Source organism: Dendrobates tinctorius, unplaced genomic scaffold, assembly GCF_039654945.1.
Source record: "Dendrobates tinctorius isolate UK_male_01 unplaced genomic scaffold, ASM3965494v1 ptg000521l, whole genome shotgun sequence".
Taxonomy (NCBI): domain Eukaryota; kingdom Metazoa; phylum Chordata; class Amphibia; order Anura; family Dendrobatidae; genus Dendrobates; species Dendrobates tinctorius.
The window spans coordinates 72761-144849 of NW_027362180.1; positions in this window are offsets into that span (position 1 = coordinate 72761).

A 72089-nucleotide genomic window follows, 5' to 3' on the forward strand; every position below is an offset into this window, starting at 1 on the left:
AGGAGAGAGGCAGGAAGAGACTGGGACATCCTTTATAGGAGGAGGCACAAAGGGAGGAGGAAAAAGGGGGGTGCCATTATGACAAACAGGAAGGGGGGAGATAAGGAAAAAACAGGGAACATGGGACACAAGCTTTTAACCCTTTCAACATTGGGCACACCAGTCAGGGGCTATACAATAAAGGACTGAAGTGCCCCTCTTATTATAGTATTTAGAAAAACAAAATTTTTATGTTATGTTTTAATATATAAAGACATTTGTAAACTATTTTAGAACTCTTTTAGTTTTCCAAAAGGACTTGAACCTGTGATCACTTAATTGCAAGTGCCATGCTCTATAATACTTTTGACTGCTGTATATTGTTATATCAGCAATCCTCTATTACAGTGTTTTGCGAAAGTATTCGGCCCCCAGGAACTTTTCAATGTTTTCCCACACATCATGCTTCAAACATAAAGATACTAAAATGTAAATTTTTGGTGAAGAAACAGCAACAAGTGGAACACAATTGTGAAGTTGAACAAAATTTATTGGTTATTTTACATTTTTGTGGAAATTCAAAAACTGAAAAGTGGGGCGTGCAATATTATTTGGCCCCTTTACATTCCATGGAGCAACATCACTCCAGAAGTTCATTGTGGATCTCTGTATGATCCAATGTTGTCCTAAATGACTAATGATGATAAATATAATCCACCTGTGTGTAGTCAAGTCTCCGTATAAATGCACCTGCTCTGTGATAGTTTCAGGGTTCTGTTTGAAGCACAGAGAGCATCATAAAGACCAAGGAACACAACAGGCAGGTCCGTGATACTGTTGTGGAGAAGTTTAAAACTGGATTTGGATACTGTGCAAGCGATCATATTGAAATGGAAGGAGTATCATACCACTGCAAATCTACCAAGACCCGGCCGTCCCTCTAAACTTTCATCTCAAACAAGGAGAAGACTGATCAGAGATGCAGCCAAGAGACCCATGATCACTCTGGATGAACTGCAGAGATCTACAGCTGAGGTGGGACAGTCTGTCCATAGGACAACAATCAGTCGTGCACTCCACAAATCTGGCCTTTATGGAAGAGTGGCAGGAAGAAAGCCATTTCTCCAAGATATCCTGGAAAAGTGTTGTTTAAAGTTTGCAACAAGCCACCTGGGAGACACACCAAACATGTGGAAGAAGGTGCTCTTGTCACATGAAACTAAAATCAAACTTTTTGGCAACAATGCCAAACAATATGTTTGATGTAAAGGCAACACAGCTCATCACCCTGAACACAAGATCCCCACTGTCAAACATGGTGGTGGCAGCATCATGGTTTGGGGCTGCTTTTCTTCAGCAGGGACAGGGAAGATGGTTAAAATTGATGGGAAGATGGATGGATCCAAATACAGGACCATTCTTGAAGAAAACCTGTTGGAGTCTGCAAAAGACCTGAGACTGGGACGGAGATTTGTCTACCAACAAGACAATGATCCCAAACATAAAGCCAAATCTACAATGGAATGGCTCACAAATAAACGTATCCAGGTGTTAGAATGGCCAAGTCACAGTCCAGACCTGAATCCAATCGAGAATCTGTGGAAAGAGCTGAAAACTGCTGTTCACAAACGATCTCCATCAAACCTCACTGAGCTCGAGCTGTTTGCCAAGGAAGAATGGGCAAGAATTTCAGTCTCTCGATGTACAAAATTGATAGAGACATACCCCAAGCGACTGCAGCTGTAATCGCAGCAAAAGGTGGCGCAACAAAGTATTAAGTTACAGGGGCCGAATAATATTGCACGCCCCACTTTTTAGTTTTTGAATTTCCACTAAAATTTAAAATAACCAATAAATTTCGTTCAACTTCACAATTGTGTTCCACTTGTTGTTGATTCTTCACCAAAAATTTACATTTGGTATCTTTATGTTTGAAGCATGATATGTGGGAAAAGGTTGAAAAGTTCCAGGGAGCCGAATACTTTTGCAAGGCACTCTATGTCCTGCCTATGGCTTAATAGAAATAGAAAGATGGCAATAAAACAGTAAAAAATGCCAGTGTCTGAGCTTCTGTAGTTTGCTACTATAATATTTAGTCCATATCTTTTGCTCTCTCTCTTCAGGTGTAATGTTGATATGGAGCATTCCAGCAATCACTCCATATTAGCAGCATTGTTTTGTGATCATCATTAGATGCGTGCACGGGAGAACACTAGGAAGGGCACCTGCGCAAAAGGTACTTGATGCCTACGCCCATTGAAGGGCAGAAGACTGTAGATGAAATAAGAGAACATTAAGGTGCATGCACAAGAATTCCTCTCAAGCAGCCGACATCACAGGCACAGAGTAAGGTCTATTGAGAGGTGAGACGTATGGAGATAAAGTGCGGAGGCAGACTTATCTTCCAGGCAACATCCTACTGTAATAATTATATGGATAACTCATAAGTCTCTTTTCGTGGAAAAAGACAACTACAGAACACAGTTTATAGGTGGTAAAGTCTATATTATATCACACGGTGATTCAAACAGGTGCACGGAAAAAACTCAAGTACATAAACACAACGTTCTGTTGTTTGAACAGCATTCAATAAATCACCAGAGTACTCAGCTGGATCGCTTCTTCTTTTATTATTGCTGTGTGGCCAGGGCAGGGCCGGATCCGAGTCTGAGGTGCGGTGAGGTCAGATGTGGGTGAGCTGGACTTTTATACACATAAACACTCGATGTCAATATTAAGTGCAACTTAGCAGAGTCTGTAGGAAACCTCAGAGGAAAATGCAATCAATGCAATGCATCAAATGGCGCTGTCTGTGACACAAGTAAGTCCTTGTTTAGTACATACATGGTTAAGTATATATATGAGTCAGTTCAAATAATGTTTTAACTCGTCCAGGGAGGCATGGGTAGGCAGTCTCAGGTATTGCAGAGCAGCAACAGCTTAGGCCTCTTTCACACTTCAGTTTTTTGCATCAGTCAAAATCCGCCAAAAGGACGGATGGCGGATCCATTTTAGTACTGATGAGTCCGGTTTTTTGACGGATCCGACAAATGAAGAATTTTAAAGGAATCGCAGGAGAGAGAGAGAGAGAGAGAGAGAGATTTTTTTTTTGTCCGGCACCCAGACAGAATTTCGGGTTAAATGAGAATCTGGAGGATCCGCCAGAGAAAAAAATGTTGCAAGCTCCGTTTTGAAATCTTTGAGGATGGTGACGGACAGCAACTTTTGGCAGATCCGCAAAAAAAACGGATGCAACGGACAGCAATCCGTCACAATCCGCCAATAATGCAAGTCAATGGGGAAAAAAAACAGATCCACAAAAGAAAATTGCGAATCCGTTTTTTTCAAAACCTGGCGGATTGTGACTGATTGTAAAAAACTGAAGTGTGAAAGAGGCCTTACGTGTCCAACAAATGCAGATGGGAGCAACACGCGCAGCTAGAAGCAGGAGGAATTCTGGAGAACGGTGTATGCGGCAGAAACTCAGAAAGCAGAGTAACAGGATATCCACACAGGTTCCCAGGAGCAGGTAGTAAATCAAGAAGCCTCCAGGACAATGAGCAGGACACGGGCAGAATACTCTAGCACAGACTAAAGGCTGGGGTGGAGTTATAAAGCGGGAAGACACGGGGCACATGAGACAAAAGACGCTATCTTGAAAAAAGGCAGGAATGCCCAAAAGGTAATCAAAAAATGTTCAGAGTCCTGACACCTGCTCATAGTTTGGAATAGGTAATTTACATAAATAGATAAAAGAGGATTATTCAGCAACAAAGCGTTTGATATGAGGCCTACAGCTATCACTTTCCACAGAAGTCTATAACCCGTATGACCATATTAATAGTTTAGATATGTTACATGTGAGGACAGACTCCCTTTAAGAATTGTATAGTAGTTCATCCCATATATTATATACAATCATTTATTAGGATTGCATTACATTTTCAAGTAGATAAAGTGCAATTTGCAGATGCCTGCAACATGGTACCTATCACATATCCATGAACGTCACCTGCGGGTCACAAGGTTATTGTATGATCAATAAATTACCCTTAATGCATTAGATATGTCCACGCTGCCTGCAATGAGATGAACCTGTCCTCAAATTATTGATTATACAGTATCATTCATAATAAAGAGCATATTCAGCATTTTACTCATTTTCTGATCTTTTCTGCCTCTGAGTGTAATGACAGAAATATGTCCAAGGTTAATGTTAAGGGGGTATTGTTGCTGGGATCCTTGTCCATATATCATGCCTTGGATTTAGCTTAGGCTGGTTTCACATTTGCATCTGTGAACACAGCGTTTCATCCGCATAGATCTGCATGCATCCAGCGTACATACAGTATCTTTAACATGGTGTACGCAGGAACATGTGTGGCGCCCCCCGGGAGTATGGTCGCCACAGTGGCATTGTCTTCCTCCAGGGAGGGTGATGTCAGGCTTGGAAGCAATGAAGGGTCTCTTTAGCAGTTAACCATAACATGCAACACAGTTCCCACTCCGGGCCAGCAGAGGGAGCTCTGAACCAGAATTGGGGGAGGAGTGCTCTCTGAGGGCCAGGAAGGAAAAGAGGAGGTAGTTAGTGTGAGGAGGGCAACGTGTGTAGACGTGGAGAGAGAAGCTGGGAGACTGAGCGGAGTTGAGAGCTCGTTCCCAGCTGGAGCTCATGAACTGGAGCCTGGTCTCCATGGTTGTATGGATACTGAAGGTCCTGCAACAGAAACCAGAGGAATAGGAAGCTGTAAATGCTCTATTCCCACCTAAGACTCGGAGGCACAACAGCAACGGGTGAGTTAAGAGAAGAGATAGAAGGTTACAGCTGTCTGCCATACGAGTTAGATCTGAGAGGGAGCAAGAAGGGGGAACTTCAGTGTAACACAGTACTGGATGTACCTCAAGTAAGCGCTAGGAAGGAGACTACACAACCTATCTGCATAGAGATATTCCTGAGTTGCTTCCAGGCTAATCAGCTCCTGTGCCATCTGTAATCTGGACCCTGGACTGCACTTACAAAGTAAAGGTAAAGAAACTACATTCCGATGTGTCTTTGCCTTCTTTCTGCAACTTCTCCAGCACTGCTACATCTCTGTGCCAGACACTGCACCCTCTTCCCCAACATCGATCTACACTGCCCTGGGACTACAGCCCTGCCTGTGGAGGGCTACACCATCATTGCTGCACTACACCATCTGTCCCAGAGGATCTGTCTGCAGTGTCGGCTTAACATCTTCATTGCCGAATACCAGAGGTGGCGTCACGAATCACTCATAAACTTTATTCCAGCATTCACCCTTTTACTTGTGCGCCCAGGGCCACGGACCGGGTCACAGCTGCTGTGACACCAAGTACCCCACAGCCCTGGGAGGGCGACCCATTTTGACGTCACGAACAGGATTTACGGAGCCCGGTGTCCCCGGGTCATGTGTGCCAGAGACTGTGTAGTGTGCTATAGACTGTTTGTGAAAGTGCCGCCATTATCCCGCTGCTTGGCGTGCACGGGAACCCAAAGAGGCGGGACGTCGTGGGCGGAGCCAGCTGAAGAGCGCAAAGAAGTGGAGTGCCAAGCGGGAAGAGGACAGCGCGCGAGAGGTGGGAGGAGCAGAGGCCTGGAGCCCCGATCATCCAGCCTGCAACGCTGAAGCTGGTAAGCCTGCTCAACCCCGGGGCCTGGCTAACGTTAACTAGGGGGGAGAGAATCTCGGAGGCATGCGGCTGCGGTTCCAATAGCACCCACCGCAGCGGTCCCCGTAATGCCGCTGTCTATGCCTTACATACCGGGAGCAGCATGGCTAACGCAGTATTCAGGGGAGTCACATACCCTGAGTGAATTCAAAAAGAGACTGTGCAGTTTGTTTGAAGTGTATCCTCTCTCTGAAAGCCAGAAGGTGACCATCCTTATTGGGCAACTAACAGGTGGAGCGCAGAGAGAAGTAAAAGCCTGGCAGGACACTGATAAGGAGACTGATAAAAAGATCCTGGCTAAGCTAAGAAGTACCTTTGACATCCGTACTGCTACTGAAATCAAGATAAGATTCTTTGGGTGTAAGCAGAAAGCACAGGACAGTATACGGGACTATGTTCTAAACCTGCAGGAGGCGCTGCGAGTCGTCAAGCACATTGACCCAGACAGTGTGAAAGATGGAGACGGACTGTTAAAGGAGCAATTCATTGAGGGACTCCTATCCAGTACCCACAGAGCACAGCTGCGCATCGTAGCCCTACAAAACCCTGACCTAGACTTTGCTGATTTCAAAAACAGGGCTATCCGGGTGGTGCATGAACCAAATGTCAGCCGTCCAGCGCCCCCTAGGCGCCCAGCGATTACATAACACCAGGAAGCAACATCTTTCCCTTCCATCCCTGTGGAGGCTGATGCACAGACTCTGGACAAAGATCCAGCTGCAGAACTGCGTCTTCAGGTCCAGTAGTTGACCAAGGGTATGGCTGCACTTGCTAAAACCGTGCAGTCCCTGCAGGTATCCTCCAAGGAGAAGATCCAGCTCGCCTCCAGTCCAGAGGATGTCCCGTGGCTAAAGAAGAAGAGGATCCCGCCACTCCGAGGAAGGAACAACGATCGCTATGACCAGGACGGACGTCCCATCTGTCGTCACTGCCACAAGGCAGGCCATATCGCAAGATGCTGTTATTTAAACGAGCAACCCCTGGGGCAGAGGGCCAACCGAGGGCCAACCCCCAGGAGTAGGACCACAAAGCCCAAAGAACTGGCGAGCTAAGTATGTTGGAGGGAGACCGGTCCTCCCAGTGGTGATTGACGGTATCCCCATGAACGCTTTGCTGGACACTGGCTCCCAGGTGACAACTATGCCCTATATCCTTTACAAGCGGTATTGGGCTGATTCTGAACTTACTCGCGGCCCAAGTGATGAACTCACAGTAGTTGCCAGTAATGGTCAGTTTTTACCGCAAGTGGGATGTAAAGAAATTACTGTTAAAGTGGGTCGGGTAGAGTTAAAATCTCAAGGTCTGATAGTTGTGGATATTGATTGACGAGAATGTAACCCAATGATGACTCTTGGTCCCAATGTGATTGAAAATTGTCTTTCTGAGGTTATTGTCTTGTTGCAACAGGTGGCTGAGACTGCTGGTTCCAATGAACAGCAAGTCCTGCAGAAGGAGATCAGAGCCCTGATGCAAAGACAGCAGGTAGAACTTTCTGACGGAGAAATTGGCAGCGTCAGAGTGAGTGATTCTTTCCCAATTGCAATACCCCCCAGATGTGAAATGTTGATTTGGTGTCATGCAGCCATAGGCATCAGAGGAAAAGATTACCAGGCAATGGTAGAACCAGTGTACTCTGATAGCAGGCCCACTGTACTGACAGCCAGAGGGGTAGTTGATGTCCGTAAAGGGAGAGTACCTGTACGCCTCTTGAATTGTGGGGAGGAAGAGGCCACAATACCTTGGTATGCCACAGTTGCTAAGCTGCTTACTGTCAGTAAGAACGCAATGCAGGCAGTAGAGCCCTTGGTCTCATCCGACCAGGTGGAGGACAATGGCTCTGTAAAGCAGCTGGAGGAGTGCCAGCAGCTGCAGGTGGGAACTAACGCCACCCCGTCATACCAAAAGAATGTGGTTTACCGAGTGACTCAGGAATATGAGCGGGTATTCAGTAAACACCCCCTAGACTTTGGGAAGGCAAAAGGGATTCAACATCATATCCCCACTGGAGATCATCCACCCATTAAAGAAAGGTACCGGCCTATACCCCCAACACAATATCAATGTGCCAAAGGTATGTTGCTGGAAATGAAGGAGGCTGGGGTGATCAGAGACAGTTGTAGCCCGTGGGCAGCCCCAATAGTCTTTGTGAAAAAGAAGGATGGTACCATGAGAATGTGTGTTGATTACAGAAAAATTAACAGCATTACACATAAGGATGCCTACCCATTACCCAGAATTGAGGAGTCATTAGCTGCACTTAAAACTGCTAACTATTTTTCCACCTTAGATCTCACTAGCGGGTATTGGCAGGTTCCCGTGGCAGAGGCAGACAAGGAGAAAACAATGTTTACCACCCCAATGGCTCTCTGTGAGTTCAACTACATTCCATTTGGGCTCTGCACCTCTCCAGGGACATTCCAACGGCTAATGGAATGCTGTCTTGGGCACAAGAACTTCGAGACATACCTTTGGCACCTTGATGATGTGATTGTTTTCTCCAAGACTTATGAAGACCATCTGAAGCACCTGGCTGAGGTGTTTGATGCATTGTCCAACTTTGGTCTGAAGGTGAAGCCTTCCAAATGTCACCTCCTGAAGCCCAAGGTTCAGTACCTCGGTCATGTAGTGAGTGCAGAAGATGTGGCACCGGATCCTGACAATGTCACAGTCATCCGGGACTGGCAGAAGCCCAGCAACCTCCATGAAGTACGTCAATTCCTAGGGCTGGTAGGCTACTACCGAAGGTTCATCAAAGGCTTCACTGAGATAGCCACTCCTATGCAAAATCTTCTGGTGGGTCAGCCCAAGAAGGCCAGAAAGCAGAGTCCTACATTCGAATGGAATGAGGAGCTGGAGAGGTCCTTCACTCGACTGAAGATGGCTCTCACAGGAGATGAAGTTCTGGCCTACCCAGATTATGACCAACCCTTTGTGTTGTATACTGATGCCAGCAATGGGGGACTTGGAGCAGTACTGTCACAGATACAGAATGGCAAAGAAAGAGTGATCTCCTACGCCAGCAGGAAGCTTCGTCCCACTGAAAGGAACCCTGACAACTACAGTTCCTTCAAGCTGGAGTTTCTCGCCATAGTCTGGGCTGTGACTGAACGATTCAAGCATTACCTAGCTTCAGCCAAGTTTACCATCTTCATGGACAACAACCCGTTGACTCACTTGGAAACTGCCAAGCTAGGTGCACTGGAGCAGCGATGGATGGCCCGGCTGTCTAACTATGAATTTACCATCAAGTACCGAGCGGGGCCCAAGAATGCCAGTGCTGATGTGCTGTCCAGAATGCCCAATCTGCCAGATGCAGGAGAAGACCCTGAGGCACTTAAAGAAATAGAGTTACCTGCCTTCCACCGGCCAATTGCGGCCCAACGTGCCCAAGGAGTGAGAAACAGACGGTCTGTCTTGAAAGAGGCCACCCTAAACCCATTGCCTCATCATGACTGGACCGAAACCCAGGATAGTGACCCCGCAGTCCACCTGGTGAAGGAGCTACTGTCCCAAGCTGACTCACGCCCAGAGTCGGATACTCCGGAAGAAACCCAACAGTTGTGGAAGGAAAGAGACCGGTTGTTCATCTATGAAGGAAAGCTGTGTCGGAGGAGTATCAATGCCCGCACTCATGAGCTGGTCTGGCAGGTGGTAGCCCAAAGAGGGAGGCATCAATGGTCTTGGAAGCATACCACAATGGAGCTGGACTGTTGTGAGTTCATTTTCCCCTTCATTACTGAGGCCCGAGGAACTCCCTCTTCTGGTAAAGAAAGGTAGTGAGCCTGATCATCAAACACCTGAGGCTGATGATGATGACTGGCTGAGTCGAGTTACTAACTGGATATAAGGCTGCCGATGCCCTTCTTCCCTGCGGGTGATTTCTCTGTGGGATCCTTGGAGACCAGTCTGAATTCCTGCTCCTCTAAAGCTAAGTTTGCTGCTCGGCCTTTTGCTTTGGTGCTTTGTCTTTGTTTTGCTTTGTTTTTCTGGATTTCTGCCATTCCCTGCTGGGGTGTGCTGAATTCATTTAGCTCTGTCTTCTGAAAATACCTGAGTGCTGATTTAGTTTTTGAAGCCTAGCTGCTTCAGGGCCTTTTTCATATCAGCTTGTTGGCTTATGTCTTTGATAGGGTTTTGGCAGATTGCAGACAGCAGCCTTCCTGTCCTTTCCTATCTAGGTAGTTTTGGGCCCCGTCTTTGCTCAGTCTATCTTTCTGTCTGTGTTAGTATTTTCATCTTGCTTCACCGTCATTATATGTTGGGGGCTGCCTATTGCTTTGGGGTCTGCTCTGGGGCAGTTTAGATTTCCCCTTTCTTTCTTTAGGCCTATGTAATTTTCCGGCTGTGATCGAGGGGTCTAGGGCATCGTAGGAACCCCCCACGGCTACTGCTAGTTGTGTTGATAGGTTCAGGGGTCTGCAATCTGATAGTTGCCAACTTCTCTGGTTTTCTGGACTTAGCTTGTATTTCTGCTTTTGCCTCCTACGGTGACTCATTCATAACAGAATCACCCGCCATACCGCAGATCCTAGGGTACTCAATAGCAGGAAAGAATTGTAAAAAAAAAAAAAAAAAAAAGTGTGTATATTTTTTCCTCTATATCTCTGAGGCCGTAGGGGGAATTTTTTTTTTCTCTCAATGGAGATAAAGCAATTGTCTGATCGTTTGGAGCAGCTCGCTGCGGAAGTGCGGGGAATTTCCGCCTACCTTGCTCATTCACATGCTGTTGAACCAAAGATTCCTACACCTGATGTATTTTTTGGGGATCGGCATAATTTTTTGAATTTCAAAAATAATTGTAAATTATTTTTTGCCTTGAAGCCTAACTCGTCAGGGAGCTCCGCGCAGCAGGTTAAAATTGTCATCTCTTTGCTGCGTGGCGATCCCCAGGATTGGGCGTTTTCTTTGAAACCAGATGATCCTATTCTGACTAATGTGAACGCATTCTTTCAAGCTTTGGGGTTGTTGTATGACGAACCTAATGCCATTGATCAGGCTGAAAAGACCCTGCTGGCATTGAGCCAGGGTCGTGATTCTGCAGAATTGTACTGTCAAAAATTCCGAAAGTGGGCAGTACTTACTACCTGGAATGATAATGCCTTGGCTGCTCTCTTTCGGAAGGGGTTGTCAGAAGCCGAAAAAGATACTATGGTGGGATTTCCTGTTCCCTCTGGTCTTGACGATTCTATGTCATTAGCCATTCAGGTTGATCGGCGTTTGTGTGAACGCAAAGCTGCACGAGAGGTGTTGCCACCTGTTGAACAAATGTCTGAACCTATGCAATGTGATAGAGTTTTTTCCAGAGAGCAGCGTCAGGAGTTCAGAAGTCGTAATAAGTTGTGTTTTTTCTGTGGAGATGCCTCGCATATTATTTCTGTCTGTCCTAAACGAGAGAAACGCTTTGCACACACGTTTTCTGTTGGGGGTGTTCAACCTAAGTTTCTTCTGGCTATTACTCTGATCTGCTCCCTGTCCACATTTTCCGCCAAGGCTTTTGTGGATTCGGGAGCAGCCCTAAACCTAATGGACTTGGATTTTGCTAAACGTTGTGGATTTCCGATGACGCCTCTGCAGACGCCTATCCCTTTGAGGGGGATTGATGCTACTCCTTTGGCTAAAAATAAACCCCAGTTTTGGACCCAGGTGGTAATGCGGGTCGCCCCAGACCATCAAGAAAATTGCAGATTTTTGGTGTTGCATAATCTGCATGATACTATTGTTCTGGGGTTTCCCTGGTTACAGATTCATAATCCAGTTTTGGATTGGAAATCTGTGTCTGTGGTGAGTTGGGGTTGTCGGTGTGCCTTTAGTGAGGCTCCGGGTTTTCCACCTCTCCTCAGTCGCATGATGTTCCTGATTATTTGGCGGACTTTTATGATGTATTTAGTGAGAATGAGTCTGCGTCTCTGCCTCCTCATAGGAGTTATGACTGTGCAATTGAACTGAGCCGGGGTGTAAATTTCCCAAGGGTCGGCTCTTCAATTTATCTGTACCCGAGCACGAGGCTATGCGATCCTATATTGAGGAGACTTTGGAGAAGGGTCATATTAGACCATCCTCGTCACCCTTAGGTGCCGTTTTTTTTTTTGTAGCCAAAAAGGATGGATCATTAAGACCTTGTATTGATTATCGTGCCCTCAACAAAATTACTGTTAAATATCAGTATCCGTTACCCCTGATTTCTGATCTATTCTCCAGAGTTAAAGGTGCTTGCTGGTTTACCAAGCTTTACCTCAGGGGGGTGTATAATCTTATTCGCATTAAGCATGGGGATGAATGGAAGACGGCGTTTAATACTCCGAAGGGACATTTTGAGTACCTGGTGATGCCTTTTGGGCTCACTAATGCCCCTTCTGTCTTCCAGTGCTTCATGATCGATATTTTCCGAGATTTTGTCGATAAATTTTTGATTATCTATCTGGATGATATTTTGATCTTCTCCAAGGATTGGGATTCTCATGTGGAACATATTCGGACTGTGTTCCGGATCTTGAGGGAGAATTCCCTGTATGTCAAAGGATCTAAATGCCTTTTTGGAGTACAGAGGATTTCTTTTTTGGGATTTATTTTGTCCACGTCAACTATTGAAATGGACCCGGCCAAGGTACAGGCCATTCACGATTGGGTTCAGCCCACTTCTTTGAAGGCCCTCCAGAAGTTTTTGGGTTATGCTAATTTTTATCGGAAATTTATAGCAAAATTTTCTAGTATTGCCAAGCCATTGACTGATTTGACTAAGAAGGGTGCTGATTAGAGTTGAGCGAAACGGGTCGAAAAATTTCAAAAGTCGCCGACTTTTGGCAAAGTCGGGTTTCATGAAACGAAACCCGACCCTAGGATGAGGTCGGCCACGAGGTCGGCGACTTACGCGCCAAAGTCGCGTTTCAAAAGTTTGTTTTGCGCTCTTTTTCAGCCAATCAGGATCCACGGACACTGTGGGCAACGTGATGACATAGGCACGGGTCACCACCATCTTTCAGAAGGGCATGCAAGTGATTGGCTTGCTTTGGTGGGCGTCACAGGGGCTATAAAAGGGCGTGCACGCCGACCGCCATCTTACTTCTGCCGATCTTAGCATAGGGAGAGGTTGCTGCTGATTCTGTAGGGAGAGTGTTAGGCAGGGAAGAAGAAAAAAAAGCTTCTGTTGCTAGCGATTGTGCCTGTACAACACACCAGTCACTGTGTGTGCAGTGCAAGGGGAGGCTATATTGTGGTGTATCAGTGGTGTTGGTTGTTGGGCTGCCTTCTAAGGCTTCCTGACAGCTGCATTGCTCCACTGCTCTGCAAACTGCTTTTTTAAACGCAATCCCAATTTTTTTTTTGTCCTGCTGAGGTACTGAGCTGCAAACTGCTTTTTTAAAAGCAATCCCAATTTTTTTTTTTTGTCCTGCTGAGGTACTGAGCGTGCATTTTTTCACACCATACAGCGGTGTACGCTCCTCACACAGTACCGTGTAACGGCTGTTATCACAGCCACAGTGAAGCTATCTGTGTCACTCTGTGAGAATAAGTCGAGGACATGTTCCGTTCTTACAGACCTGCACTCTAGGGAGATTCCTACTCTGCCCAATTCTACATACACCTTGTAGTTTGTGATACACTAGCCAATTTCTGCCTGTGACATAGCGCTGTGATATTCAGTGGGCCTCACACAATCCAAAAGTGTCCAGTGTCCACAAGTGTCTGCAGAAATTCAAAATCTCCCTTATCCTCTAGTCACTTTGGTCACAGCTGTGCCATCGAGCCTGTGACATAGCGCTCAGATATTCAGTGGGCCTCACACAATCCAAAAGTGTCCAGTGTCCACAAGTGTCTGCAGAAATTCAAAATCTCACTTATCCTCTAGTCACTTTGGTCACAGCTGTGCCATCGAGCCTGTGACATAGCGCTCAGATATTCAGTGGGCCTCACACAATCCAAAAGTGTCCAGTGTCCACTAGTGTGAGCAGAAATTCAAAATCTCACTTATCCTCTAGTCACTTTGGTCACAGCTGTGCCATCGAGCCTGTGACATAGCGCTCAGATATTCAGTGGGCCTCACACAATCCAAAAGTGTCCAGTGTCCACTAGTGTGAGCAGAAATTCAAAATCTCACTTATCCTCTAGTCACTTTGGTCACAGCTGTGCCATCGAGCCTGTGACATAGCGCTCAGATATTCAGTGGGCCTCACACAATGCAAAAGTGTCCAGTGTCCACAAGTGTCTGCAGAAATTCAAAATCTCACTTATCCTCTAGTCACTTCAGTCACAGCTGTGCCATCGAGCCTGTGACATAGCGCTCAGATATTTAGTGGGCCTCACACAATCCAAAAGTGTCCAGTGTCCTCAAGTGTCTGCAGAAATTCAAAATCTCACTTATCCTCTAGTCACTTCAGTCACAGCTGTGCCATCGAGCCTGTGACATAGCGCTCAGATATTCAGTGGGCCTCACACAATCCAAAAGTGTCCAGTGTCCACTAGTGTGAGCAGAAATTCAAAATCTCACTTATCCTCTAGTCACTTTGGTCAAAGCTGTGCCATCGAGCCTGTGACATAGCGCTCAGATATTCAGTGGGCCTCACACAATCCAAAAGTGTCCAGTGTCCACAAGTATCGGCAGAAATTCAAAATCTCACTTATCCTCTAGTCACTTTGGTCACAGCTGTGCCATCGAGCCTGTGACATAGCGCTCAGATATTCAGTGGGCCTCACACAATCCAAAAGTGTCCAGTGTCCACAAGTGTCTGCAGAAATTCAAAATCTCACTTATCCTCTAGTCACTTTGGTCACAGCTGTGCCATCGAGCCTGTGACATAGCGCTCAGATATTCAGTGGGCCTCACACAATCCAAAAGTGTCCAGTGTCCACTAGTGTGAGTAGAAATTCAAAATCTCACTTATCCTCTAGTCACTTTGGACACAGCTGTGCCATCGAGCCTGTGACATAGCGCTCAGATATTCAGTGGGCCTCACACAATCCAAAAGTGTCCAGTGTCCACAAGTGTCTGCAGAAATTCAAAATCTCACTTATCCTCTAGTCACTTTGGTCACAGCTGTGCCATCAAGCCTGTGACATAGCGCTCAGATATTCAGTGGGCCTCACACAATCCAAAAGTGTCCAGTGTCCACTAGTGTGAGCAGAAATTCAAAATCTCACTTATCCTCTAGTCACTTTGGTCACAGCTGTGCCATCGAGCCTGTGACATAGCGCTCAGATATTCAGTGGGCCTCACACAATCGAAAAGTGTCCAGTGTCCACTACTATGAGCAGAAATTCAAAATCTCTCTTATCCTCTAGTCACTTTGGTCACAGCTGTGCCATCGAGCCTGTGACATAGCGCTCAGATATTCAGTGGGCCTCACACAATCCAAAAGTGTCCAGTGTCCACAAGTGTCTGCAGAAATTCAAAATCTCACTTATCCTCTAGTCACTTTGGTCACAGCTGTGCCATCGAGCCTGTGACATAGCGCTCAGATATTCAGTGGGCCTCACACAATCCAAAAGTGTCCAGTGTCCACAAGTGTCTGCAGAAATTCAAAATCTCACTTATCATCTAGTCACTTTGGTCACAGCTGTGCCATCGAGCCTGTGACATAGCGCTCAGATATTCAGTGGGCCTCACACAATCCAAAAGTGTCCAGTGTCCACAAGTGTCTGCAGAAATTCAAAATCTCACTTATCCTCTAGTCACTTTGGTCACAGCTGTGCCATCGAGCCTGTGACATAGCGCTCAGATATTCAGTGGGCCTCACACAATCCAAAAGTGTCCAGTGTCCACAAGTGTCTGCAGAAATTCAAAATCTCACTTATCCTCTAGTCACTTTGGTCACAGCTGTGCCATCGAGCCTGTGACATAGCGCTCAGATATTCAGTGGGCCTCACACAATCCAAAAGTGTCCAGTGTCCACTAGTGTGAGCAGAAATTCAAAATCTCACTTATCCTCTAGTCACTTTGGTCACAGCTGTGCCATCGAGCCTGTGACATAGCGCTCAGATATTCAGTGGGCCTCACACAATCCAAAAGTGTCCAGTGTCCACTAGTGTGAGCAGAAATTCAAAATCTCCCCTGTCCTATAGACACCTTGTACCTTGTTTTACATTACTATATAGTTTGTTGGATTTTGTCTACATTTCTACCAAAAATGAGGAAGGCTGGTGGAAGAGGCCGTGGAATTGGGCGGGGGTTGGCAGCTGGTAATGATGGTGTTGGTGGTGGATCTGATGGTAGTGGCAAGAGCAAAATAGGACCGAATGCAGGAGGTGTTGAGCCTGCGTCATCGTCTGGCTACATAAGGCTTCGAAGGCTTAGTTTTCTAGGAGTTGGCAAACCGCTTTTAAAGCCAGAGCATCAGGAAAAAGTTTTGTCTTACATTGCTGACTCAGCCTCCAGCTCTATCGCCTCTTCTTCTTCAGTTGTAAAAAGTAAAAGCACTGTGTCGTCATTGGAGGCTCATGTTCATGAACCACACCTTTCCTTGTGTCCTTCACCCCAACCAAGATTGAAGGATGATGCAGGCCATACTACTGATTACTCCATGGAGCTGTTTTCACATACCATGCCTGGATTATCAAGTCAAATGGTGAATTACCCAGGCCAAGATGAATCTGACATGGAGTGCACTGATGCACAGCCGCTGAAGGATGATTCTGCTGGTACATTCACTCCGAGCACTACATTGTCCTCGCAGTGTACAGAGCCAGATTCTGACCCTGATGAGACTCAGGTGCCCCTTCCCGCACACTATACCACCATACACGGTGACACAGAGGAAGGTGCACATGACATTGAAGAGGAGGTGTTGGATGACCCAGTTGTTGACCCAGATTGGCATCCATTGGGGGAAGAGGGTGCTGCTTCCAATAGCTCAGATGAGGAGCATCCACAGCAGACATCGACATCCCAACAGCTGTTATCTGGCAGGCCCGGAGCACTCCAAAGACAGGTTCCAAAAATCAAAAGAGTTGCTGGACAGCTTGTCCAGAGGGTCAAAAGATCACAGCGTGCTAGGCCGCAAAATGTCTGCCAAAGTAGGAAGAGTGCAGTGTGGCACTTTTTTGAACAAAATCCTCATGATCAGGCCAAGGTTATCTGTAAGAAGTGCGCAAAGTCCTTTAGCCGAGGGAAAAATCTGAAAAATTTGAATACCAGTTGCATGCTTAGACATTTAAACACCATGCACTTGCAAGCGTGGACACAACACCAAACCTCAAGTGCCACATGTGCAACTGATCACAACGAAGGTAGTCAGCAACGCTACATTGTTTCCCCCACTGTAAGCCCACCGGTTAGCACAGCAGCAAATGTTGAGGTGTCGTTGCAAGGCCACAGCAGTCAGGGAATCCCACTGTTATATCAACGAAAGACTGATTCTAGGCCATCAGAAAGAACACCAACTCCATCACCATCATCAACCATCTCTCAGTCCGCCCTGTCCACCGCTACTTCCACCATATGCAGCTCTCAAGTCCAGCTCACCCTCCCAGACACTATGAGTAGGTCAAGAAAGTACTCAGTCTCTCAACCGCGTACACTGGGTTTGAACGCCCACATTGCCAAACTAATCTCGTTTGAGATTATGCCCTTTCGGTTGGTGGAAAGCGCAGCTTTCCGCGAACTCATGGCCTATGCAGTACCACGCTATGACCTACCCAGTCGCCACTTCTTCTCTCGCAAAGCCATCCCAGCCCTCCACCATCATGTGAAAGACCGCATTGTCCATGCACTCAAGCAGTCAGTGAGTGGAAAGGTGCACCTCACAACTGATGCATGGTCCAGTAGGCATGGCCAGGGCCGTTACGTGTCCATCACTGCGCACTGGGTTAATGTGGTGGATGCAGGGTCCACAGGGGACAGCGGTGGTGGGACAGTGCTGCCTAGCCCACGGTATAGGAAACAGTTGGCTGTAGGCGTTCGACCCTCCTCCTCCTCCTCCTCCTCCAGAAGCGAAAGCTCGTCCACAGAGCGCAGTCGTACGAGCACTCCATCTGCAGCTGCCACTGTTGCACATGAGGTGTCCCCCTATCGAGCAGCTAGTGGAAAGCGTCAGCAGGCTGTGTTGCAGATGATGTGTTTGGGCGACAGACACACCGCCGAGGTGCTGGCCGAGTACTTGAAGCGACAAACTGAGTCATGGCTGGGCAGTGTACATCTTGAGGCAGGCAAGGTAGTTAGTGATAACGGCCGTAATTTTGTGGCAGCCATAGCCCTTTCAAAACTCAGCCACATACCTTGCTTGGCTCACACCTTGAACCTGGTGGAGCAGTGCTTCCTCAAAAATTATCCGGAGTTAACAGCCCTGCTCCAGAAGGTGCGAAGACTGTGCGCGCACATCCGCCGGTCGCCTGTACACTCCGTTCGTATGCCGAAGCTGCAGCGATTGCTCCACCTTCCCAACCACCGCCTCATTATCGACATTGCAACAAGGTGGAACTCCACCCTGCACATGGTGGAGCGGCTGTGCGAGCAGAGGCAGGCCATAATGCATTTGTGGGAGGATACACGGCCAGGCACTTTGAGAGCAGACATGGAGTTGACAGGTGTGCAGTGGTCGAAGCTGAAAGACATCTGTAAAGTCCTTCAGTGTTTTGAGGAATGCACACGGCTGGTAAGCACAGACGACGCCATCCTAAGCATGAGCATCCCACTTATGCGTCTGCTCATGCAAACTTTGACGCACCATAAGGAGCAGGCTTCTGCAGCCAATGTTGATGAGGAGGAAGAGGAGGAGGGAATCCTTGATGACATTCAGCCATTGTCTGCTCAGGGACCTCTCCTGGACGAGGTGGAGGAAGAAGAGGAGGAGGAGGAGGAGGATGATGGGGATGATTACTTAGGGGAGGAGGATGCATCTCGAGGGGCAAGTGAAAATGTTGGCGTGGCAAGGTCTGGTACAGGGTTTGTGCGTGACTGGAGGGATGTGGATTTGCCAGAAAGTGCTCCTCCAACCAGCACTCGCAGTGCATCATTGACACCGGGAACATTGGCCCACATGTCAGATTATGCCTTGCAGATCCTAAAAAGGGACCCCCGCATTGCCAAAATGATGAACGATGACGACTACTGGTTGGCCAGCATCCTGGATCCACGCTATAAAGGCAAATTTCAAAACATCATGCCACAGGAGAACCTTGACCTAATATTGGCTAATAAACAAGCAACTCTGGTAAATCGGTTGCTTGAGGCATTCCCAGCACACAGCAGCGGTGATGGTTCTCACACGAGCCGTACGGGCCGGGGTCAGCTTGGCAGAAGTGTTCGTGGTGCACACAGCAGAAGTGGCGTTGGAGACAGGGGTTTCATGACAATGTTGTGGACTGATTTTTCAAGTACCGCTCACACAACTGGTAATACTGCATCGATGGAAAGTGACAGGAGACAGCAGTTGTCAACTATGGTTACAAACTACTTTTCCTCCCATATCGATGTTCTCCCACACAGGTCATTCCCCTTTGACTATTGGGCCGCTAAACTGGACACCTGGCCTGAATTGGCACAATATGCCTTACAGGAGCTCGCTTGCCCAGCTGCAAGTGTGCTATCGGAAAGAGTCTTCAGTGCAGCTGGATCAATCCTGACAGAAAAAAGGACCCGTCTGTCAACCCAAAATGTGGATGATCTAACCTTCATTAAAATGAACCATGCATGGGTTTCCAAGGATTTTGTCCCACCTTCCCCTGATGACACATAGGGTGACAGAAAAATGGCTTGCTTTGGTCCACCTCTTCCTGGGACTTGACCTATTTCGCCTTTTGCATCAGCTGAATGTCCAACATCAACATATGCCACTTTCTAAAACTCCCTAACTGTGCTGCCTCCCCCCCCCATGGCCGGGGTCACCACCTAGCGCACGACACTGTGCGAGTGCCGTTGCCCTGGACAGGTGGGTAGGCCGACTCTTGGGCGCGGGCACTGGTGCAGGGTCCCTCATAGTGCAATCAAGTGTCTCTGACGGTGGTGGTGCACACCCGCCGTCAGACACACCGCCGTACTATGAGGGGCCCAGTGCCAGTACCGACGCCCATGAGTGGGCCCCCCTTACTTGGGCAGGGCCCCAGCATTTGCAATCTTTACCTCTCCCTGCTCCTCCGCTGTGTAGTCTGGGCCGTCAAATCCATACTGTGCCTGACACCGTCTGAGCCTGCCTCCTGATGTATAGACATATATTTTGAATGTGTGAGCTATCCATACATGTTATCCGGGGATACGGTACCCTTTCTCACCTTTGTGCAATCACGTGCAATCCATACTGGGCCTAACACCGTCTGAGCCTGCCTCCTGATGTATAGACATATATTTTGAATGTGTACGCTATCCATACATGTTATCCGGGGATACGGTACCCTTTCTCACCTTTGTGCAATCACGTGCAATCCATACTGGGCCTAACACCGTCTGAGCCTGCCTCCTGATGTATAGACATATATTTTGAATGTGTACGCTATCCATACATGTTATCGGGGGATACGGTACCCTTTCTCACCTTTGTGCAATCACGTGCAATCCATACTGGGCCTAACACCGTCTGAGCCTGCCTCCTGATGTATAGACATATATTTTGAATGTGTACGCTATCCATACATGTTATCGGGGGATACGGTACCCTTTCTCACCTTTGGCAATCACGTGCAATCCATACTGGGCCTAACACCGTCTGAGCCTGCCTCCTGATGTATAGACATATATTTTGAATGTGTACGCTATCCATACATGTTATCGGGGGATACGGTACCCTTTCTCACCTTTGTGCAATCACGTGCAAGCCATACTGGGCCTAACACCGTCTGAGCCTGCCTCCTGATGTATTGACATATATTTTGAATGTGTACGCTATCCATACATGTTATCCGGGGATACAGTACCCTTTCTCACCTTTGTGCAATCACGTGTAATCCATACTGGGCGTGAGAACGGCTGGCGAGCTGTTAAACAAGCTACAGCACCTGTGGTTTGCACACGTAAGTTTTTCATTTTTTCAGGAATGACGGTTAGGCCTAATTCCGGAACTGCGGTTGACCTGCACTTACTGGGAAATCATCGTTCGCGGGTAATAATTGTAATCAGTGATCCCCATCACTAACGTTGTTCAGCGGGTTATCTGCACCTGTAAGCGACAAACGCTGGCCTTTTCAGTGTAGCGCACATGCAGCCACGGACATGTAAGGGCATGACACACAAGTTATTGGCCAATCTCATGTGCCAGAGCCTCACGTGTCCCTCTAGTAAGCCGGACTCGGACCGCGGGGCATGACGGAGTCTCGTTCGTTAACGGAATTAAGCTTGCAATGTGTGCATCTTTTCTGTAGCTGGCATGGTTGAGGTTTCCCAGGTGGAGTCGAATTTAACCGTAGGCTCCACTCCTGGTGGTGCCCTTCTGGACATTCCTTTAAGGTTCAGCTTTGCAACCATACTGCCCACGTAAAACAAACACTTTGCCTTCATGAACGCTGTTTGGGGGGTCATGACTCGTGGGAATAACGCCGCCCAATCAGTTAACCTGCTAGAGAGATCTTTCGTTGCTCCCAAGCATGACATCACACTCCCTAGGAGGAAGGTAATGCCACTGTGGCGACCGTACTCCTGGGGGCGACACAAGTGCACTGATGCCCAGCCACTGCTCGATGAATCTGCTGGTACATTGACCCAGACCACTACATTCCCCTCGCACGCTACACGGCCTGAATCTGACCCTGATGAAACTCAGGTTACCCTTCCCATATACAGTTCCATCTTACACGGTGACAAAGAGGAAGCTGCAGATGAAAGTGCAGGTTCGGCCCACCCGCCATCAGACACACCACCGTACTATCAGGGGCCCTGTGCCAGTGCCGTCGCCAACGAGTGGGCCCCCCTGCTTGCTCAGGATCACAGCACTTGCAAGGTTGAAATACTGTGCAGTGAGATGGAAGATGGGGACGACGACGAGTCCAGACTAGTACAGGGATTCCCTAGCGAGGAGACTTATTTGATTGTTTTCAATGTTGGGACAGCAATTTTTGGGGAGCACTATACTCTGGAGAATGATAGATGGGGCCCACCATACACTGGAACATTCCAAAGGTGGACATCAGACACTGGAGCAGCATTTACAGGGCCCATTATACACTAGAGCATTAGAAATGGGGCCCATTATGTTTGGAGCATTATTTGGGCCCATAAGACAGTGGAGCTTCATCCATGGGGACCAACATATACTGTAGCATTATGTGGAGCTCATCATATACTGTTTCAAACATTATATGGGACCAATGATTCTGTATGGAGAAATAGATGGGCCTCGTCATGAGATGTAAAAAGTGAAGTATTTTTCATTGTACTATACCGCTATTTCTCTGCCGTATCGGAGCATGATGAGTTGTGGTATGTGTTAAAGGGGCGCTCTTTCGCCCAGGGCACATGAAAACCTGGAGCCAGCCCTACCCCCCCACAACTGTAGCCAAATAACCCCCATTTTTCAGTACGTAACTAGTATTATGAAGTAAATTAAGGTTGACAAGCTTAAGTAATAAGAATTGATGCTTTTGGCATTCAATTGGGCACTGTAGGTGTGTTTCCTGTCCTCCTCTCACTGCCGACTTTAATTCCCCATTGACTTACATTGGGTTTCGTGTTTCGGTCGGACCCCCGACTTTTCCCTATAGTCGGCCGATTTTGCTCGACCCGACTTTTGGAAAAGTCGGGTTTCATGAAACGAAACTCGACCCTAAAAAACCAAAAGTTGCTCAACTCTATTGCCTAACCATTGACTGATTTGACTAAGAAGGGCGCTGATTTGCTGAATTGGTCTCCAGAGGCTGTTTCTTCTTTTCAGGAGCTGAAGCGGAGGTTCACTTCTTCTCCAGTTCTGCGACAACCCGATGTCTCACTTCCATTTCAGGTGGAGGTGGATGCTTCAGAGACTGCTGCAGGAGCTGTTTTGTCCCAAAAAGATCCTGTAACATCTAAAATGAACCCCTGTGCCTTCTTTTCCCGAAAGTTCTCTCCTTCGGAACGCAACTATGATGTGGGGAATCGAGAACTGAAGTGGGCATTTGAGGAGTGGAGACATTGGTTGGAGGGAGCTAGACATCAAGTTGTGGTCCTCACTGACCACAAGAATTTGATCTACCTTGAGTCGGCTAAACGCTTGAATCTGAGACAGGCCAGGTGGGCCTTGTTTTTCACATGTTTTGATTTTGTGGTCTCCTTTCTCCCGGGCACTAAGAACGTTAAGGCTGATGCCCTCTCTAGGAGTTTTTTGGCCTATTCTCCTATTGTGACCAAGCCTGCTACCATCTTAGGTGAGGGGGTGGTTCTTTCTGCCATCTCGCCTGATTTGAGATGTGCTCTGGAGAAGTTTCAGGAGGATAAGCCTGAGCGTTGTCCCAGTGGTAGGTTCTATGTTCCTGACCAGTGGAGGAGGAAAGTGATGTCTGAGGTTCATTGCTCCACGTTGGCTGGTCATCCAGGTATTTTTGGTACTAGAGATTTGGTGAGTCAGTCTTTTTGGTGGCCTGCCTTGTCTCGTGATGTCAGAAATTTTGTGCAGTCCTGTGGGACTTGCTCCCGATCTAAGCCTTGTTCTCGTTCTAGTGGGTTGTTGATGCCTTTGCCGGTGCCCAGGAGGCCATGGACCCATATTTTAATGGATTTTTTTTCTGATCTGCCTGTCTCTCAGAGGATGACTGTTATCTGGGTGATTTGTGATAGATTCTCTAAGATGGTCCATCTTGTACCACTCCCTAAGTTGCCATCTTCCTCAGAGTTGGTGCCCTTGTTTTTGCAACAGGTGGTTCGCTTGCACGGGATTCCTGAGAACATTGTATCGGACAGAGGAGTTCAGTTTGTCTCTAGATTCTGGAGGACATTTTGTTCCAAGTTGGGAATTCAGTTGTCCTTCTCCTCTGCATTTCACCCTCAGACCAATGGGCAGACGGAGAGAACAAACCAGACTTTGGAGGCTTATTTGAGATGTTTTCTATCTGCTGATCAGGATGATTGGGACTCATTTTTACCCTTGGCCGAATTTGCTTTAAATATTAGAGCTAGTTCTGCCACTTTGATGTCACCCTTTTTCTGTAACTTTGGGTTTCATCCTCGATTTTCTTCAGGGCAGGTGTAGTCCTTTGCCCGTCCAGGGGTTGACACTGTGGTGGAAAGAATGCAGCAGATTTGGGACCAAGTGGTGGATAAGTTGTCTCTTTCCCAGGAAAAGGCCCAGCGGTTTTCTAACCGGCATAGGACCATTGGTCCCCGGTTTAAGGTGAGTGATATGGTCTGGTTGTCATCAAAGAATATCTCTATGAAAGTGGCTTCTCCAAAGTTTAAACCTAGATTTATTGGACCTTACAAGATTTTGGAGATTATTAATCCGGTCTCTTTTTGGTTGGCTCTTCCTGTCACATTTAAGATTCATAATGTGTTTCATAAGTCCTTGTTGAAGAGGTTTGTTGAACCAGTGGTTCCTATGGCGGCACATCCTGACCCTGTGTGGGTTGAAGGCAACATGGAATATGAGGTAGAGAAGATACTGGATTCCCGTCTGGCTAGACGGAGACTCCAGTATTTGGTTAAGTGGAAGGGTTATGGTCAGGAGGATAATTCCTTGGTCTCTGCCTCGGATATTCATGCCGAAAGATTGGTGCGTGCTTTTCATCGAGCTCATCCTGATTGGCCTGGTGGCTTGGATGAGGGTTCGGTGACCCCTCCTCAAGGGGGAGGTACTGTTGTGAGCTTATCTGTTCATTCATCTTTTGTGTCCGAGGATCTCCCTCTTCTGGTGAAGGAAGGTAGTGAGGCTGATTTAGATGAAAGAAACCAAACACCTGATCAGGTAGATGGTGACTGGGTAACGGGATCTTCAGACTGGATATAAGGCAGCCGACGCCCTTCTGAGTCGCTGGTGATTTCTCTGCTGGATTCTTGGAGACCAGTCTGATTCCTGCTTCCCAAAGATAAGTTTTTGCTCTGCTATTGAACTTATTAGTTTTGGTTTTGTTTGCTTTGTTTTTTGGAGTTCAGCAATCCCCGGCCGAGGGTGTGCTGGATTCTTTTTCCTTGATCAGTGTTCTCTTTTGCTCTGCTTCCAGAAATGACCCCTGGGCCTTGTGCGGGATGGCTGCTTCTGTCCTGCAGGTATCACTGTGTTACAAGGCTGTGGGCAGTGATGTCTCAGGGGGCCCCTGTACCGGGCCAGTCTAATGGGCTCTGCGGTCCTTTAGCTTATAGCAGTGGCCCCCTGACCCCTGTGCGGGCTGGGTGATTCTGTCCTACAGGTATCTGTGGCGCCCCCAGGAGTATGGCCACCACAGTGGCTTTGCCTTCCTCCAGTGGAGGGTAATGCCAGGCATGGAGGCAATGATGGGTCTCTCTCGCAGTCAATCCATACATGCAACACAGGTCCACTCCAGGCCAGCAGGGGGAATTCTGAACCAGGATTGAGGGGAGGAGTGCCCTCTGAGGGCCAGGAGGAAGGGGAAGTTATTTAGTCTGCAGAGGGTGAAGTGTGCAGACATGTAGAGAGAAGCTGGAGGTTGAGCTAGGAAAGAGAGCTCCCTCAGCTTGAGAGCGCACGAACTGGAGCCTGGTCTCCACGGCTGTACGGATACTAAGGGTCCTACAGCAGATACCAGAGGAGTAGGAGGCTGTAAATGCCCTGCTCCCATCTAAGACTTGAGGCACAACAGCAGCTTGGATAGAGAGCCAGGACTCAGAGAAGGGAGTCCCCGAGAGAGGCTACAGCTGTCTTCCGTGCAAGCATGGTTCTTGGGAACATCTGACAGGAGGAACTTCAGAGTAACTTAGTACTGGAGTGCTTCATTCAAACAAGCGCTAGGAAGGAGACTGCACAGCCTGTCTGCTGAGAGAGAATCCCTGAGTTGCTTCCAGGCTAGCCTGCTCCGTTACCATCTGTAATCAGGACCCTGGAATGCAGTTATCTAGTAAAGATACAGAAATTGCACCCCGCTGTGTCTTGTCTGCTTCCTACCTTTCCGGCACTGCTACATCCCCATGCCAACCACATCTACACTGCCCTGGGACTATAGCTTCACCTGTGGGGAGCTATTACATCTTTGCTGCACCATACCATCAGTCCCAGCTAGAGTTGAGCGAAACGGGTCGAAAAATTTCAAAAGTCGCCGACTTTTGGCAAAGTCGGTTTTCATGAAACGAAACCCGACCCTAGGATGAGGTCGGCCACGAGGTCGGCGACTTACGCGCCAAAGTCGCTTTTCAAAAGTTTGTTTTGCGCTCTTTTTCAGCCAATCAGGATCCACGGACACTGTGGGCAACGTGATGACATAGGCAGGGGTCACCACCATCTTACAGAAGGGCATGCAAGTGATTGGCTTGCTTTGGTGGGCGTCACAGGGGGTATAAAAGGGCGTGCACGCCGACCGCCATCTTACTTCTGCCGATCTCAGTATAGGGAGAGGTTGCTGCTGATTCTGTAGGGAGAGCGTTAGGCAGGGAAGAAGACAAAAAAACTGCTTCTGCTGCTAGCGATTTGGCCTGCACAACACACCAGTCACTGTGTGTGCAGTGCAAGGGGAGGCTATATAGTGGTGTATCAGTGGTGTTGGTTGTTGGGCTGCCTTCTACGGCTTCCTGACATTCCTGCATTGCTGTTTACCCACTGCTCTGCAAACTGCTTTTTTAAAAGCAATCCCAATTTTTTTTTTTTGTCCTGCTGAGAAGAAAAAAAAACTGCTTCTGCTGCTAGCAATTTGGCCTGCACAACACACCAGTCACTGTGTGTGCAGTGCAAGGGGAGGCTATATTGTGGTGTATCAGTGGTGTTGGTTGTTGGGCTGCCTTTTAAGGCTTCCTGACAGGCTGGCATTTCTGTTTACCCACTGCTCTGCAAACTGCTTTTTTAAAAGCAATCCAATCTCCCTTATCCTCTAGTCACTTTTGTCACAGCTGTGCCATCGAGCCTGTGACATAGCGCTCAGATATCAGTGGGCCTCACACAATCCAAAAGTGTCCAGTGTCCACAAGTGTCTGCAGAAATTCAAAATCTCCCTTATCCTCTAGTCACTTTGGTCACAGCTGTGCCATCGAGCCTGTCACATAGCGCTCAGATATTCATTGGGCCTCACACAATCCAAAAGTGTCCAGTGTCCACAAGTGTCTGCAGAGATTCAAAATCTCCCTTATCCTCTAGTCACTTTTGTCACAGCTGTGCCATCGAGCCTGTGACATAGCGCTCAGATATCAGTGGGCCTCACACAATCCAAAAGTGTCCAGTGTCCATAAGTGTCTGCAGAAATTCAAAATCTCCCTTATCCTCTAGTCACTTTGGTCACAGCTGTGCCATCGAGCCTGTCACATAGCGCTCAGATATTCATTGGGCCTCACACAATCCAAAAGTGTCCAGTGTCCAAAAGTGTGTGCGGAGATTCAAAATCTCCCTTATCCTCTAGTCACTTTGGTCACAGCTGTGCCATCGAGCCTGTCACATAGCGCTCAGATATTCATTGGGCCTCACACAATCCAAAAGTGTCCAGTGTCCAAAAGTGTGTGCAGAGATTCAAAATCTCCCTTATCCTCTAGTCACTTTGGTCACAGCTGTGCCATCGAGCCTGTCACATAGCGCTCAGATATTCATTGGGCCTCACACAATCCAAAAGTGTCCAGTGTCCAAAAGTGTGTGCAGAGATTCAAAATCTCCCTTATCCTCTAGTCACTTTGGTCACAGCTGTGCCATCGAGCCTGTCACATAGCGCTCAGATATTCATTGGGCCTCACACAATCCAAAAGTGTCCAGTGTCCAAAAGTGTGTGCAGAGATTCAAAATCTCCCTTATCCTCTAGTCACTTTGGTCACAGCTGTGCCATCGAGCCTGTCACATAGCGCTCAGATATTCATTGGGCCTCACACAATCCAAAAGTGTCCAGTGTCCAAAAGTGTGTGCAGAGATTCAAAATCTCCCTTATCCTCTAGTCACTTTGGTCACAGCTGTGCCATCGAGCCTGTCACATAGTGCTCAGATATTCATTGGGCTTCACACAATCCAAAAGTGTCCAGTGTCCAAAAGTGTGTGCAGAGATTCAAAATCTCCCTTATCCTCTAGTCACTTTGGTCACAGCTGTGCCATCGAGCCTGTCACATAGCGCTCAGATATTCATTAGGCCTCACACAATCCAAAAGTGTCCAGTGTCCAAAAGTGTGTGCAGAAATTCAAAATCTCCCCTGTCCTATAGACACCTTGTACCTTGTTTTACATTACTATATAGTTTGTTGGATTTTGTCTACATTTCTACCAAAAATGAGGAAGGCTGGTGGAAGAGGCCGTGGAATTGGGCGGGGGTTGGCAGCTGGTAATGATGGTGTTGGTGGTGGATCTGATGGTAGTGGCAAGAGCAAAATAGGACCGAATGCAGGAGGTGTTGAGCCTGCGTCATCGTCTGGCTACATAAGGCCTCGAACGCTTAGTTTTCTAGGAGTTGGGAAACCGCTTTTAAAGCCAGAGCATCAGGAAAAAGTTTTGTCTTACATTGCTGACTCAGCCTCCAGCTCTATCGCCTCCTCTTCTTCAGTTGTAAAAAGTAAAAGCACTGAGTCGTCATTGGAGGCTCATGTTCATGAACCACACCTTTCCTTGTGTCCTTCACCCCAACCAAGATTGAAGGATGACGCAGGCCATACTACTGATTACTCCATGGAGCTGTTTTCACATACCATGCCTGGATTATCAAGCGAAATGGTGAATTACCCAGGCCAAGATAAATCTGACATGGAGTGCACTGATGCACAGCCGCTGATGGATGATTCTGCTGGTACATTCACTCAGAGCACTACATTGTCCTCGCAGTGTACAGAGCCAGATTCTGACCCTGATGAGACTCAGGTGCCCCTTCCCGCACACTATACCAACATACACGGTGACACAGAGGAAGGTGCACATGACATAGAAGAGGAGGTGATGGATGACCCAGTTGTTGACCCAGATTGGCATCCATTGGGGAAAGAGGGTGCTGCTTCCAATAGCTCAGATGAGGAGCATCCACAGCAGACATCGACATCGCAACAGCTGTTATCTGGCAGGCCCGGAGCACTCCAAAGACAGGTTCCAAACATCAAAAGAGTTGCTGGACAGCTTGTCCAGAGTGTCAAAAGATCACAGCGTGCTAGGCCGCAAAATGTCTGCCAAAGTAGGAAGAGTGCAGTGTGGCACTTTTTTGAACAAAATCCTCATGATCAGGCCAAGGTTATCTGTAAGAAGTGCGCAAAGACCTTTAGCCGAGGGAAAAATCTGAAAAATTTGAATACCAGTTGCATGCTTAGACATTTAACCAGCATGCACTTGCAAGCGTGGACACAACACCAAACCTCAAGTGCCACATGTGCAACTGATCACAACGAAGGTAGTCAGCAACGCTACATTGTTTCCCCCACTGTAAGCCCACCGGTTAGCACAGTAGCAAATGTTGAGGTTTCGTTGCAAGGCCACAGCAGTCAGGGAATCCCACTGTTATATCAACGAAAGACTGATTCTAGGCCATCAGAAAGAACACCAACTCCATCACCATCATCAACCCTCTCTCAGTCCGCCCTGTCCACCGCTACTTCCACCATATGCAGCTCTCATTCCAGCTCACCCTCCCAGACACTATGAGTAGGTCAAGAAAGTACTCAGTCTCTCATCCGCGTACACTGGGTTTGAACGCCCACATTGCCAAACTAATCTCGTTTGAGATGATGCCCTTTCGGTTGGTGGAAAGCACAGCTTTCCGCGAACTCATGGCCTATGCAGTACCACGCTATGACCTACCCAGTCGCCACTTCTTCTCTCGCAAAGCCATCCCAGCCCTCCACCATCATGTGAAAGACCGCATTGTCCATGCACTCAAGCAGTCAGTGAGCGGAAAGGTGCACCTCACAACTGATGCATGGTCCAGTCGGCATGGCCAGGGCCGTTACATGTCCATCACTGCGCACTGGGTTAATGTGGTGGATGCAGGGTCCACAGGGGACAGCGGTGGTGGGACAGTGCTGCCTAGCCCACGGTATAGGAAACAGTTGGCTGTAGGCGTTCGACCCTCCTCCTCCTCCTCCAGAAGCGAAAGCTCGTCCACAGAGCGCAGTCGTACGAGCACTCCATCTGCAGCTGCCACTGTTGCACATGATGTGTCCCCCTATCGAGCAGCTAGTGGAAAGCGTCAGCAGGCTGTGTTGCAGATGATGTGTTTGGGCAACAGACACACCGCCGAGGTGCTGGCCGAGTACTTGAAGCGACAAACTGAGTCATGGCTGGGCAGTGTACATCTTGAGGCAGGCAAGGTAGTTAGTGATAACGGCCGTAATTTTGTGGCAGCCATAGCCCTTTCAAAACTCAGCCATATACCTTGCTTGGCTCACACCTTGAACCTGGTGGTGCAGTGCTTCCTCAAAAATTATCCGGAGTTAACAGCCCTGCTCCAGAAGGTGCGAAGACTGTGCGCGCACATCCGCCGGTCGCCTGTACACTCCGTTCGTATGCCGAAGCTGCAGCGATTGCTCCACCTTCCCAACCACCGCCTCATTATCGACATTGCAACAAGGTGGAACTCCACCCTGCACATGGTGGTGCGGCTGTGCGAGCAGTGGCAGGCCATAATGCATTTGTGGGAGGATACACGGCCAGGCACTTTGAGAGCAGACATGGAGTTGACAGGTGTGCAGTGGTCGAAGCTGAAAGACCTCTGTAAAGTCCTTCAGTGTTTTGAGGAATGCACACGGCTGGTAAGCGCAGACGACGCCATCCTAAGCATGAGCATCCCACTTATGCGTCTGCTCATGCAAACTTTGACGCACCTTAAGGAGCAGGCGTCTGCAGCCAATGTTGATGAGGAGGAAGAGGAGGAGGGAATTCTTGATGACATTCAGCCATTGTCTGCTCAGGGACCACTCCTGGACGAGGTGGAGGAAGAAGAGGAGGAGGAGGAGGATGATGGGGATGATTACTTAGGGGAGGAGGATGCATCTCGTGGGGCAAGTGAAAATGTTGGCGTGGCAAGGTCTGGTACAGGGTTTGTGCGTGACTGGAGGGATGTGGATTTGCCAGAAAGTGCTCCTCCAACCAGCACTCGCAGTGCATCATTGACACCGGGAACATTGGCCCACATGTCAGATTATGCCTTGCAGATCCTAAAAAGGGACCCACGCATTGCCAAAATGATGAACGATGACGACTACTGGTTGGCCAGTATCCTGGATCCACGCTATAAAGGCAAATTACAAAACATCATGCCACAGGAGAACCTTGACCTAATATTGGCTAATAAACAAGCAACTCTGGTAAATCGGTTGCTTGAGGCATTCCCAGCACACAGCAGCGGTGATGGTTCTCACACGAGCCGTACGGGCCGGGGTCAGCTTGGCAGAGGTGTTCGTGGTGCACACAGCAGAAGTGGCGTTGGAGACAGGGGTTTCATTACAATGCTGTGGACTGATTTTTCAAGTACCGCTCACACAACTGGTAATACTGCATCGATGGAAAGTGACAGGAGACAGCAGTTGTCAACTATGGTTACAAACTACTTTTCCTCCCATATCGATGTTCTCCCACACAGGTCATTCCCCTTTGACTATTGGGCCGCTAAACTGGACACCTGGCCTGAATTGGCACAATATGCCTTACAGGAGCTCGCTTGCCCAGCTGCAAGTGTGCTATCGGAAAGAGTCTTCAGTGCAGCTGGATCAATCCTGACAGAAAAAAGGACCCGTCTGTCAACCCAAAATGTGGATGATCTAACCTTCATTAAAATGAACCACGCATGGGTTTCCAAGGATTTTGTCCCACCTTCCTCTGATGACACATAGGGTGACAGAAAAATGGCTTGCTTTGGTCCACCTCTTCCTGGGACTTGACCTATTTCACCTTTTGCATCAGCTGAATGTCCAACATCAACATATGCCACTTTCTAAAACTCCCTAACTGTGCTGCCTCCCCCCCCATGGCCGGGGTCACCACCTAGCGCACGACACCGTGCGAGTGCCGTTGCCCTGGACAGGTGGGTAGGCCGACTCTTGGGCGCGGGCACTGGTACAGGGTCCTTCATAGTGCAATCAAGTGTCTCTGACGGTGGTGGTGCACACCCGCCGTCAGACACACCGCCGTACTATGAGGGGCCCAGTGCCAGTACCGACGCCCACGAGTGGGCCCCCCTTGCTTGGGCAGGGCCCCAGCATTTGCAATCTTTACCTCTCCCTGCTCCTCCACTGTGTAGTCTGGGCCATCAAATCCATACTGTGCCTGACACCGTCTGAGCCTGCCTCCTGATGTATAGACATATATTTTGAATGTGTACGCTATCCATACATGTTATCCGGGGAAACGGTACCCTTTCTCACCTTTGTGCAATCACGTGCAATCCATACTGGGCCTAACACCGTCTGAGCCTGCCTCCTGATGTATAGACATATATTTTGAATGTGTACGCTATCCATACATGTTATCTGGGGATACGGTACCCTTTCTAACCTTTGTGCAATCACGTGCAATCCATACTGGGCCTAACACCGTCTGAGCCTGCCTCCTGAGACATATATTTTGAATGTGTACGCTATCCATACATGTTATCCGGGGAAACGGTACCTTTTCTAACCTTTGTGCAATCACGTGCAATCCATACTGGGCCTAACACCGTCTGAGCCTGCCTCCTGAGACATATATTTTGAATGTGTACGCTATCCATACATGTTATCCGGGGATACGGTACCCTTTCTAACCTTTGTGCAATCACGTGCAATCCATTCTGGGCCTAACACCGTCTGAGCCTGCCTCCTGAGACATATATTTTGAATGTGTACGCTATCCATACATGTTATCCGGGGATACGGTACCCTTTCTAACCTTTGTGCAATCACGTGCAATCCATACTGGGCCTAACACCGTCTGAGCCTGCCTCCTGAGACATATATTTTGAATGTGTACGCTATCCATACATGTTATCCGGGGATACGGTACCCTTTCTAACCTTTGTGCAATCACGTGCAATCCATACTGGGCCTAACACCGTCTGAGCCTGCCTCCTGATGTATAGACATATATTTTGAATGTACATATATGATAATGCCCAGTATCAGAGAACGAGACAAGGCGGTGACCATGGTCCAAAAACGCCTTGTGCATGGATTACCACTCCATATGCTAATCTTAAAAAGGAGAAAACGGAGTAACGGATACAAAATATATGCAAAAGTATAAATTTTATTAATACTCACATCAAGTGCTGACAAGTATACAAGTTGACTAAAATAGGGGGGATAAGCCCCAATGATACAACAATCAGGACAGACAAGGACAGGGTAAATAAAATGATACCAGTGCTCGAAATCTACATGGCACAACGTTCAGTCAGCCCATGGGCATTGCACATAACAGACATGTGTCTAATGGTAAAAGATAGTCAAATATGGCATACTCAATTAAATGTGTATTGTACATAGTTGTACATGTCTAGAGCGCCAAAACAAAAAACAAAAAAAAAAAAACCAAACCATCCAGAGGGGTCAATGTGCAAGTCCAATGGACACTGAACATAAATGAATCAATGACATGTGGAAGGATTCTTACATAGTAAATAACATATGTATCAGCATATCAAAACTGCGCAATTGTGCCAGAGAGAACCCGGGAGACGACCCGCCCAGCGGTCCAAATGACCGAAGTGTGGAAACAAGTAAAGGCAGGCTGCTTACCGGGGAGCAGAGGAGGTGAAGGCCCATGCAACGACACCCGACGTACGTTTCGCGCCCGCCACAGGCGCTTTATCAAGGGAGTGTTGACTGAGGTGAACCACCATGTTTTTATGCAGAAAGACCTCCCACTTGAAAGCGGTCACATGGGGCAGGTCTACCAACCAAAGGCAGCGGACAGAGCATGCGCAGTGCAGCTCACTCAAACCAGGAAGTGATCAATAGTATGGTCACAAAAAAAAAAAAATATGGCGGGACAAAACCGCACTCATATAAAAACTAGATAGCATCGTTACCCTAGACGCCTGCGCAGTGTATTGCGTTGACAAAAAGTGTCAGAGCTCAATGAATGATAAAGATGTTGGCCCAGAGAGAGGCTAAGTGGATCGTCGCCCTGGATACTATGACCCCCAAAGGACTTAACGAATCTCTGAGTTTCTCCTCATTTTTATAGCTTCTGCTGTCTCCGCTGCACTCACCATTGTTTCATTTTTTTAGGCCCTATCAACATTCGGTTTGTATGATTTTAACTTTTTGTCTTTTTATATATTTTTTTAGTTTCCCTGTGTTTTCTGTGTTGGCTACATGTGGACTCACTGGTACCATTGTGTGGTGTGGACCCCTCTATTCTGGATGTCCGTACCCACGCCTGCGTTTATTATCTGTTGGATCTGGAAAGAATATCTACCTTCATCATCGTTTCACGGCATATTGATATTATGGAGAATGCGGACACTCCATCTTGTTCGGGTCACTCGTCTATTACTATATAAGAAGAAGAGAAAGGAAGAAGGGGGAAGGGAAAGAAAAAAAAAAAAAAAAAAAAGTTTTTCTGGACTGTTGCATCAATCTTATTGTGTGCCTTTACAATCCTTACTGGTGCTCTGGATTTTTGGTAGCATACACTATCATATAATGTGTTTATATTGTTTGCCCCAATTATGATTGATGTCACTATCTTTACTGTATTTCCTCCATGGTCTGTCTTGGTTTATTATTTATTTTTTATTTTTTACTTGTTTTTTTTTTTTTTTTTTTTTAATTTTCTTCTCCTGATTCTTTATGCTGTGACCTTAGTGCGCATACCTGCGCTCACCCGTTGCTCCGATATGGGTTTGGGCGTCTGCCCGCCTCAGGTTATACACGGGGTTAAATTCCCTCTGTTTTCCCTGACGCGTGACGCCTGCCCCATCTCCTGGAGGACTGAGGTGTTGCACTGAGTATGCGCCGCTATTATGGTCTGATTACATCTTTATCATTCATTGAGCTCTGACACTTTTTGTCAACGCAATACACTGCGCAGGCGTCTAGGGTAACGATGCTATCTAGTTTTTATATGAGTGCGGTTTTGTCCCGCCAAATTTTTTTTTTTTTTTTTTTTGTGACCATACTATTGATCACTTCCTGGTTTGAGTGAGCTGCACTGCGCATGCTCTGTCCGCTGCCTTTGGTTGGTAGACCTGCCCCATGTGACCGCTTTCAAGTGGGAGGTCTTTCTGCATAAAAACATGGTGGTTCACCTCAGTCAACACTCCCTTGATAAAGCGCCTGTGGCGGGCGCGAAACGTACGTCGGGTGTCGTTGCATGGGCCTTCACCTCCTCTGCTCCCCGGTAAGCAGCCTGCCTTTACTTGTTTCCACACTTCGGTCATTTGGACCGCAGGGCGGGTCGTCTCCCGGGTTCTCTCTGGCACAATTGCGCAGTTTTGATATGCTGATACATATGTTATTTACTATGTAAGAATCCTTCCACATGTCATTGATTCATTTATGTTCAGTGTCCATTGGACTTGCACATTGACCCCTCTGGATGGTTTTTTTTTTTTTTTTTTTTTGGCGCTCTAGACATGTACAACTATGTACAATACACATTTAATTGAGTATGCCATATTTGACTATCTTTTACCATTAGACACATGTCTGTTATGTGCAATGCCCATGGGCTGACTGAACGTTGTGCCATGTAGATTTCGAGCACTGGTATCATTTTATTTACCCTGTCCTTGTCTGTCCTGATTGTTGTATCATTGGGGCTTATCCCCCCTATTTTAGTCAACTTGTATACTTGTCAGCACTTGATGTGAGTATTAATAAAATTTATACTTTTGCATATATTTTGTATCCGTTACTCCGTTTTCTCCTTTTTAAGATATATTTTGAATGTGTACGCTATCCATACATGTTATCTGGGGATACGGTACCCTTTCTCACCTTTGTGCAATCACGTGCAATCCATACTGGGCCTAACACCGTCTGAGCCTGCCTCCTGATGTATAGACATATCTTTTGAATGTGTACGCTATCCATACATGTTATCTGGGGATACGGTACCCTTTCTCACCTTTGTGCAATCACGTGTAATCCATACTGGGCGTGAGAACGGCTGGCGAGCTGTTAAGCAAGCTACAGCACCTGTGGTTTGCACACGTAAGTTTTTCATTTTTTCAGGAATGACGGTTAGGCCTAATTCCGGAACTGCGGTTGACCTGCACTTACTGGGAAATCATTGCTCGCGGGTAATAATTGTAATCAGTGATCCCCATCACTAACGTTGTTCAGCGGGTTATCTGCACCTGTAAGCGACAAACGCTGGCCTTTTCAGTGTAGCGCACATGCAGCCACGGACATGTAAGGGCATGACACACCAGTTATTGGCCAATCTCATGTGCCAGAGCCTCACGTGTCCCTCTAGTAAGCCGGACTCGGACCGCGGGGCATGACGGAGTCTCGTTCGTTAACGGAATTAAGCTTGCAATGTGTGCATCTGTTCTGTAGCTGGCATGGTTGAGGTTTCCTAGGTGGAGTCGAATTTAACCGTAGGCTCCACTCCTGGTGGTGCCCTTCTGGACATTCCTTTAAGGTTCAGCTTTGCAACCATACTGCCCACATAAAACAAACACTTTGCCTTCATGAACGCTGTTTGGAGGGTCATGACTCGTGGGAATAACGCCGCCCAATCAGTTAACCTGCTAGAGAGATCCTTCGTTGCTCCCAAGCATGACATCACACTCCCTAGGAAGAAGGTAATGCCACTGTGGCGACCGTACTCCTGGGGGCGACACAAGTGCACTGATGCCCAGCCACTGCTCGATGAATCTGCTGGTACATTGACCCAGACCACTACATTCCCCTCGCACGCTACACGACCTGAATCTGACCCTGATGAAACTCAGGTTACCCTTCCCATATACAGTTCCATCTTACACGGTGACAAAGAGGAAGCTGCAGATGAAAGTGCATGTTCGGCCCACCCACCATCAGACACACCACCGTACTATCAGGGGCCCTGTGCCAGTGCCGTCGCCAACGAGTGGGCCCCCCTGCTTGCCCAGGATCACAGCACTTGCAAAGTTGAAATACTGTGCAGTGAGATGGAAGATGGGGACGACGAGGAATCCAGACAAGTACAGGGATTCCCTAGCGAGGAGACTTATTTGATTTTTTTCAATGTTGGGACAGCAATTTTTGGGGAGCACTATACTCTGGAGAATGATAGATGGGGCCCACCATACACTGGAACATTCCAAAGGTGGACTTCAGACACTGGAGCAGCATTTACAGGGCCCATTATACACTAGAGCATTAGAAATGGGGCCCATTATGTTTGGAGCATTATTTGGGCCCATAAGACAGTGGAGCTTCATCCATGGGGACCAACATATACTGTAGCATTATGTGGAGCTCATCATATACTGTTTCAAACATTATATGGGACCAATGATTCTGTATGGAGAAATAGATGGGCCTCGTCATGAGATGTAAAAAGTGAGGTATTTTTCATTGTACTATACCGCTATTTCTCTGCAGTATCGGAGCATGATGAGTTGTGGTATGTGTTAAAGGGGCGCTCTTTCGCCCAGGGCACATGAAAACCTGCAGCCAGCCCTCCCCCCCCACAACTTTAGCCAAATAACCCCCATTTTTCAGTGCGTAACTTGTATTATGAAGTTAATTAAGGTTGACAAGCTTAAGTAAGAAGAATTGATGCTTTTGGCATTCAAATGGGCAGTGTAGGTGTGTTTCCTGTCCTCCTCTCACTGCCGACTTTTATTCCCCATTGACTTACATTGGGTTTCGTGTTTCGGGACGACCCCGACTTTTCCCTATGATCGGACGATCTTGCTCGACCCGACTTTTGGAAAAGTCGGGTTTCACGAAACGAAATGCGACCCTAAAAAACCAAAAGTCGCTCAACTCTAGTCCCAGCGGATCTGTCTGTAGCATCGGCTTAACATCTCCCTTGCCGAGTACCACAGGTGGCGTCACGAACTATTCCATTCCATTAACTATATTTCCCCATTACTTGGGTGCCCTGGGCCACGGACCCGGTCACCGCTACTGTGACACATCCCCCTGACACCGGCCCGGTACCGAGTACCCCACAGCCCTGGGAGGGCGACCCATATCACCGTGTTACAAGGCTGCGGGCAGTAATGTCTCAGGGGGCCCCTGTACCGGGCCAGTCTATGGGCTCTGCGGTCCTATAGCTTATAGCAGTGGTCCCCTGACCCCTGGGCCCTGTGCGGCTGCCCAGGTGACACCAACCGTAATTCCGCCCCTGCTGTGTAGTTACTGTCAGGGGTCTCGTGTGTTGGTCACCAGGGTCTTTTCCTGTATAATTAACCCCTTTACCCCCGAGTGTGGTTTGCATGTTAAAGGGAATCTGTAACCTATTTTTTCGCATATAAGATGTGGCCACCGCCATCAGGGGCTTATCTACAGCATTCTGTATTGCATTCTGTAATCTGTAGATAAGCCGCCGATGTCACCTGAAATAAAAGAAAAACAAGTTATATTAGGCTGGGTTCACATTACGTTTAGGCAGTCCTTTAGATGGACTGCGTTAGACTGCTGCATAACGTGGTATAATGCAGTCCGTTAGGCTAGTTTCACACTAGCGTTATCAAGCGCAGGGCTGCCGCTAAGCTCCGCCCCGGCGGTGCCTCCTCTGGTCAGCTCCTCTGGGCGCATTACGCTGCATGCTATCAGTGTACCCTATATTTAGCGTTGGGTACGCTGGCATGTTTTTGCCGGCGCATGTGCCCTTTTTGCGCTGTGCCGAGCGCACAAACATGCAACACAGTGCGTTTGGGTGCACATCGGCGTAGCGCCAAAAAAGGCACATGCCAGCGTACCCAGCGCTAAATATAGGGTACGCTGATCGCATGCAGCGTCATGCGCCCAGAGCAGCAGCTGACCGGAGGAGGCGCAACTGGGGCAGAGCTTAGCGGCGGCCCTGCGCTTGGTAACGCTAGTGTGAAACTTGCCTTAATGCTGCCATTCAGGCCCATTGTCAGGTGTATCGCAACGCATGCTGTAAAGCGGCACACGTTTACGATGTGCCGTCATTCACTGACGGGGCCTCCGACCAGGCTGCAGTGTCTGAGGCTCCGTCACCGCTAGCGCAGATTCATCTGCGCTAATGGGTATAGCATAACGCGATCTTGTTATCCTATACCATTAACGCAGCCCGTCAACGCTATGTGTTGAACAGGCTGCTTAATTTAATGTGAACCTAGTCTTATACTCACCCGGGGGTCCAGTCCGATGGGTGTTGCAGTCCGGCGCCTCCCATCTTCTAGCGATGACGTCCTCTTCTTTGCTTCCTGTCGAGGCTCAGGCGCACTGCTTTGCCCTGTTAAGGGCAAAGTACTGCAGTTCGTAGGTGCTGGGAAAGTTCAGAGGCCAAGCGCCTGTGCACTGCAGTACTTTACTCTGTCCTCAACAGGGCAGAGCAGTGCGCCAGAGCCGTGACAGGAAGCAAAGAAAAGGACGTCATCGCTAGAAGGTGGGAGGCGCCGGACCGTGACACCCATCGGACCGCCCCCGGGTGAGTATAATCTAATATGTTTTTCTTATCTTTCAGGTTATATCGGCGGCTTATCTACAGCATTACAGAATGCATTACAGAATGCTGTATATAAGCCCCTGATGGCGGTGACTGCATCTTATATGTGAAAAAATAGGTGACAGATTCCCTTTAATGACCGGGCCAATTTTTACAATTCTGACCACTGTCCCTTTATGAAATAATAACTCTGGAACGTTTCCATGGATCCTGGTGATTCTGACATTGTTTTCTTGTGACACATTGTACTTAATGATTGTAGTAAAATTTCTTTGATATGACTTGTTTATTTGTGTAAAAAAAAAAAAAAGGAAATTTGGTGAAAATTTGGAACATTTTTTCAATTTTCAAACTTTTAATTTTTATGCCCTTAAATCACAGAGAAATATGTCACATAAAATAGTTAATAAATAACATATCCCATGTTTCTACTTTACATTAGCACAATTTTTGAACCAAAATTTATTTATTTTACGGACCACCTCACAGTTGAAGTCACTTTGAGGCTGAAAATACCTGAAAGTGACACCATTTTAAAAACTGCACCCCTCAAGCTGATTAAAACCACATTCAAGAATTTTGTTAACCCTTTAGGGTTTTTTTCAGGTAGTGAAAATAAAAAATCCTATTTTTTGCCCACAAAAATGATCTTTTAGTCCCCGATTTTTTTATTTTACAAAGGTAACAGGAGAAATTGGACACCAAAATTTGTTGTCCAATTTGTCCTGAGTACACTGCTACCCCATATGTCGAGGGAACCACTGGTTGGGCACACATCGAGGCTCGGAAGGGAAGTAGTGACGTTTTGAAATGCAGCTTTGATGAAATGGTCTGCGGGCGTCGTGTTCCATTTGCAAAGCCTCTGATGTGCTTAAACAGTAGAAACCCCCCACAAGTCACCCTATTTTGGAAACTAGACCCCCTAAGGATCTAAATGTGTGGTGAGAACTTTGAACCCTCAAGTGTTTCATCAAAGTTTATAATACCTGGGCGTGAAAATCAAAAATCCTGTTTTCCAGGTGTGGTAGGGGTCGGGATTGGGGGGTGGACCACTGCTTACCCTGTCCGGATACAAAGAGAAGGCTGGTAGTGCAATAAGAGACTGCGCTGCTGTGGTAGAATTCAAGATATCTTTATTGCCATCGCGTTTCCTGATCCAGTCCCAGCTCACTTCATCAGGGCTTTTCCCCTCATTTGTTTTTTTTTTTCTTTTTTTTCTTTTTTTTTTTTCTTTCAACATAACATTTTAAAACAGAACATAAATACTCCCCCTCCCTTTAACATGAGTACTTCCTCTCCCACATCCCCGCTATGCCAGGAGCAAACAATCAACAATAAAACATGTCCCTTAACTTGGACGTTGGACTGTCCTCTTGGGGCCTGCACTACGGTGCACCGAAATCCCGACAGTCTGGGCAATCTCCTGACGGCTGATGTTGCGCCAGTCCAGCAGGGGAACCCCACAGCCGTGAGGTTCCCGGGATGTCTCGACTGTTGCTGGGCCGCGAGTGTTCTTTTTGCCAAGGGCTCATCTCTCTCCTGAGAGATGAGTCAAAAGGGGTAGAAGGGGCCGAAAGTGGTTCCACGGCATGCATTCCGCGCCATTTCTCTACTTGGGGACCAGCAGTCGACCACTGGTGGTGGTGTGGACGCGATCATCTCTGTCGACGTGGTGGCTTTGCTCCATCTGGCCCCCAGCTCCTGCAGCTCCAAGCGCAGGTGAGGGACCGGGATCGTTGACCGATGAGAAGTGGAGCAGCAAAGCTGGGGCCTGCTAGTGTGGATGGAAGACGGCTCCGCAGAGGCGGCGGAGTCCGATGACCCAGCCAAAGCCGCCATCCAGAGGGGGGCCAGAGCAGGCGCGGACCTTGATGGGCAGGCCGCAGTCGTAGTATGGAGTGCGGCAGAGGCGGCCCCGGGTATTGGTGAGCAGGCTGCAGCTGGAACCATGAGCGAGGCCGAGGCGGCCGCGGGTGCCGCCAGGTAGGCCGTGGCCGGCGCAGCAATCGAACCAGAGGCGGCCGCGGAGCAGGCCGCAATCGGAGTCGAAGACGGGGCCAGAGTGGCGGCCGGCACTGGTGAGGAGGCCGCAGGGGAGGCCGGAGTGGCGGCAGGCTTCGGGTGGTAAACCGCTGCTGCCAGGTGGAACGCGGCAGCGTCGGCCACGGGCTGGTTTTGCACCGGCGACGCGTGCCGATGCGCTGCCGGGCGCGGTGGCTCAAGGTGGTGGGTGAGAGCATCGGTTGGCCCAGCGGAGGCTGCAAAGCCCTCCGCAGCCGGGCCCACAGGAACTCAGGAGGCCGTGCGGGAAGGCAGGGTGGAGGGGGCTTGCCGCGGAGCTGCTGGCTGGGCCGGGGGATCTCTCACCTTCCCCGGTGCAGCGGCCTCCAGCAGGTCACTCTGCAGCTTCTCCCGCAACCTCCGATCTTCGCCCCGCCATCTGGCAGGGCTAGCCTCCAGGCTCGTGTGTCCCGCGGGGAGGCTCCCAGGCGATGTTTTCGGTGGCTGCTCCAGCAGAACCTAAAGTCGCTCCTCCTCTCCGCCCGATGTCTGGGGACCATCAGTGGCTCCCGAAAGCAGGCCTCCCGGCGAGATTCGACCTCTTGACGCCACCGTCCCGGATCCGGAACCAAGTCTCCAATTATAATCCACAGGTGAGCAGTCTTGTAATCTGTAACAACCCTGCTGGCATCACTGCATGGCCTCCCATCCCCCGCACACCAACTTACTTTCTGCTTCAAGCCATGCTGTGAAATCTGTCTGTTGCCAGTCCTGTGCTCTGTGCTTCTGCTCTCCACGTTTCCTGACTGTGTATATAGGGGGGCGGCGCCAGAACTCTCTGGTTCTTATGCAGTCAGGGTGCACCTGCCTAATCTGTCCCTGACCAATCACCTAGAGCCCTTGACTATTTAGTTTCGCCACACCCACTGAAACATTGCCTGTGCAATGTCTAATCTCAATATCTGGCTGCTGAGGAAGCCAGGCCCTGTTCTGTGTACTTCCTCCTTCTCTGGAGGAATACTTCTTGTCTTGCCTCATACCTTGTCTGCCTGCCAGGAGGCTGAATATCCTGGCCCTTGAGTCTTGGTTCCAGTACCCTGTCTGTACTCTGTCCTACCTTAATCTCACTTTCTCCTTGTCCGTGGCTTCCTTCCCTGCTGTGTCTTTCCTTGTGTCCTCCCTGTCTGCGCATCTGCACCCTTGCAGCTCTGTCTGCGCATCTGCACCCTTGCAGCTCTGTCTGTGAATCTGCACCCTTGCAGCTCTGTCTATGAATCTGCACCCTTGCAGCTCTGTCTGTGAATCTGCACCCTTGCAGCTCTGTCTGTGAATCTGCACCCTTGCAGCTCTGTCTGTGAATCTGCACCCTTGCAGCTCTGTCTGTGAATCTGCACCCTTGCAGCTCTGTCAGTGAATCTGCACCCTTGCAGCTCTATCTGTGCATCTGCACCCTAGCCACTCTGCCTGAACAGCTCCCTAGCCGCTCTGCCTGAACAGCTCCCTAGCCGCTCTGCCTGAACAGCTCCCTAGCCGCTCTGCCTGCCCGGCTCCCTAGCCGCTCTGCCTGCCCGGCTCCCTAGCCGCTCTGCCTGCCCGGCTCCCTAGCCGCTCTGCCTGCCCGGCTCCCTAGCCGCTCTGCCTGCCCGGCTCCCTAGCCGCTCTGCCTGCCCGGCTCCCTAGCCGCTCTGCCTGCCCGGCTCCCTAGCCGCTCAGCCTACTCGGCTCCCTTGCAGCCCAGCTCTACTCCGCACTTCCTGTGTGAACAGGTCCAAACCTGTTCCTTCATATTCCACTCGTTCCTGCCTATATCCATACCTGCACCTCCTGTGTGGCCCAAACCTGTTCCCTCATATCCTTCCTCTAGTGTTAGGGTCGTGCCCGTTTTAGGTTTTTAATGCATACAAATTCTACATACATTTGTTTATTGCATCAAGACTTTTTGACTTTTTCAGGAACTTATTTTTAAACAAAATACAATAAAATAAAACTATTTTACTAAATTGTAAAATGCTCTTATTAAAATTATAACATTTGTGTTGTTGGGGTCAATTTCGACCCAGGTCTAATATAAGAGTAAAAAAGCAATAATAAGGCCTCTTTCACACATCAGTTTTTCGCCGTCAGGCGCGATCCGGCTTTTTTTTGTAAAACCGGATCCGGCGAAATGCAATGCCGGATCCAGTTTTTCCCCATTGACTTGCATTAGTGCCGGATCGCGCCGGATGGCATTGCGTTTCATCCGTCTTTTGCCGGATCCGGCAACTTGTCTCATTCCGGCGTCAGGAAAAAATGGCTACTGTAACGTTTTTTTGTCTCCGGTGAAAAAGCCGGAAGCGCCGGATCCGACGCTTCCGGCTTTTTGCCACAATGAAAGTCTATGGACGCTGGAATGCGCCGGATCCAGAAAAAGACGGATCCAGCCACCGGATCCGTTTTTTTAAGTCTGCGCATGCTCAGATCCAATTGGCCAGCCCCCAGGAAACAGATATAACCTGCTAGACGGATCCGTTTCTTCAGTTCTCCAAAATTTATGCCGGATCCGTTTTTTCTAAAAATAGCCGGATCCTGCCTGACGGCAAAAAACTGATGTGTGAAAGTAGCCTAAGTCCCAAAACTGAACTCTTAAACACATTATAAACCAACAGCCCACAGCCAGCTCTACCTCCAACAACTTGAGTTAGGGACATGTCCAGGCATGTATGGCCAAATCAGCTTAGAGTTGGTACTTTGCAGAGTATACATCTCCAGTTTACACATGCAACAATGAGGAGAAGATTTGATGTTAGCCAAATTCTGGATTATATCTTAGATGATAATGAATCAGAGGACACACAGCAGCAAACTGATACAGATGAACAGGTTTCTGAGGAGGAAGATGATGTGGGGTATCAACCGGAAGACACAGACAGTTCTGATCAGTCTGATGAGGAGGTCACTGTTGCTGAAGCTGCTCCCGCTGAAAGATTCAAATCCAAAAGTGGCAAGATCAGTTGGAGCTCAGTACCTCCAGATGTACATGGCAGGGTAGATGCTGCAAATGTCATAAAATGACCCCTGGGATCACAAGGTTTGCTGTGACAAGAGTAAGTGACATCAAGACATGTTTTGATCTGTTTATGCCATTGTCAATAAAAAAAAGTCATTATTGCTTTGACAAACCTTGAAGGAAAAAAAGTCCACAGCAACATGTGGAATGACCTTCATGATGTCCTGGATGCCTACATTGGTGTTCTTCTCCTTGCTGGAGTGTAGAAATCCTGCAATGAGGCCACTGATTGTCTCTGGGACGCATCGACAGGCAGGAATATTTTCCGGGCAACAATGTCACTTCAAAAGTTTCAAATGATATCAAGAGTCCTCAGATTTGACAACAGAGACACCAGAACAAAATCTGACAAACTTGCTCCCATCAAGGATGTTTGGGAGAAATGGGTGCAGCTCCTTCCACTGATGTTCAACCCAGGGCCAGAGGTGACAGTAGAGGAACGTTTTCTCCCTTTCCGCAGAAAATGCCCCTTCCGGCAATACATGCCAAGTAAGCCAGGCAAATACAGCATAAAAATCTGGGCAGCCTGTGATGCAAAAACTAGCTATGCATGGAATCTACAGATTTACACAGGCAAATTTGCAAGCGGCATCCCTGAAAAAAAACAAGGAAAACGTGTAGTCCTCGATATGACTACTGGACTGCAGGGTCACAACATTACTTGTGACAATTTTTTTTACCAGCTATGACCTTGGACAAGAACTTCTCAGGAGGAAAATCACCATGGTGGGCACAGTGAAAAAAAACAAACCTGAGCTGCCCGGTGAATTGTTGCAGACGAAGGACAGGGCTCCACTTTCCTCAAAGTTTGTTTTTACAGACACCACCACTGCTGTTTCATACTGCCCCAAAAAACGACGGAAATGTGGTACTGATGTTCACAAAGATGCAGCTCTGTCATCAGGAAGTGACAAAAAGCCCAGAATCATCCTGGACTATAACAAAAGCAAAGGAGGAGTGGACAACCTGGACAAGCTGACTGCCATCTACACTTGCCAGCGAATGACTAGGAGATGGCCAATGGTTGTATTTTACAACATCCTTGATGTGTCAGCATGCAATTCATTTGTGTTCTGGACCCACATTCACCAAGGATGGAATTCAAAGAAAAAAAACAAGCGGAGGATGTTTCTTGAGGAACTAGGAAGATCCCTTGTCAAGGCGCACATTGACCAAAGGGAATGAGTGCCCCGAGACCTAGCCACTGCAGCCTTGGTCCGACAACTCCAGAGCTCAACAAGTGCTTCGTCCACACCCACAGCAACACAAAGAGCATCATCACCAGCATCCTCCTCAACCAAGCCTGCCTCAACATCAACCACAACAGCCACAACCCCAGTGAGACCACCTGATTCTAAAAGAAAGAGGTGTCAGGTCTGCCCTAGCAATAAGGACAGAAAGACAAACAGATCGTGCTTCGCCTGCAAAAATTACTTCTGCAAAGAACACACAAAAAGTGTCACTTTTTGCCACACATGCATCTAAATACTAATGCATCTAAAAACTAGTACTCGATTTCTGTTGATTTGATTTGCTTGATTGATTGTTGTTTGTTTGTTTGACCTAGAAAAGCTACTTTTTATTATTATTGCTATTAATGTTAATATAATTTTCATCTTTTATTTGTATTAAAGTTCTATAAGAAAAAAATCTGTTTTTTGCCTTTTTCATAAAGTAGTTAGATATGGGTCAAAATTGACCCGTAACACCATAGATGTTACTAGAGTTAATAATATATATGTATATTTTTTTTACATTTAAGAAATGTGTTCTAAAACCCTTCAGTAATAGTCAGGTAATATAACAAACTTTTTTAAGTTTATATTATTCTCTTGAGGTTCATTTGACAATATTTTTTATATTGAAAATGATGGGTATGCTCTCAAATGAAAGGCACAGGGCAACAAGAATATTAAAATCAATCCTTCCATGGATGAGAAACCCTAACAAGGTAACTAAGAGGTAAGAAATAAATTGGATCATAAATAACTGTTTTTAGGGTATCCTAGGGGTGATTTAAGACACGGGTCAAAACCGACCCGTTAACATAAGAAAGAGTAACAGAAAGCTAACACAAGAGGAAGGATATACCACTCCTGCTTGCCCTGTGTCTCAAGCCGTCACCTACCTGCTCTGTGTCTCCAAGCCGTGCCCGTTTGCCCAGTGTCTCCAAGCCGTGCCCGTTTGCCCAGTGACTCCAAGCCGTGCCTGCTTGCCCAGTGTCTCAGCCGTGCCTGTCGTGTCTGCCTGCCTGCCTGTCTATAGCACCTGTCCAAGTGACTTGTCCCCGAGTGGGATCAGCAGCCACAGCCAGACACCACCCTGGAGTGGCACCCGACAGCTACCTGCCGCACAAGCCTGACCTCGCCATCAGAGGCTCCAGTGAAGACCGAGGTAGCTGTCGTAGTCACGCCTCTTCCAGGGTAGTCTGGTTTGTGGCACAGTGGGGCCACAACCCCCCGGCTCACGCCATTCAGCCAAGGCGCGAGCGTGACAGTTTGCACAGGCCATGGTCCCCGCTGAGTCCCATGTCCTTCCGCTTGCGGAGCATGATGAACTTTCTCTCTGCCAGTATGAGAATCTGGAAGAATTTGTTCTGCCCTGCGTGGTTCCGTTTGTTGAGACTTCTGAACCCATCATTGTCTCCAATGCCATCTACAACCAGCTCCTGGCTTATGAGAGGCTCAACCCTGCAGACCCGCCTACATTTTATGGGAACCCTAAAGAGTGCCAAGGGTTCCTGGAACAGTGCGTGCTCTACATCCAAGGGAATGCAGCCTGTTTCCCGTCTGACTGAATCAAGGTGGGATACATCATGTCCTACCTGGCTGAAGACGCTCTGATTTGGATCACTCCTCTCTGGGAAGCAGGGGATCCTATCATCTCGGACTTCGAGGCCTTCCTGGTGGCCTTCCGTAAAGCCTTTGAAGTACCCAGTCCAGATACGTCTGCTAAATCTTCCCTTTCCAGATCCGAGAGGCGCGCCAGACGGGCGAAACCAGTGAGGAAACCGCCTCGTCAGACCGCGACCGTCCGAAACCCTCCAGTTCCTCCACCTGTTAAAGCAGCTACTCGATTTGAACCCAAGAAGACTGTTAAGAGTGGGCTGGCAAAGCAGCAGTCTGAAACCAGTCATAAGATGGGCATACAGTGTTGCTGCGGTTGTGTGGAACACCTGGACGGCTTCTGTCTGAAGGAGCGCAAGCTCCAAAACCTTGGGTCAATGGGAGAGGCTGCCCTTGGTGAGAGTCACTCCTCCTCACTAAGATCGGTGACTGTTCGTGTGCCTTGTGGGAGCTTGGGCCCTGCAGATGTGTTAAAGCTGCAAGCCAGGCGGAGTCTGTGTAGGGTTCCTGCTCCACAGCTCCAGAATCCGGTGACGGTGTTTGGTGATGGTCGTGCCATACTTATGAACAGTCGAGTGTCGAAGGGACAACTACAGCTCCAAATCGGAGCATTATATTTGGAGAAGTTTATTTTACACTTGCTGACCAGTTTGCCCATCGGTCCTTCTGAGCCGGGTACTCTACTGCCCGTTCCGGTCCGAAGACCCAGCGTGGTGCCGCACTTGGAGCTACCTAGTCACCAAAGGTATCTAGTTCCAATGTTACAAGGTCAGGCTACAGTGTTACCTTCCCCATCTGTTTTGCTGGCTATTGGGTCATGGTGTGCTGATGTCACTGAAGAAAAGGAAGCAGTGGCGCCCTCTCCACACACCTCCTGTGACCAGTTCACAGAAGCATCCCAGTCGCTTGAAAATTTTTCTTTAGGCCATGGTCAGAAGATGGATCCTGTACGGATGCCTTCAGATTACATGTGGCAGGTGGATGAAGAAGTTGGAGCAGAAGCTCTTGTACGTCTGCTTTTTACCAACCCAGAGGAACAGGTCCAGTTCTCTTCTGATAACGGGCGAAGGATGGATCCAGTGTGGGTACCCCCAACTTCTAGTTGGCCGGCTAATGAAGATACTAAGGAGGAGGTCCAATTTACTTGGGATATCGGGCTGAAGTTGGACTCAGTGAAGGTCTCTTCTGTTTCCAGCTGGCTGGCTGATGTAGGGGTCAAGTCTGAGGCTTCCAGGTCCCTGCTTTCTGCTACCCAGGAGGAAGAAATCCAAGTCCTTATACCCTCTGTGTTGGAAGCTGACTCCATCAGGTACCAAGAAGCTTGGCACTCTGGGATTCCTGATGGCACACATATTCCACCCTACCTGAAGGATGTCGTGTCAACCTGGACTGTATGTGGTCCCGTACTCCTTCTTCTGGTCATTCTGGCAGGCTGGAGGAAGAGGGGCCGTAAAAGGGGGGGTACTGTAACAACCCTGCTCTCATCACTGCATGGCCTCCCATCCCCCGCACACCAACTTACTTTCTGCTTCAAGCCATGCTGTGAAATCTGTCTGTTGCCAGTCCTGTGCTCCGTGCTTCTGCTCTCCACGTTTCCTGACTGTGTGTATAGGGGGGCGGCGCCAGAACTCTCTGGTTCTTATGCAGTCAGGGTGCACCTGCCTAATCTGTCCCTGACCAATCACCTAGAGCCCTTGACTATTTAGTTTTGCCACACCCACTGAAACATTGCCTGTGCAATGTCTAATCTCAGTTAGTATCTTGCTGCTGAGGAAGCCAGGCCCTGTTCTGTGTATTTCCTCCTTCTCTGGAGGAATACTTCTTGTCTTGCCTCGTACCTTGTCTGCCTTCCAGGAGGCTGAATATCCTGGCCCTTGAGTCTTGGTTCCAGTACCCTGTCTGTACTCTGTCCTACCTTAATCTCACTTTCTCCTTGTCCGTGGCTTCCTTCCCTGCTGTGTATTTCCTTGTGTCCTCCCTGTCTGTGCATCTGCACCCTTGCAGCTCTGTCTGTGAATCTGCACCCTTGCAGCTGTCTGTGAATCTGCACCCTTGCAGCTCTGTCTGTGAATCTGCACCCTTGCAGCTCTGTCTGTGCATCTGCACCCTAGCCGTTCTGCCTGCACGCCTCCCTAGCCGCTCTGCCTGCTCGGCTCCCTAGCCGCTCTGCCTGCCCGGCTCCCTAGCCGCTCTACCTGCTCGGCTCCCTAGCCGCTCTGCCTGCCCGGCTCCCTAGCCGCTCTGCCTGCCCAGCTCCCTAGCCGCTCTACCTGCCCAGCTCCCTAGCCGCTCTGCCTACCCGGCTCCCTAGCCGCTCAGCCTACTCGGCTCCCTTGCAGCCCAGCTCTACTCCGCACTTCCTGTGTGAACAGGTCCAAACCTGTTCCTTCATATTCCACTCATTCCTGCCTATATCCATACCTGAACCTCCTGTGTGAACAGGCCCAAACCTGTTCCCTCATATACCACCCCTGCTTGCCCTGTGTCTCAAGCCGTCACCTACCTGCTCTGTGTCTCCAAGCCGTGCCCGTTTGCCCAGTGTCTCCAAGCCGTGCCCGTTTGCCCAGTGTCTCCAAGCCATGCCTGCTTGCCCAGTGTCTCCAAGCCGTGCCCGCTTGCCCAGTGTCTCCAAGCCGTGCCCGCTTGCCCAGTGTCTCCAAGCCGTGCCCGCTTGCCCAGTGTCTCCAAGCCGTGCCTGCTTGCCCAGTGTCTCCAAGCCATGCCCACTTGCCCAGTGTCTCAGCCGTGCCTGTCGTGTCTGCCTGCCTGTCTATAGCACCTGTCCAAGTGACTTGTCCCCAAGTGGGATCAGCAGCCACAGCCAGACACTACCCTGGAGTGGCACCCGACAGCTACCAGCCGCACAAGCCTGACCTCACCATCAGAGGCTCCAGTGAAGACCGAGGTAGCTGTCGTAGTCACATCCCTTCCAGGGTAGTCTGGTTTGTGGCACAGTGGGGCCACAACACCGCGGCTCGCGCCATTCAGCCAAGGCGTGAGTGTGACATAATCCACAGGTATTTGTAATCCACAGGTGAACAGTCCAAGTCCTGTTGGGTTCTTCAGATGCAGGCCTGCCGCAGAAGATGTTGTATTAGCGGCGGCGATCCTGCCGACTACGCCAAATGTGGTAGGGGCCGGGATTGGGGGGTGGACCACTGCTTACCCTGTCCGGATGACAGACACCAGGCGATGCAAGGACGAGACGGAGACAGATATCAATAGTAACAGTTCCGGATTTATTCGTCGTCCTCCTGACTACCACAACCACGCACCGCAGCCTCTTTACAGTTCTCTGTCTCCAAACCCGGGTACCTGCACCATTGCTCCAGTCGAAGTAATGTCCCTCGCAGATCTTTCGCTGGGGCTGTCCTAGACCAATCTACCACCAGCGCTTCACCTGCCCGAGGTCGTCGTCCAATCGGTACCCCCGGGGCATCATCTGTCCTGCGGTCCGTCAGGTCAGGGCCACCCCCCTGACTGTCTCTTTGCTGTCCGTCCCCTGGTTGAGCTCTTCTCTCTTCACCATCTTCTACCGAGCTCCTCCCTGGACTAGCCTGCCTGGAACCCTATCCTGCTCTATTTATCCCCTCTCTCACCGGGAATTCCCCTCCTGGGTTCCTATCTCCCCGCCCCCATGACTAAGCGTTTCTCAAGCCATAAGCTGATGTTGAGTCCTAAGCTACTCCCCCTGCTTTCTTGTGGTCATTTCTAAGTACTGCACTCTGCTATCCACCTTTCCCAGCTGTCACCCTTCTATCCTGTCAATCTACCAGTCACGTCGGTCCATCAAGTCACCTTCCCCACACAGGTCACCACCTGACAGCACACTGGAGGATGTCCTTCTTATCCATAGTGGGACAGGAAACCACGAGAGCTTAAAAGGATGCTCCCCTTACCATCCTTCAGTGTTTTTCCTGTTCCACTGTGGATAGGAACGACAAGAGAAGATCCAACCATTCCACGCAGATGGTTAGGATTGGGGGGGCCCAGCCTTTCCCTTCCTACCTCAAGAAGTCTGCAGCTGACACCCGACAGAAGGTCCCTCAGCCCATCCAGTGTAGCGCTGCTCCAGGAGACGGGTTGCTTCCTCCTGATGGGGGCTCTCGACCCCGGACGCCGCCAGCGTAAACCCGGAGCCTGGGACGCCTCTATGGGGTCCACTGGCCCCATAAGCGGACCCCGGCGGCAGATCACCGCACCTTCTCCCCTCCATGGGATGCGGCGTGTCAGGAATAAGGCCCCGCCGTGCCCAGAGACCGGGGCGCATCGTCAGCCAGGGGGGCGTCACAGACTGGGGGCGCGTCACTTCCGGTCGCATCGCACGGTGCAACTTCCGGTCGGCGACCGTCCGGCGTCACAGGCCACAGCCGGTATAGGCCCATCAGAGAAGGTGGGCAGGCGTCCAAGGAGCGGATCAGCAGCACGGATCAGCAGGCAGCGGTACGCAGGGCTCTGCTGCAGTTAGAGGAGCCGGACGCGGGGCCCATGGCCACTTACACGTCTCTGTGTCTTCGCAGTGGCAGCAGGCAGTCACAGTATTCCTCTCTACCAGGATGGAGGACCAGGCAAAGACAGAGACAGGAGCAGAGAGCCAGGGTTACGTGAGTAATCTCAAAGAGAGGTCACTGCAGGGCCTCAGTAAGACAGACCCCACAGAACACGTATTTTATATGTTCCAGGCTGGAACCTCCACCTCAGAGAGAAAGGAGCCCAGGAGGAAGGATAAGAAGTGTCCAGTTTGCTCTACAGTTGTGGCCAAAAGTATTGACACCCCTGCAATTCTGTCGGATAATGCTCAGTTTCTTCCTAAAAATGACTGCAAACACAAATTCTTTGGTATTATTATCTTCATTTAATTTGTCTTAAATGAAAAAACACAAAAGAGAATGAAGCAAAAAGCAAAACATTGATCATTTCACACAAAACTCCAAAAATGGGCCAGACAAAAGTATTGGCACCCTCAGCCTAATACTTCGTTGCACAACCTTTAGCCAAAATAACTGCGACCAACCGCTTCCGGTAACCATCAATGAGTTTCTTACAATGCTCTGCTGGAATTTTAGACCATTCTTCTTTGGCAAACTGCTCCAGGTCCCTGATATTTGAGGGGTGCCTTCTCCAAACTGCCATTTTTAGATCTCTCCACAGGTGTTCTATGGGATTCAGGTCTGGACTCATTGCTGGCCACCTTAGAAGTCTCCAGTGCTTTCTCTCAAACCATTTTCTAGTGCTTTTTGAAGTGTGTTTTGGGTCATTGTCCTGCTGGAAGACCCATGACCTCTAAGGGAGACCCAGCTTTCTCACACTGGGCCCTACATTATGCTGCAAAATTTGTTGGTAGTCTTCAGACTTCATAATGCCATGCACATGGTCAAGCAGTCCAGTGCCAGAGGCAGCAAAGCAACCCCAAAACATCAGGGAACCTCCGCCATGTTTGACTGTAGGGACCGTGTTCTTTTCTTTGAATGCCTCTTTTTTTCTCCTGTAAACTCTATGCTGATGCCTTTGCCCAAAAAGCTCTATTTTTGTCTCATCTGACCAGAGAACATTCTTCCAAAACATTTTAGGCTTTTTCAGGTAAGTTTTGGCAAACTCCAGCCTGGCTTTTTTATGTCTCGGGGTAAGAAGTGGGGTCTTCCTGGGTCTCCTACCATACAGTCCCTTTTCATTCAGACGCCGACGGATAGTACGGATTGACACTGTTGTACCCTCGGACTGCAGGGCAGCTTGAACTTGTTTGGATGTTAGTCGAGGTTCTTTATCCAACATCCGCACAATCTTGCGTTGAAATCTCTTGTCAATTTTTCTTTTCTGTCCACATCTAGGGAGGTTAGCCACAGTGTCATGGGCTTTAAACTTCTTGATGACACTGCGCACAGTAGACACAGGAACATTCTGGTCTTTGGAGATGGACTTGTAGCCTTGAGATTGCTCATGGTTCCTCACAACTTGGTTTCTCAAGTCCTCAGACAGTTCTTTGGTCTTCTTTCTTTTCTCCATGCTCAATGTGGTACACACAAGGACACAGGACAGAGGTTGAGTCAACTTTAATCCATGTCAACTGGCTGCAAGTGTGATTTGGTTATTGCCAGCACCTGTTAGGTGCCACAGGTAAGTTACAGGTGCTGTTAATTACACAAATTAGAGAAGCATCACATGATTTTTCGAACAGTGCCAATACTTTTGTCCACCCTCTTTTTTATGTTTGGTGTGGAATTATATCCAATTTGGCTTTAGGACAATTATTTTTGTGTTTTTTCATTTAAGACAAATTAAATGAAGATAATAATACCTAAGAATTTGTGTTTGCAATCATTTTCAGGAAGAAAGTGAGTATTATCTGACAGAATTGTATGGGTGTTAATACTTTTGGCCACAACTGTAAGAGGCTAAAGGACACGTGGCAAAAGACCCTCTGCGATGCATGAACAAAACGCATAGGGGGGGAGGAAAAAGCTAAACTCATGTCTAACATGAGAGCAATAATTAGAGAAGAAGTACATGCCTCGGTATCTGGCCTGGCCACCTCCCAGACCCCGCAGGTGAACCCCCAGTTATCCAAAAAGAGGCAGAGGGAATCGGACACGTCTTCCGAAGACATCCTGTCCGAATCAGATGCAGAGGAGGAGGAAATCAGAGTACCCAGAAAGGGGAAGGAAATATCTTTCTTCGTCCGGGGATACGGACGAGATACTGGGGGCGGTGAGGCAGACTATGCAGATTGAGGAACCCCCGGCTACCCTCTCAATACAGGATGAGATGTATGGGGGGTTACGCTCCCAGACTTGGATGGTCTTCCCAGTAAACACCCATATACGGGCAATGATATTGGACGAATGGGAGGAAGCAGAGAAAAGATTGACTATCCCCAGAGATTTCAGGCCTCGCCTGCCGTTTGACCCAGAGGAGGTCAAGGTTTGGGAGGAGGTCCCAAAGATAGACATCACAGTGGCGAAGGTATCAAAAAAGACGGTGATTCCGTTCGAAGACGCTTCAAACCTAAAGGAACCCCTAGATCAGAAGGCAGATGGACTCTTAAAGAGGGTCCGGGAGAATTCAGCAGCGGTCATAAAAACGAATATAGCCACGACGTCAGTGGCACGCTCCATGCATCTATGGATAGATGATTTGGAGGAGCACCTGTCAGATAGAACGCCGAGAGAAACTATGCTGAAGTCCCTCCCCTTACTAAAACTAGTGTAACGAATGGAAGCGGAGGCAGAGATGGTGAAGTTCACATTCGTTTTTATTTTTTAAGTGGAACCTCGGAACCACGGTCCGGGGGGCTCCGAAAGGGGCATGACTATTGAGCCCCGGGCACCTGTAGTAAAGTCCCTCAGGCAGGGCCAGAATGGAATACCCAGAGGACACAGGTGCTACCTCCAGTTAGACCCCAAACACGTAGCAGCTGTCCCAGCGGGATCAAAAGGGATAACAAAAGTTACAGCAGAGTCCGTAATGCGCTGGGTCCTGGATCCGGTTAGTTGGTAAGGAGTCGGTTCCAGTGACCTTCACACAGTCCTTGGACTCGGATGGCTGTAGGCGGAACGGAATGGCTTTCGCCCAGATGGTTGCTGATATAACCAGGTAACACAGGATACTGATATGCTGTGGAAATAGAGAGCATTAGACAATGCACAGAGACTGCAGATGCAGTGCAGACAGGTTAGCATGATAACCGGATGTAGCAATGATAGATACTCGTTGCTCCGGCGCTCTCCCTATGGAGGAGAGGCCAGAAGTAGCATCCAGTGCGCTGCTATTGGTTGATTGCATTTTTTGAATAATGCACACCGCCCCTTAAAGAAGGCAAGAGAGCTGGCGGGCGTGCCCTAATAGCCTTAGTTACAGATCTCCTCACAGGACGCCAGGAGGAGGAGGCAGGAGGAAGGACAGAATGCTGAGCAGCAGCATGAGAGGCTCGAGGTGAGTGCCCAGAACGGAGAGCAGCGGCAGGCCTGGATGCTGCGCAAGGACGGGGGCCAGGTGTAACAGCGGCAGACCATGGCGCAGCGCCAGGACGGGGACCAGGTGTAACAACTAGCTACGGGATTTTTGGCTGACGCCTCGGCAGAATCCGTTAGGTTTACGGCCAGAAGCCAGTCCTTGTCCAACGCAGCCAGAAGAGCTATCTGGCTTAAGAGTTGGTCAGGTGACAAGCAGTCAAAGAATAAGCTATGCTCAATTCCCTTCTCTGGGGGTAGAGTCTTCGGGCCTGTGCTCGACGACATCTTAGAGAAGGCATCAGATGAAAAAAAGGGGTTCCCTGAAGAGAAGCGTAAAAAATACCAGCCCTTTTGTAGACCCCGTTACAACCAGGGAACGGACTACAGAGGGAAGGGGAAGTCGGGTCGATGGAGCTACCCCAAAGGGGCGAGGGTAGAAGTAGGTATAGAGATACCATCTTCTCTGGCCCAGGGTCCAGCTCCCGAAAAAAATGACGCCACCAGAGTAGGGGGGGCGATTGCTCAAGTTCAGGGAAGAATGGCAGGAGGTTACCACCAGCCCCTGGGTACTACAGGTCATTTCTCAGGGGTACAGGATAGAATTCAACTACCTTCCCCTGAACAGATTCTAAGTGACCAGTTCTCGACTCAGTTCAGCTTCCCCCATGTGGTTGGACATCCAGGATCTTCTGGAGAGAGAAGCGATTACGCCAGTACCCGCTGTTATGAATGAGTCACCGTAGGAGGCAAAAACAGAAATGCTAGCTAAGTCCAGAAAACCAGAGAAGTTGGCAGCTATCGGATTGCAGACCCCTGAACCTATCAATAACAACTAGCAGTAGCCGTGGGGGGGTTCCTACGATGCCCTAGACCCCTCGATCACAGCCGGAGAACAACCTAGCCTAAAGACAGAAAGGGAAATCTAAACTGCCCCAGAGCAGACTCCAAAGCAATAGGCAGCCCTGTTATGATTGAGTCACCGTAGGAGGCAAAAACAGAAATGCTAGCTAAGTCCTGAAAACCAGAGAAGTTGGCAACTATCAGATTGCAGACCCCTGAACCTATCAACACAACTAGCAGTAGCCGTGGGGGGTTCCTACGATGACGTAGACCCCTCGATCACAGCCAGAGAGATACATAGGCCTAAAGAAGGAAAGGGGAAATCTAACTACCCCAGAGCAGACCCCAAAGCAATAGGCAGCCCCCCACATATAATGACGGTGAAGCAAGATGAAAACACTTACAGAGACAGAAAGACAGGCTGAGCAAAGACGGGGCCCAAAAACTACCTAGATAGGAACGGATAGGAAGGCTGCTGTCTGCAATCTGCCAAAACCCTATCAGAGACAAAAGCCAACAAGCTGATATAAAAATGGCCCTGAAGCAACTAAGCTTCAAAAACTAAATCAGCGCTCAGGTACTTTCAGAAGACAGAGCTCAAGGAACACTGCACACTCCAGCAGGGAGTGGCAGAATCCAAAAAGCAAGAAAAACAAAATCAAATCTTAAATGCAAAAGGCAAAACAGAAAACTTAGCTTTAGGAGAGCAGGAATTAGACTGGTGTCCAAGAGTCCACAGAGAAATCACCCGCAGGGCAGAAAGGGCATAGGCTGCCTTAAATCCAGTCAGTGACTCCACTCAGCCAATCGTCTTCATTAGTCCCAGGTGTCTGATAATCAGGCTCACTACCTTCCTTCACTAGAATACTAGAATTCTCAGGAATCCCGTGCAAGCGAACCACCTGTTGCAAAAACAGAGGCACCAACTCAGAGGAAGATGGCAACTTAGGGAGTGGTACAAGATGAACCATCTTAGAGAACCTATCACAAATCACCCAAATAACAGTCATTCTTTGAGAGACTGGCATATCAGAGATGAAATCCATTGAAATATGGGTCCATGGCCTCCTGGGGACCGGCAAAGGCATCAACAACCCACTAGAGTGAGAACAAGTGTTAGCGCGGGTGGTCAGGAGCGGGAAACTCCGAGAGTGGACCCTCTGGACCGTGGCACCGAGGGGCCCCGGGCGAGCTGCCAGGTGGGACCGACCCCTATACAGGGACCGTTAGGAGCAGGCCCAGGGGTTCGAGTACCACGGTAGCCGGTACCGAGAGGGGCGGCTCAGGATGGACCGGAGTAAGACTGAGACTGGAGTTGGACGGCAGGAGCACTGAAGACAGGACTGGAGTAGGACAGCAGGAACACAAGGCAAGGCTGGAGTAGGACGACAGGAACACCAGGCAGGACTGGAGTAGGACGACAGGAACACTGAAGGCAGGACTGGAGTAGGTCGGCAGGAACACAAGGCAGGACTGGAGAAGGTCGGCAGGAACACAGGTAGAGGGACTGAGAAGCTGCTGTGAGGAGCAGCCGAGACAGGAACTGCAGCAGCAGAGTGTGCACGGTGGAGCGAGGCCAGAGTGTCAGGAAACACAACGATCAGGCGCCTCCCTCAGGGGGAAGCGGCCTGATATGGCCCCGTCTGGTCAGCCATTGGTCCACAGGTGCTTCCGGGTTAGGGCACAGCCGGAGCATAAGAAGCAGGAAGGAGGCGCGGCCGCGGCCTATGGCGCATGCGCATAGCATGCAGGGAAGGCATCGGTCGCGGACCTGTCTCAGGTGACCGCCGCGGCCGTCGGGTGGAGAGAGGCTGCGGCGTGGGAGCGGAGGGCGACTGCGGCGTGGGAGCGGAGGCCGGGTGAGTATGGCGGAGCGGTGTAACAGTACCCCCTCCCCTAAGCCGCCCCCCCCGGAGGTTAACAAGAAACCTCTTGAGGATACGGGGAGCATTAATATTCTCCCGAGGCTCCCAGGATCTCTCCTCAGGACCAAAGCCCTTCCAATCAACGAGAAAGAAAGTCCTACCTCTAACCCTTTTCACAGCGAGGATGTCCTGTACTTCAAAAATTTTGTCAGCCCCCACCGGCTGAGGACCAAGATCAAGCGAGGAGTGGAAACGATTCAGCACCACAGGCTTCAGGAGAGAGACGTGAAAGGTGTTCGGGATCCGGAGCGAAGCAGGCAACCTCAATTTGTAGGCAACTTCGTTAATACGTCCCAGAATTTCAAACGGACCAATGTAGCGTGGACCCAACTTGTAAGAGGGCAGTTTTAGTCGGACGAATTTGGAGGAGAGCCAGACCTTGTCGCCAACACGATACGGAGGAGAATCCAACCTCTTTTTGTCAGCATAGTTCTTCATCTGATCAGCGGATCTCTTGAGTGATGTGTTGGTCTCAGCCCAAATCTTAGAAAATTCTGAGGATAAGGCATTGGCCGCGGGTACCTCAGAGGCAGGGGTTATCGGAAGAGGAACACCAGGATGTCTGCCAAAAACAATGAAAAACGGAGACTTGGCCGAAGACTCACCAGCATGGTTGTTATAAGCGAACTCTGCCCAGGGGAGTAAGTTGACCCAATCGTTCTGGTGGGCGTTAGAGAAGTGGCGTAAGTATCCCGTAAGCGTCTGGTTGGTACGCTCTACTTGTCCGTTGGACTGTGGATGGTAGGCCGAGGAGAAGTCGAGGGAAACGTTCATGAGCTTACAAAGCGAACGCCAGAACTTGGAGGTAAACTGAACCCCTCGGTCAGACACAATGCGTCGAGGTAGACCATGAAGACTTGATGAATGAAGATTTTGGCCAGCTCTGGCGCTGAGGGAAGACCCGGCAGAGGGATGAAGTGAGCCATCTTGGAAAAACGATCCACCACCACCAGGATGACTGTGCAGCCCGCAGAGCAGGGTAGATCGGTGATGAAATCCATGGCGATGTTCTCCCAAGGAACCGTAGGGACAGGCAACGGAAGCAACAAGCCGGACAGAGATCTCCGTGGCACCTTGTTTTTTGCACAGGATGGACAAGAAGCCACAAAGTCGGGTACATCTTGGCGAAGTGAGGGCCACCAGTAGTGACGTTTGATAAGGTCAAGAGTCTTCTTAGTTCCGGCATGGCCGGCCAGTTTGGAGGAGTGCCCCCATAGAAGAACCTTTTGCTTGAGATTCTCTGGCACAAGCGTCTTGCCAGGCGGAGGAGTAAGCCAGTTCACTGGAGCCACGGTGATGATCCTAGTGGGATCAATGATATGTGACGGTTCCTCCGTGGATTTGTGTGGTTGGAAAACCCTGGACAGGGCGTCGGCTTTGGAATTCTTGTTGCCGGGATGGAATCGGAGCTCGAAATCAAATCGGACAAAAAATAAAGACCATCTGGCCTGGCGAGGGTTTAGTCTCTGGGCAGACTGGAGATAGGCCAGATTCTTGTGGTCCGAGAAGATGACAAAAGGATGTACAGCTCCTTCCAGGAGGTGGCGCCATTCCTCCAAGGCCAACTTGATAGCCAAAAGTTCCCGGTCACCGATCGAGTAGTTACACTCGGATGGAGAAAAGGCCTTCGAGAAGAAGCCACAAGGGTGCAGGCGACCGGAGACGGTTCTCTGGGACAACACCGCCCCGGCACCAGTCGAGGAAGCGTCCACCTCGAGTACAAAAGGTCGATCGCTCTCAGGGCAATGCAGGACCGGAGCCGTGGAGAAAGCCCGTTTTAGGGTCAGAAAGGCCTGCTCTGCCTCAGGAGACCAATCCTTGGAAGTAGACCCTTTACGGGTGAGCACAGAAATGGGTCTTGTGATCGCGGAGAAGTGGGAGACAAATTGCCGGTAATAGTTGGCGAACCCGAGGAATCGTTGTATTGCCTTTAATCCGACGGGGCGAGGCCATTTGAGGATGGCAGACAACTTCTCGGGGTCCATCCTTAGACCAGCGTCGGAGATAATGTATCCCAGAAATGGCAGAGAGGTCTGTTCGAAGAGACATTTCTCGATCTTTGCATACAGACTGTTCTCCCGAAGCCGCTGAAGCACCAGGCGGACACTTTCTGTGGGACGAGAGGTCCGGCGAGAAGACGAGGATGTCGTCTAAGTACACGACCACACAGGAGTACAAGAGGTCCCGGAAGATCTCGTTGACGAACTCTTGAAAGACTGCAGGAGCATTGCAAAGACCGAAGGGCATGACCAGGTACTCGTAATGGCCATCTCGAGTGTTGAAAGCGGTCTTCCACTCGTCACCTGCACGGATACGGACCAGATTGTAGGCTCCTCTGAGGTCCAGCTTGGTAAAGACCCGAGCCCCTCTGAGACGGTCAAACAGTTCTGGAATGAGTGGAAGAGGGTACCTGTTCTTGATGGTAATCTCATTCAAGCCCCTATAGTCAATACATGGCCGAAGAGTCCCGTCCTTCTTTTTGACGAAGAAGAACCCGGCTCCTGCGGGCGAAGAGGATTTCCGTATAAAGCCTTTGGCGAGGTTCTCTCGGACGTACTCAGACATGGCGGTGGTCTCCACGGGAGACAGAGGGTAGATTCTGCCCCTTGGAGGGGTTGAACCAGAAACAAGTTCAATTGGGCAGTCAAACGGCCGGTGTGGAGGGAGGACCTCCGCTTCCTTCTTATCAAAAACATCGGCGTAGGAGCTGTAAGCTGGAGGAAGACCCGGGAGGTCTGGAGGCGACCGTGGAGCGGCCGCCAGGCGGACAGGAACCAGACAGCGAGCTTGGCACGGGTGCCCCCAGCGGAGTATCTCCCCAGAAGACCAGTCGAGAACAGGCTGATGAGTCCTTAACCATGGAAGACCGAGTAGAATGGCGTGAGAGAGCTTAGGTAAAACGTAAAAGGCTATCTTCTCTCGATGTAAGGCTCCGATTTGCAATTCCACCTCTTCAGTGACTAAGGTGACGGACACCTGTAGCGGTTTGCCATCCACGGTGGCAATCTGAATTGGGTTAGGTAGAGTGACTACAGGAATTCGGTATTTGTCTACCTCCTCCGGCCGAATGAAGTTACCCGCTGAGCCCGAATCCACGTAGGCCACCTCGGAACCACGTCTCCCTCCTGAAACCAAAAGCACAGAAATCGTAAGGGGTTGAGAGGAATCATCATCATCACCTAGGAAGGCCTCTCTTACCTGACCTAGGTGGAGTCGTTTCCCTGTCTCTTAGGACAGGTGCGGATATAGTGTGACGAATGACCGCAATAGAGGCACAGACCTTGTGCCCGTCTCTCTCTCTGACGTAACTTGGCCAACCTGAGATGATCTATCTGCATGGGCTCACCCGAAGAGAGGGAAGAAGATCCGACTGAACGTGAGCTGGCCGACTGAGTGAAGGGAGAAACTGACCTGGAGGAGCGCCTGTCTCTCACTGACTCCCGAGCGCGCTCCAGGAAGCGCAGGTCAATGCGGGTAGCCAGCGAGATAAGGTCCTCTAAGGAGGACGGGGTATCTCGACCTGCGAGTTCATCCTTTATTTTACTAGAAAGACCGCGCCAGAATGCCCCCACCAAAGCTGCGTTATTCCAGCCGAGCTCGGAGGAAATAGTGCGAAAGCGAATAGCGTACTGTCCGACCGTGAGAGAGCCCTGGTATAAGTTAAAGAGTGACTCAGTGAGAGAGGCTAACCGGCCCGGCTCATCGAAAACCTTATGAAACGTATCCAGGAAAACCGGGAGACTCGAAACGACCGGGTCGTCACGTTCCCAGAGCGGGTTTACCCAAGAAAGGGCCTCTCCCTCCAGATGGGACATGATGAAGGCCACTTTGGCCCGGTCCGAGGGGTATTGCTGCGGCAGCCATTCAAAGTGGAGACTACACTGATTTAAGAACCCCCTACAGAGCTTGGGATCCCCAGTGAAACGAGGCGGCTTGGCGAGGCGGGGCGTCGGAGGAGCAGTAGACGCAGGGGGAGGTGTCGGCACTGCAGCGGCAGCCTGGAGGGCCGACAAGCGACTATCAAAGGAGGCCATGTAGGACAAAATGTGGGTTTGAGTATCTTGCTGCTGACCCAGCTCCTGTTGGAGACTGGCCAGCTGAGTGGCATTTCCAGGATCGGCCACCTGTAAGGCCGACAAACGGGTGTCCATCGACTTCATGATTGACATAATGCGCCCCTGATTCTCCCGTAGGAATAGCAACTCTTTCTGGGTAGCAGCCGTAGTACCGGCGGAGTCCATGGCCTGATCGTACTGTTAGCGCGGGTGGTCAGGAGCGGGAAACTCCGAGAGTGGACCCTCTGGACCGTGGCACCGAGGGGCCCCGGGCGAGCTGCCAGGTGGGACCGACCCCTATACAGGGACCGTTAGGAGCAGGCCCAGGGGTTCGAGTACCACGGTAGCCGGTACCGAGAGGGGCGGCTCAGGATGGACCAGAGTAAGACTGAGACTGGAGTTGGACGGCAGGAGCACTGAAGACAGGACTGGAGTAGGACGGCAGGAACACAAGGCAAGGCTGGAGTAGGACGACAGGAACACCAGGCAGGACTGGAGTAGGAGGACAGGAACACTGAAGGCAGGACTGGAGTAGGTCGGCAGGAACACAAGGCAGGACTGGAGAAGGTCGGCAGGAACACAGGTAGAGGGACTGAGAAGCTGCTGTGAGGAGCAGCCGAGACAGGAACTGCAGCAGCAGAGTGTGCACGGTGGAGCGAGGCCAGAGTGTCAGGAAACACAACGATCAGGCGCCTCCCTCAGGGGGAAGCGGCCTGATATGGCCCCGTCTGGTCAGCCATTGGTCCACAGGTGCTTCCGGGTTAGGGCACAGCCGGAGCATAAGAAGCAGGAAGGAGGCGCGGCCGCAGCCTATGGTGCATGCGCATAGCATGCAGGGAAGGCATCGGTCGCGGACCTGTCTCAGGTGACCGCCGCGGCCGTCGGGTGGAGAGAGGCTGCGGCGTGGGAGCAGAGGGCGACTGCGGCGTGGGAGCGGAGGCCGGGTGAGTATGGCGGAGCGGTGTAACAACAAGATTTAGACCGGGAGCAAGTCCCACAGGACTTCACAAAATTCCTGACATCATGAGACAAAGTGGGCCACCAAAAAGAGCGACTCACCAGATCTCTAGTACCAAAAATACCTGGATGACCAGCCAATGCAGAGCAATGAACTTCTGACATCATTCTCTTCTTCCACTGGTCAGGAACATACAACTTTCCACTGGGACAACGCTCAGGTTTGTCCTCCTGGAACTCTTGCAGAGCAAGTCTCAAATCGGGCGAGATGGCAGAAAGAACTACCCCTTCGCCTAAGATGGTGGCAGGCTTGGTCACCACAGGAGAATCAGCAAAGAAACTCCTAGAGAGGGCGTCTGCCTTGACATTCTTAGTTCCAGGAAGGAAAGAGACCACAAAATCAAAACGTGTAAAAAACAAGGCCCACCTAGCCTGTCTAGGGTTCAAGCGTTTAGCCGACTCTAGGTAAATCAAATTTTTGTGGTCAGTGAGGACCACAACTTGATGTTTGGCTCCCTCCAACCAATGTCTCCACTCCTCAAATGCCCATTTCATGGCTAACAGTTCCCGATTCCCCACATCATAGTTACGTTCAGATGAAGAGAACTTACGGGAAAAGAAAGCACAGGGATTCATTTTAGATGTTACCGGATCCTTTTGGGACAACACCGCTCCTGCACCAATCTCAGAAGCATCCACCTCTACCTGGAACGGGAGTGAGACATCAGGTTGCCGCAGAACCGGGGCGGAGGTAAATCTACGCTTTAGCTCCTGGAAGGAAGCAACCGCCTCCGGAGACCAATTCAACACATCCGCACCCTTCCTGGTCAGGTCAGTCAATGGTTTGGCAATACTAGAAAATTTTGCTATAAATTTCCGATAAAAATTAGCAAAACCCAAAAACTTCTGGAGGGCCTTCAAAGAAGTGGGCTGAACCCAATCATAAATGGCCTGTACCTTGGCCGGGTCCATTTCAATAGTTGACGGAGACAAAATAAATCCCAAAAATGAAATCCTCTGTACTCCAAAAAGGCATTTCGATCCTTTGACATACAGGGAATTCTCCCTCAAGATCCGGAACACATTCCAAATATGTTCCACATGAGAATCCCAATCCTTGGAGAAGATCAAAATATCATCCAGATAGATAATCAAAAATTTATCGACAAAGTCTCGGAAAATATCTTTCATGAAGCACTCGAAGACAGAAGGGGCATTAGTGAGCCCAAAAGGCATCACCAGGTACTCAAAATGTCCCTCCGGAGTATTAAACGCCGTCTTCCATTCATCCCCCTGCTTAATGCGGATAAGATTATACGCCCCCCTGAGGTCAGGCTTGGTAAACCAGCAAGCACCTCTAACTCTAGAGAATAGATCCGAAATCAGGGGTAACGGATACTGATATTTAATAGTAATTTTATTGAGGGCACGATAATCAATACAAGGCCTTAAAGAACCATCCTTTTTGGCCACAAAAAAAAACCCGGCACCTAAGGGTGAAGAGGATGATGTAATATGACCCTTCTCCAATGCCTCCTTAATATAGGACCGCATAGCCTCGTGCTCGGGTACAGATAAATTGAAGAGCCGACCCTTGGGAAATTTACACCCCGAGCTTAGTTCAATTGCACAGTCATAACTCCTATGAGGAGGCAAGGACGCAGACTCATTCTCACTAAATACATCATAAAAGTCCGCCAAATAGTCAGGAACATCATGCGACTGAGGAGAGGTGGAAAAAACCGGAGCCTCACTAAAGGCACACCGACAACCCCAACTCACCACAGACACAGATTTCCAATCCAAAACTGGATTATGAATTTGCAACCAGGGAAACCCCAGAACAACGGCATCATGCAGATCATGCAATACCAAAAATCTGCAATTTTCCTGATGGTCTGGGGCGACCCGCATGACCACCTGGGTCCAAAGCTGAGGTTTATTTTTAGCCAAAGGAGTAGCATCAATCCCCCTCAAAGGGATAGGCGTCTGCAGAGGTGTCATCGGAAAGCCACAACGTTTAGCAAAATCCAAGTCCATTAGGTTTAGCGCTGCTCCCGAATCCACAAAAGCCTTGGCGGAAAATGTGGACAGGGAGCAGATCAGAGAATTGCCAGAAGAAACTTAGGTTGAACACCACCAACAGAAAACGTGTGTGCAAAGCGTTTCTCTCGTTTAGGACAAACAGAAATAATATGCGAGGCATCTCCACAGAAAAAACACAGCTTATTACGCCTTCTGAACTCCTGACATTGCGCCTTAGACAATACTCTATCACATTGCATAGGTTCAGACATCTGTTCAACCGGTGGCAACACCTCTAGTGCAATCCTGTGTTCACGTAAACGCCGATCAACCTGAATGGCTAATGACATAGAATCGTCCAGACCAGAGGGAACAGGAAATCCCACCATAGTATCTTTTACGGCTTCTGACAAACCCTTCCGAAAGAGAGCAGCCAAGGCATTATCATTCCAGGTAGTAAGGACCGCCCACTTTCGAAACTTTTGACATGACAACTCTGCAGAATCTCGACCCTGGTTCAATGCCAACAGAGTCTTTTCAGCCTGATCAATAGCATTAGGTTCGTCATACAACAACCCCAAAGCTTGAAAGAATACGTTCACATTAGTCAGAATAGGATCATCTGGTTTCAAAGAAAATGCCCAATCCTGGGGATCGCCACGCAGCAAAGAGATGACAATTTTAACCTGCTGCGCGGAGCTCCCTGACAAGTTAGGCTTCAAGGCAAAAAATAATTTACAATTATTTTTGAAACTCAAAAATTTAGATCGTTCCCCAGAAAATACATCAGGTGTAGGGATCTTTGGTTCAACAGCATGCGAACGAGCAAGGTAGGCGGAAATTCCCCGCACTTCCGCAGCGAGCTGCTCCACACGATCAGACAATTGCTTTATCTCCATTGAGAGAGAAAAAAAAAATTCCCCCTACGGCCTCAGAGATATAGAGGAAAGAATATACACACACTTTTTTTTTTTTTTTTTTTAAACACAATTCTTTCCTGCTATTGAGTACCCTAGGATCTGCGGATTGGCGGGTGATTCTGTTATGATTGAGTCACCGTAGGAGGCAAAAACAGAAATGCTAGCTAAGTCCAGAAAACCAGAGAAGTTGGCAGCTATCGGATTGCAGACCCCTGAACCTATCAACACAACTAGCAGTAGCCGTGGGGGGTTCCTACGATGCCCTAGACCCCTCGATCACAGCCGGAGAATTAAATAGGCCTAAAGAAAGAAAGGGGAAATCTAAACTGCCCCAGAGCAGACCCCAAAGCAATAGGCAGCCCCCAACATATAATGACGGTGAAGCAAGATGAAAATACTAACACAGACAGAAAGATAGACTGAGCAAAGAGGGGCCCAAGCTAACTAAAAGAAAAGGACAGGAAGGCTGCTGTCTGCAATCCGTAAAAAACCCTATGAAAATCAGAGGCAACAGACTGACAGTGAAAAAGGCCCTGAAGACGCTAGGCTTCAAAAAAGCTATGTCAGTACGCAGGAATATACTGAAGACAGAGCTACAGGCAAAAGGAGATTCAGCTCACCCCAGCAGGGAATGGCAGAATACTGAAAAGCAAGGAAAACAAAAAACAAAACAAAAAGCTAACAGGCAAAACAGAAACTTAGCTTTAGAGGAGCAGGAATCAGACTGGTGTCCTAGAAGTCCACAGAGAAATCACCCGCAGGGCAGAAGGGCGTCGGCAGCCTTATATCCAGTCCGTGACTCCACTCAGCCAGTCATCCTCATTAGACTCGGGTGCCTGATAATCAGGCTCATTACCTTCCTTTACCAGAATAGGGAGTTCACCAGACCCCAGTGACGAAGGGGAAAATGAACTCACAACAACCCCCCCAGCCGAGATATAACCCCCAAAGTCATCTTATATTTGAGCAAAATTTACCCCAAATATAGGCAGACTTTGTGGGGTCATACCTAGACCCTTGGAGTGTTTTGACCCCAAATTTTCAGGTTGTGTAGAGTACCAATGGTTCTAGTGGACAAATAGTGTAGAAAGTTTTGGGGGGCATTTTGAGGGCACCCCAAATGTTTTACCCACCCGAAAAATGCCCCCCTTCCTGGTGACCCAAAAAGTTCTGAAAAAATTACCCCACATTTTTTTAAGGATTTCTCTACACACCCTAAAAATTTGGTCTGAATAGCCCCAAATCAGGCTGAGAGGTAACCCCTCCCCCCCATAGTGACCCTGCCCCGCCATAGACTTGTGTGGTGGGTGTGTGCTCACGTTATGGATTTGTCCCTGCGGATCCGCAGTGGATTTAGCCCTACGGATCGGCAGCAGTTTCTGCTGCATTGTACAGTACCTTTATTTTCAATGGAAAATTAAAACCGCAGTGCACATGCTCTCCTCTGTAGCACCTGCTGCTGCAGAATCTCTTGCTGCAAAAGAATCTCTTGCTGCAAACTGCAGTTTATCTCCAAATACATGTGCTCCGCTCTGCTCTTCTTTCCTGTGGCACCTGCTGCTGCAGAACCTCTTGCTGCAAACTGTAGTTTCCGCAGCCTTGTGGTTCTACCCTGCTCCACCCCTTCCAGTTCTATCCTGCTCCGCAACCCTGCGGTTCTGCTCCGTATCCTGTGGCTCCTTGTCCTACCTGTACTGGTTCCTGAACCAGTTTCTGCATCTTCTGTGTGAACAGCTCTCTACCTGTTCCCTCACACCATTATATTAGTCTGTTTCGTCCTTCCCGAACCATTTCCTGCACTTCCAGTCTGAGCAGACCCTACCTGTTCATATATCCTACTCTTCCCTGTCAGTGTCTCTGTCCTGTCACTACTGAGTCAGTTCCATCCTGCCAGAATGCCGGTCTGCCCCTGCCCGCACCTGCTATCAGTGTCCCGTCCTTCAGTGGGATCAGCAGCCACAGCCAGACACCACCCTGGAGTGGTACCTGGCAGCTACCTGCCGCACAAGCCTGACCTCACCATCAGAGGCTCCAGTGAAGACCAAGGTAGCTGCTTAGTCACGCCCCTTCCAGGGTAGTCTGGTTTGTACCACAGTGGGGCCACTCCCCTAGCTTGCGCCAACCAGCCAGAGCGCGAGCGTTAAACACTACTGAAGTGTTCCTCTACACACCCTGAAAATTTGGGCTTGATAGCCCCAAATAGGGCAGAGCGGTGACCCACCAAATTGACCCTGCCCCTCCATAGACTTCAATGCTAAAGTAGGCTCAATTTGCAGGGTCACCACTCAACCGGTTTGGGGCTATCGAGCCCAAATTTTCAGGGTGTGTAGAGAAACACTTCAAAAGTGTGTGGTAATTTGAAGAATTTATTGTGTCAAAGGGACTGGGGGCATTTATTAGGGAGGCAAAATTTTAGGGGTGCCCTTAAAATACCTCCCCAAAATATTAAATCCCTGGTCCAATAGAGCTATTGGTACTCTATACTCTATACACCCTCAAAATTTGCGGTCAAAGCAACCCCTTTGCCAAGATATGACCCCTCAAAGTCAGCCTATATTTGGGAAAAATTTACCCCAAATATAGCCTGACTGGGGGGTCATATCTTGGCCCGGGGGGTGTTTTGACCCCAAATTTCCAGGGTGTGTAGAGTACCACTAGATCTAGTGGAATATGGGTGTAAAAATTTTTGACCTGAATAATTCTGAAAAAATTAACCTACACTCTTGAAGTGTTCCTCTCCACACACTTAATATTTGGGTTTGATAATCTTAAACTGGGCTTAGCGGTGACGCCCCAAAGTGACCCTGCCCCACCATAGACTTCAATGCTAAAGTAAGGTCAATTTGCGGGGTCACTGCTCTGCCTGGTTTGGGGGCTAATGAGTCCAAATATTCAGGGAGTGTACAGGAACACTTCAAGAGTATGATGTAATTTTTTAAAGAATTTTTTTGTGTCAAGAGGGATGGGGGGGCAAAATTTTGGGTGCCATCAAAATACCCTTCCAAAATTTTTTTCATATCCTTGGTCCACTAGAGCTAGTGCTACTCTATTTTCTCCACACGCTGAAAATTTTCAAACAAAACACCCCTCCCCAGGCGTAGATATGACCCCCCCAAAAAAATCAACCTTTATTTGAGCAAAACTTACCCCAAATAAAGTCTGACTTTGGGCCCGTAGGGGGTGTTTTGACACCAAATTTTCAGGGTGTGTAGAGTATAGAGTACCTCTAGGTCTAGTAGACAAGGGGTGTAAAAGATTTTGGGGTGGGCATTTGAGGGCACCCCAAAAGTTTTGCCCCCCCGGCCCCATTAACCCAAAAAATTCCCCCCAAAAATTACCCACACTCCTGCTGTTTTCCTCCATACACCCTGAAATTTGGGCTCGATAACCCCATTCTAGGCTGAAGGTGACCCGTGAAAATGACCCTTCCCCGCCATAGACCTCAATGTTAAAGTAGGATCAATTTGTGGGGTCACTGCTCATCCCAGTTTGGGGCTATTGAGCTCAAATTTTCAGGGTGTGTAGAGGAACACTTTATGAGTGTGAGGAAACTTTTTCAAAATATTTAGCGCCAGAGGGGGCCAGGGAGGCCTTTTTATGTGGGTCAAAAATGTTGGGTTTCCTCAAATGCCCCCCCCAAAAAAAAGTTTTTATACCTAGGTCCTCTAGAGCTAGTGATACTCTATACTCTACACACCGTGAAAATTTGGGGTGAACTCACACCCCCCTTCGGACCAAGATGACTCCCCAAAGTCAGATTATATTTGGGCAAAATTTACCCCAAATATAAGCTGATTTTGTGGGGGTCATATCATGGCCTGGGGGGTGTTTTGACCCCAAGTTTTCAGGGTGTGTAGAGTACCACTAGTGCTAGTGGACCAGATGTGTATAATATTTTTTTTTTGGGGGGGATTTTGAAGGCACCCTAAGTTTTTCCCCACCATAAAATGCCCCCCAGTCCTGTTAACCCGAAAAATTCTGAAACAGTTACCACACAATCGAGAAGTGTTCCTCTACACACACTGAATCTTTGGGATCGATAACCCCAAACCGGGCTGAGCGGTGACCCACCAAAATCACCCTGCCCTGCCATAGACTTCAAAGCTAAAGTAGGGTCAATTTGCTGGGGTCACCGCTCAGCCCACATTTTCAGGGTGTGTAGAGGAACTCTTCAAGACTGTAGGTTAACTTTTTTTTTCAGAATTTTCAGGTTAATGGGGACACGGGGTTATGGTTAGGGTAACTTAGGGATTGCTACAGAAACGATATGGATGATCCTCACCAGTGTAGGTGCCACCGCTTTGGATGTGTCAACCCCCGTGATGCCGCGGAGGTGATCATGACAGACGGCTCGAAGCTGGGATCTTTGCGCAAGCACTATTGGTGCTCGGCATCTGTAGAGGCATCAACCCTGTGGCTGGTTCGACCGCCGGGATGACGTATTCGGAATTCCGGCAAGTTATTTCCGATCACCTCCACTGGCGTCTTTCACGTGTGGCTGACTCACACCCCGATGTGTGCATGGGTTGCCAGACTGTTATGCTCCATGTGAATGCTGGAGACACTTCAAAATGGAGCGGTGAGTAGAAGACGTTCATCTGCCACATATAGACATATGATTACCTGCACACCTGCAGGCAAGGTAACCGGTTCTATTGCTTGTATCCCCGCAGTCACCCCCGGACACCGCTTACATGCCCCGTATGCCACAGAGCAACCAAATATCTGTCCACACATCTTAGAACGGTATGTCTGAGGACCAAGAGTGATTCCGATATAAAAACTGCCCTTGCATCAGCCAAGTTTCAGCTCAAATGCATTGCCGAAAGAGGTACAACTATCCGCTTCAATGACCTCAAGCCTCTCCAGTCCTTGGAGGAGACCGTATCCTTCTTAGAAAGTCGTGGATTTTTAATAGCCAACAAGCCTAGGATTGAACATCAAATCCCGCCACTGAGCTCTGAAGGGCCCGCTCAGGTACCACCAGCCAATTTGGAGCTCTGCCCAGGCTCTATGCCCCTAGCGGAGCTAGATTCAGATGAGATCGATATTCCTTTGCTTTTTACAGCCTGTAGACAGCCACCTGCAGTGGAAGGACAAAAATCGCACCGCTACAATGGTGGCCGGCTTGTACAAGCGCCACTCAATGAACCACGCTATGTTCAAAGGTTTCCGCTCATACCTAACCGTTACATACGGGGTCCCAAACTGCCAACAGGAGGTGTCAAATATTTCCAGGTTCCTCTTCTTTGTGAACCCGAGAAGAGTAACCCTGGAGTACCTACTGAGGCTAAGTAAAGTCAATGAATTTTTTGAAAAACTTGGAAACCTCCAGCTATCGAACCACACCTCCCTCAGAATGCTGAAGCATATACGGAGATTCACTGTCTATCAGATGAGGGCCACGGGACTGAGAATAGAAAAGCCAGAACTCTACAAGGCGTGTGAGGTATTCATGAACCTTACAGAGGACCTACAGAAGACGTTGTACAAGGGCGCCTGCAGGGAGTCTGTTAGTAAGCGGTAAACACCCTTCAAAATATCCCATATTCGGCTTGATTTTTGCCTTGGATGTTCGATATTTCCTCTTATTTTTCCCCACAGGTATGATCTACTGATGAAGCCGCTAAATTCGCCCGTGGACTGCCAGATTATTCTGGAGGAGGCAAGGTCAACTTTTCTTGCCAGCATAGACGCTGTTCAAGAGGGTGGATCAGAGGAAGAATGCTGTGAAATTGCATTCTACCTCCAGGCCCTGCTGATTCTGAAAAATCTCCAGAGACCAGGTGTCGTCCATAACATGACGGTAAGTTGTCAGACCCTGTGGGTCAGCGGTCTTTGATGCACCAGTTCAATAACTTAACACCTCAGGTTTCAGAGTGGACCGAGAGGATCCATCACATGTACCATGGCAGACGGATGACAGTTATCGGTGTGAAGACTCACAAATGTTCCACCACTCAGGTCGCAGCGTTTGTACTTTCAGAGGAAGAAGAATCGGTAAGGGAATCTCCAAGTCAGGGACCCCAGGCAACCCCACTCCACATGGGGAGCAAACCCCTCTCTTGTCCCTATGTCAAACCTGTCGGAGGGGTGTCATCTAGCTCGAGATAATTTATTTTCCTTTTTCAGTGGTTCAAAGTGTATGCAGAACATGTCCGACCTGCCTTTACTGCTGGCCAAAGGGAGATCACAAATTTTTTCGTGACATGTACCGGGAAGACCATAGTAAATACATCCGTGAGCCTCAGGCGATACCATTCGAGGTAAGACGGCCACAAGCCGAATGATCCATGACCATATGCTTTCCACCATAGCTACAACATCCCAAACATCACAAGCCACCTGGTACGATGGGTATGTGAAACAT